This window comes from Parasteatoda tepidariorum, chromosome 7 (genome assembly GCF_043381705.1).
Source record: "Parasteatoda tepidariorum isolate YZ-2023 chromosome 7, CAS_Ptep_4.0, whole genome shotgun sequence".
NCBI lineage: Eukaryota > Metazoa > Arthropoda > Arachnida > Araneae > Theridiidae > Parasteatoda > Parasteatoda tepidariorum.
This window is the reverse complement of record NC_092210.1, coordinates 46,805,548-46,877,636: the sequence shown is the minus strand read 5'-3', so window position 1 is coordinate 46,877,636 and position 72,089 is coordinate 46,805,548. Positions and strand designations below refer to the sequence as shown.

Below are 72,089 nucleotides of genomic sequence, written 5' to 3'. Positions count from 1 at the left end.
CCATCGCCAACCTCCGCCGGCCAGCCCGACAATGGTCGATTCTATTTCTAGTCCAGGAGACACAGTCAGTCATAATGTGCCTCGTGACCCAGTAACGGGACTTCGTTACCATCTAAAGAACGTCTCTCTCAAAAAATCTGGTACAGACTATACCCTCCTGGTTTATCAGCGACCAGAAAGGAAGATGCATCGCATACCTATGATTTATCCAGTTACCGGGTTTTAGTGTTGTCCTTACTGCGAGCGCACACATGAAAACCTCGATGAGGTTAAAAATATGTAAATAATAATATATTCTTCAGTTATGTTTATTTTTATTATTATTTATGTAATTTTAATTATTTTTTGTAATCATTTTATCTTTCTATTTTTATATCATTATTTAATGTTTTATTTTATGTTTATTATATGGTAATGTTATTTGTGTTATTATATTTAATAAACGAAGCTGTTTGATCTGCAATCCACGTTTTAAATATATGTTTTCATTATCTCAAATAACAAAACTCCCCAGCTTTTTCAAGGCTTGCACCAAATTAACTCCCAACCTAGACCTTTATAACTTCTCTCTCTTCAGAATTATATTGCTTGCAAAGAATGCATTCTTTAATTTCCAGTCCCGAGGTGGACTGATCGTTAAGACACGGTTCCCAGCAGATTACCGAAGTCAAGCATCACTGGCTGCGGTCAGTGTGCGGGTGGGTGAGCACTTGGATTAGTCTGCGTAGGGACCGAGGGTGCGCGGTATTGGTCTTCGTTAAACTGTTCAACCGTAAAGTGCTCGACTTCGCGTGCAGGTCGTCAATGATGCTTCCCAGACCGTCGCCAATAGCCCATTGTGCAGGTCCAGTGCGATGTAAATGAACTACAACAACAACAACAACAACCGCTACCTTGGACATAAGCGAACTATAAGCTGCAAATTGCAAAAGGCTCCAAAACTGATCGTCGATAATCATCATCATCATCACCAAAAAATCTGGTACAGGCTATACCCTTCTGGTCTATCAGCGACCAAAAAGGAAGATGCTTCGTAAATCTATGATTTATCTACTTCAGTGTTGTGCTTACTGCGAGTGCACACATGAAAACCTCGATGAGGTTAAAATATGTTAATAATCATCTATTCATCTGTTATATTTATTTTTATTCATTTAAATTTAGTAATTTTAATTAATTTTTGTAATAATTTTATCTTTCAATTTTTATATCATTATTTTATGTTTTATTTTATATTTATTATATGGTAATGTTATTTGTGTTATTATATTTAATAAACGAAGCTGTTTGATCTGCAACCCACGTTTTAAATACATGTTTTCATTTTCTCAAATAACAAAACTCCTTCACGGTGCTTCACCAGCTTTTTCCAAGCTTGCACCAAATTAACTCCCAACCTAGACCTTTATAACTTTTCGCTCTTCAACATTGCTTGCAAAGGATACATTCTTTAATTTCCAGTCCCGCAGTGGACTGATCGTTAAGACACGGTTCCCACCAGATCGCCGAAGTCAAGCATCACTGGCTGCGGTCAGTATGCGGGTGAGTGACAACTTGGATCAGTCAGCGTAGGGACCGAGGGTGTGGAGTATTGGTCCGCGTTAAACTGTTCTACCGTAAAGTGCTCGACTTCGCGTGCAGGTAGTCGGGCTACCGAAGCGGGGGTGCCATCCCCTCTGCAGAGGATCAAAATTGTGATGGCATGTCTTCGGATCATCCTCAGGCATGTTTCACAGACCGTCGCCAATAGCCCATTGTGCAGCTCTATAATATCCCTTCTATTATGAGTGCCGTCAATTCAGGTTGGTTGGTAGAGTCTTAGACTATTGACTCGAAGTTTGATTCCCCATGAAAAAGACTAGGTGTCTGATCGAATTGTACCTACTCCAATTGTGTCTTAGTAGTCCAAAATTCACTATAATGTTATATAATCAGTGGTTTCGGGGCTGGAAAAAACCACGTGCGGTTGGGGAGCGTGATGCGGAGAATAAAAACCTACTACCACCATCTTCCCTCCGATCTAGATTGTGGCAATGAAGTGCGCGAATGCGTCAATAATGTCTCCAGATCATTATAAAGGATGAATCCCAGACTGTCACCAAAAGCCAAATAGTTTAATTCTTGTGTGACGCTAACCGAATGTTGTTGTTGTTAATTTACGTCGCACTAGAACTGCACAATGGGCCATTGGCGACGGTCTGGGAAACATCCCGGAGGATGATCCGAAGACATGCCATCACAATTTTGATCCTCTGCGGAGGGGATGGCATCCCGCTTCGGTAGCCGAACAACCTGCACGCGAAGTCGAACACTTTACGGTAGCTCAGTTTAACGAGGTTCAATACCACACACCCTCGGTCCCTACGCAGACTGATCCAAGTGGTCACCCACCCGCACACTGACCGTAGCCAGTGATGCTTGACTTCGGTGATCTGCTCGGAACCGTGTCTTAACGATCAGTCCACTGCGGGACGCTAACCTAATGGGAGTTTCCTCTGTCCTATTACTTCTTTTATGCAATCCAATGGATATTTACATAAAATAGTTTCAGTTAATGAAGGTTATTATTTCCAGTTATACATATAACTTCGCAAAAGAGACATCTCTCTTCGAACCTCTCAAATTTCCCGATAACCTAAGGTATGTTAAACTGCTAATAAAACAAACCATTCGAAATCAACGAGCAGCTTTTTATAAGAAGCGAGCACTTAGTGCTTTTTGGGAGAACCTCTTAACATCATGTAACATCATGTATCTAACTTTAGTGCGTAGACTATGAAGGTTGTGAATTATCAAAGAAGCTTACGCTTCAATTTCTCTATTTATCATGCTGTTGTGGCTTCTAATGCTACCTGCCAATACCAACAAGCATGCTTTCAAGCTTGCCAATGCCAGCAAGCAGGTTTAAGGCAGATGGTTCGTATCTTGTTTTTCAGCGGTGCCAGCTATGGCCAAGAATATGTCTTCAGCCACAGACGTCGCAGCCCATTTTAAAGGGAAGACCAATTTGTGCATCCATTCATTCACAGATAGTAATTTTGACCTAAACCAGAGAATCTCTAATTCACTACCCCCAGAGGTATGATTTGTTATGGGAACATGGCGGACTTATTGAATCGACAGATTTCACGTGCACCGGTCACCTCTTACTACACGAGGTGTCTTCAGCTGGTGGGGATCGAACTCACGACCTCTAGAACATGGGCCCAATGCCCTACCAACCAGGCTATCCCGGCCTTGCTATGTATCAAAAAAATACAATTTTAATCTTACCATTTCATGCCTTCCGGTTGGACAGGAAAATCATAAGATTGTATTTTTAATATTCACCGAAGATCTAGATATCTTTGGTTGTTATCAGCAAAAAATTTAAAAAAGTTATAACGGTATTTACCTGTAAGCTATCTACTAATCCTTATTTAATGATATTTTCTAGTTATGCATGTCATCCTTCTTTAATACTATTCTCTGTTACTATTACGTTTCTTTTCTTTTTTACATTTCACTATTTAAATATTCATTAGTATCAAACTAAAAATGTATGCTTTAATAGTTGAACTTATTTTCACTATTTCTCATGTATCTGTAAGATTTGTAATTGATTTAGACTGACTTTGACGTAGATAACAAGCTACAAGTCATAATAAAAAGACCATTTACTATATTTCTTTCAATCTAAGTAGTTAAACTCGAATATAAATTACTGATCGACGATGAAAGAGTTAGATAACGCAAGAAACTAACCTAAGACGTTTCTTGTATTATCATATCATTAAACCTTTTGCGATTTCATAAGACAAACTTTAATCCTTGACCTTTACAAGGCCCTTTTTTTTTCCTTTAAAAAGAAATAAATTAACTTTTTTTTGTCTCTGTAAATTAAAATGAAAATTGTAAATATTTCATAAAATAGACTGTGTTGCCCAATTATAAACCAAGGGACATTTTGGGTTATTTCTCATTATTCGCCACTGTTTTCTACATTGTGTTATATGATGTTTCATTGTTCTAAAACTTATAAATCGTAGAAAGCTGAAATAACAATGGTGTGTAGAAAAATATACATTATTACACGCAGGCCGTTGTTCAGCCCACAGAAATGAATCTGCAGAGTTGAAATTAGACGTGTAGAAAGGGTCATTTTTAATGGCCACTTTCAGCTATTTTTTTTCGAAAGTTCTTGAATTTTAGGAGCTTTTTTTACGAATATTATTTATTTATTTGCTTTAGATATTGTCTCTGTTTATTCATCGATGAGGAAAAGTCTATTTACCCCTTTCGAGATCTTAATTTTATTAGGTCTTTGATTTTATATATATATATATATATATATAGTNATATATATATATTTTTTAATGGCGAGCACTTGGGATGCATTATCCCATTGGCCAGGAGCGCCGAAACTGCTACTCTCTTCTCGTTACCCAGTGGACACCCGTGGCGAGGCCACGGCTGTGGGGCAGCGTCGCCCACGTCACACAATCACAAAACCGTTTATAGGGCGGGTAACATTCACACAAAGGATAAAGGACATAGAACGCAGAGAGAAAGAAACACCCATGCCCCGAGCGGGATTCAAACCCGCAACCATCGGCTCCGCAGTCAGGCACGCTAACCACTCGGCCACCTAGTTTGCTTGATTTTACATTAAAACCATGAAAAAAAGGAGGGAAATTAGATGTTACCAGATATGTTTCTTAACATTTAAATTGCAATTTCTACAAATTAAATTCAAGAGTGATAAAAATCACCTTTAATTTTAACTGTCATAACAATGCGTAGCCTCGTTAACGAGTGAAATTATTTCTCATTTATTTCTTTTTATTGTGTCACATACTCGGAATTCCTATGCTTTTTAATTGTTTCTCAAATCCAGGTTATCATTCGTTTCGCTACAATTAACATATTAAACAAATTTTCTTACACTATATTAATGATATATTTTACTATATTATTTATGATAACTATATATTTGTAATAATTATATATTTCCTTAACCAAATGTTATTTGTGTTTGTAGAAATTGCGGACTTTTAAGAAGAAAAAAAAAGAAGATGTATGAGAAGCAATCAATGGTACTAATGTGCGATACAAGCATGGGACAAATCCTCGCACTGTACTAAAAAGCTATATCCTAAAAACTTTATTATTGATTTTTCATGAATTTTCTAGTTTAGATCTAAATTCTGTCTGATTTTCACTTTTATGTATATATCTATATATATAATAACAGGGCTACATTCCTGATATCATGGGTTGATTTTAGCTCAAATAAGCCAGTCGTGAACCAAAATACTTCTTCTATAGCTTTATTTAAAGGTAGGCTGTCGGTGGTAACAGTTAGCACCCATTCTCCACACTGGAGCGGGGTGGACAGCACTCTCGGACAATTGCGGAAGAGTTTATCAGGATTACATCATGTTGAAGCGACACTCAAAAACGATTGTTCCTGCATTATATACTAACAGAAAATGAGGTAAAAAGGCTCAAGTCGTGCATACCTTGTAACTCTACGCATCATCGATAATCATTTAATGCTTCCTAATATGGAAGTGAAAGAGGGAAAGATTCTAAAAATAACTCCTCCTTTGAAATATAAATCTAATTATAATTCATTGGTATGTTTTCAGCCTTGAAGTCCCAAAATAGAATATTTCCACGCCTATGCTTTACCAAAGACATTTTATGAAAACGAAAGAGTTTTAATGCTTTTATTAATACAAAAGTATTTTTATAATTAATTTTAGAGTTCATTTTTATACTTGTTATAATCTATGATTAATGTAATCTTAGATCAATGTGATTTTTTTTCTTTTTTTTTCTTGTTAAAGTGAACTTTGCTAAAATGAAAATACTTTGTTAACTCTAAAAATGAGTAAGAGCTTAAACCCCATTGCCAGGATTACCGGAGAACTTCGTTGTTTTCTTTCTCGTATATTTCGATTGAAATAGTATAGCTTGTCTACGGTAAGAACTCCATCCGCCACAAAGTCTGAGACCGTCTGCTGCTATGTTAACAAGAATAGCGCGTTTCAGGGAGGGTATCTTCTCTTCACTCTGACACAATAGGCCAGAAAAAGAGATTACCTTTCTCCAGCCGACCAGAGCCAAAACTTGTCCTTAACAGTGACCCCACACCCCTATTTTAAATAGTTATATCCCGCTACCATAGTCAACACCACGGGTCCAGACGAATGGCTGGGGGAGTTCTTACTTTAGACAAACTATAGGTAAGTATTTTCCGCGAAAGTTATAATGTCAATACTTTTTTGAATACCTTTGTCATCTTAGTTGGGTTCAAAATTACAAGTATACGGAGGTGAACATTATTGACTTGAATTCTTAAATTAAAAATATGTATTTGCGATGAAAACTACTTATAGGAATATTATAAATATTTATAAGGAATATTATAAATATTTATAGGAATATTATAAATATTTATAGGAATGTTACAAATATTTATAGGAACGTTATAAATATTTGTAGGGATATAATAAATATTTATAGGAATATTATAACTATTTATATTACAAATAATTACTTCAGTCACAACTGACAATTTAATTCGAATGAACTTCATCTATATTTGCAAATAAAGAAGTATTACTTTTCCAAAATTTCAATGAGTTCTTCAATAATAAGTTTTTTCCCTAATTGTCAAACTTGTATAACCAGGCAATTTACACTTAAGAGTGAGTTTAACAAATCTCAATCTATTCTTATCTTATACATTCAGATTCTTCTATTTAATACATTACTTCTCATTAAGAGATTTTTGTTTAAATTTTTATCCTTATAATCTGCTGAAAACCTTGAAATTTCTAGAAGCGACGCGCTATTTCTGCGTAATTAATATAAAAAGAATAATTCGGTGGGTAAATGATCGGATGATGATATTCCAATTTCTGATATTTTTTGTTTATACTTTTTTTAAGTGGGTGGGGAGGGAAATTATGTTCGCGAGCGTGTTGGTTAAAAAAAAGTTTTTCGACTACACAATTCAATCAACACTCTAATTCTTTAATATCAATGAGAAGTGAGGATACAATTTTGCTTAAATACTTAGTCACGTGTTTTTAGGTGTGACTTTCTACGTAAGAAAGTCAAAATCGAAGCAAAAATCTTTCTGGAACTGTCTCTCATTTGTCAGAATAAAACATTTACTGCGTTTTAGATTTAAAAACGAACAAACACATTTTTAAAAATAAAATCAAAATGTATGATTTAAAAAAATGCGTGTGTTTTCTGAAACTGTCTCTCATTTGTTAGAATAAAGCATTTATTCATTTCAGCCAACAACATGTTTTAAAAATAGGTGAATAAATTTAAGGCATAAAAAAAAGTGTGAGTTTGCTGAAACTGTCTCTCATCTATTGGAATAAAATATTTATTATTAATATTTATTATTAATATACATTAAAACTTTAGCATCCAAATAGAGTCTCGGTGCTGCCATATAGTGTGGAGAAACTAGACGTCCAAATTAACATGACCAACGGTATCTCACCCATTGTGGTGGTCCTGAAAGAGTGGATACCACCTCTGGAGAACGCACTAGGTCTGCTCATCTGCAAGACCGTGCAGCTCATTGGAAATAAAAATAAAAAAACATTAAAACAGTTGGATAACTTACTTATATGCATATCAAGCATCAATACACCATCATCATTACTATCATCATATTTGGCTAGACACTCAAAGACAAATGTTTTGCATAAACAGTGAATATTTATTCCATATAACATTAGTTTCAGTTAAATTCAAAATTAACTGTAGTTTTTAACATTGCTGGTTTATGAAAAAAATTTTTTTAAATGTGGAATCATCATCTATTTTAAATATATGAGCCACGTAATTTATCCAGTTTATTTTTTACGTACTTTACAATGTCTGGGTTTCCATACATCTTATATTGCTCTAAGTTATATCTTCTTCTTTAAGCACTGATTTCTGTCCCACCAGGAATAACTAGCAAAACTCTTGTCTCGATAATAGTTATTTTATTTTCTCCAGCTTTGACCAGGTTCCAGGAGTTTGAGTCATAGGTAAATATTAATTTAATAACTGTTTTAGCATAAATTTTGCATTTCTTATTAGGAGTAAAAATTTAAAAAATGGTTTTAGTTCATAAAAAGCTCTATTTCCATGCATTAAGTGACCCTGAATCTCCTTGATTATGCTATTGTGAGCAGTCACTATAGAACTAAGATAAGTGAAACTGTGAACAGTCTGAAATTTGTGAGAACCAATTTCCAAATTTGACTCATGGGAGATGTCATTACTTAGTACTGCCATAGATTTGAATAATAAATAATATCATTAAAATAATATTATTAAAACAATATTATTAAAAAAGCATATTGTTTTATGCCTATTTATTTAAGCATGCATGTGATCTATGTCCATTTTTCTAAATAATCATTTTAAATTGTTTCCGTTTTCTTAAATACGCACTTTGAGCTATATCAATAATCTTAAACGCACGTTTTGAGCTTCGTCCAAAAAAAATAAAAAACTCACCCTTGATATTCTAGAAGTTTATATATTTATTTATATCCGAAAAAAAAAAGATAGCGAATACCATGAAATATAAAATGGTCCGCTTTTTTCCGCTTTTTAACTTTAAACCTGTGTTGTGATATTTATAATAAAAAAAAATTCATGATCGAACTCAACTTTCTCAAAAGAAAATCTGGCGTCACTTAAAAAGTAATCAAAATTTAGCCGGTCTGTCTAGTTTACATCGCTATTTCACGACAACTTTTCAGTTATAACCGCCTGGATATCATTCAATTCCAGGGATTCAGGAAGAATTTTTCAAGGCTTGTTTATGAAACGGCAATAAACATAGGCACAGCGAGAAAGAAACTTTTGAAGGAGCACGCGGTTTTTTCATTATTAATACATAAATATCTATCTAATCTCTCTGTATATATATATATATATACTGCCGCAAAAGAGAGTGCTAAGGTTGTTCAAGGNTATATATATATATATATATATATATATATATATATATATATATATATATATATATATATATATATATATATATATATATATATATATATATATATATATATATATATATATATATATATATATATATATATATATATATATATATATATATATATATATATATATATATATATATATATATATATATATATATATATATATATATATATATATATATATATATATATATATATATATATATATATATATATATATATATATATATATATATATATATATATATATATTAAAATAACCACTCATTTTAATAACTTATTGCAAAATGATTAGATTGATGTACTGTACTTCAAAATACCACCTTAAATAACTTTTGTTTAATGATCAGATCGTCACTTCCTAGAACCCAGTCTTAAAAGTTCCAGGAGGTGATCTCAAAAATGCTAAATAATCAGTGTAGGCGATATTTTAAGTTACGAAATAAGACCCAAAACGTACTTTCTTAGGACAAGCATACCTTTTTTTTAACAATAAATTAGGAATTCTGACCCCCAAAATACAGAACAAAGCTGTATAATTTGGTCAGAAGAGAGATCCAAAGTTTGGACCCCTTAATCTTTATTTTACTTTCTGCGTATTTCGTTTATCTCGAAAATTTTTAAACGAATTGAACAATTTTTGCTAACTGCCATAAAATTTATTTATCCAAAGATCCAAACAATAAGTTTTAGTAAATATTTACTACTTTTTACATTTTATTTAGTATTAATCGAAAAAAAATTGTATTGAAGGGTATAAAATGTTTACATAATTTTCAAGAATATAATTTCACATGTCAAAATAAATATCTTTTTTGAAATCGGTCAAATAGTTCCTGAGAAAACAATCGTTTAAAAAGCCTTATTTTAAAAATCAATTTCCCAAGAACTATTTGACCTATATCGTTCAAACTTTGTGTTTTTCCTTATAAAATTACTTACTTTGAAATGGTGTGGAAAATTGTATACTTCGCATACAGAAATTTCTTTCTGACTGTTACTAAATAAAGCAATAGAAAATAATAGATATTTACTGAATCTTACTTTTTGTATGGAATTATCTTTGGATAAACGAATTTTTTAACTGTGTGCAAAATTTTTTCAATTTGCTTTAGGAGTTCTTGAGAAATATGCAAAAAATAAAATTAACATTAAAGTGTCCACAATTTTAACCTCTGTTCTGATCAAACTATTGAAGCAATATTTACCAGATTCCCTTTATATCTTAGAGGCCCGAAATTTGAATCCGTCTAAAAAAAATTCGGAGAAAGTGTATTTTTGTGTCTGATTGCATAACTCAAAGTATCGTCTGCACTAATTAATTAGCATATTTGTAGTCACCCCTCAAGCAATTAAAATTGAATCCTAGGGTAGTCCTTTATTAATATTCATTTATTTGCTTGTTAGTTTCCTGTTTTCTTCATATTGTTTTATTTAATTTATTTATTTATCTAATTTTTACATCTAAATCAAAATATAATTTCAATTTAAATGTTAAAATTAAAATCTAAATCTAATCTTAATTAATAAATTTAGTCTAATCTAAATTAAAATCTAATTTTAACGTAGACTTTTATTATATAAAAACTAATTGTTTTTATTTACTTTTGCAACAAAGATCTGAGAACTGAAATTTCAAACGAATAAGCATATTAAAAGAAAACAATACCTCTCACCTGCAGCTATGAATCAAGCCTCGACCACATAGTAAATGGAAATACAGAGATGTAAGCGAACGCAAAGAGCTCGTCGCTCTCTACAAATCTACAAACAATAGCTCTGAATGACGTAGGGAATAATACTGACTTCTAACAACTTACTAACTGCTTACTTACAACTTACTTACTGAAAGTTCATTAATTTTGTCTAATATTGTTGATAAATTCAGACTTTCTGATGTAGTCGCTTCTGGATTTCTATTGGCAGAAAATTCGCCAACGTACTGGTATAGCTCGTTCACCAGGAGTTGGCACTTGGCTCCGCCTTCATCACGTGGTATGCGACGATACTATTTCGCTATTTTTGGGAGAAGGTTGTGAGCAAACTTGAACAATGTTGCTATTTGGCGATCGTTTGGCAAAAATATTTATTTCGCAAACTTTATGTGCATTTTTTTAACAATAAATATTTCATAAATTTGATTATATTTTGCACCATTTCTTATGATATTTCTTTCTTTTGAGTGAATAGTTTGTCCTTTATGAGCCATTTCGCTGGGAGAACAACAGTTTTTAAATTTAAACTATATTTAATTAGCTAGTGTAACAAAAGGTATAATAGCAGATGATAAAGCAAAGTAATGACTGAAAAATAATTCACTTTTTGTGTTTGGCGCAAATTAAGGGTTGTCTCAATTTCAACAACAGAGATGTTTCTCTTCTAACTCCCGCGCTGAAATGAACTCTGCGTCCCAGGAGGTGGAGCCAAGTCTCAACTTCTGGTGAACGAACTATGCCAGCCGCAAGTTTCTAAAATTTTATCGCCCATTTCAGACAGTTTATCAAGAGCTTCAGTGCTGACGGCTAAAATGGCTTGAACTTGCTGCGGCAATTGTTGTAACCAAAGTGGTTTTAAGACATTGTCATTTACTTTACCCATCGCCAAATTCCGCATTTCGCGTAGCAATTGACTAGGGCGCTTATCTCCAAGGTCTAGTTCGAAGAAGAGTTTTTTTAGTTGAAAACTTTCGGAATCACTCAAACGAGCAATAAATGCTTCCTTTAATGCGGTATATTGATTTTCTTCGGGAGGTGACAAAACATTCAAATATACATCGTGCGCATCAGTGAAATTATCAAATAAAACAAAATAAAGTTCTGAAATTCTTAGTAATAAATAAAGTGAAACTTAGTACAAATTTCAATTTATTTTTTAAACTTTATCCACGAGAAAGAAAAAGTAAGTAACTTACATGCAAATATTTGAATGTTATAAATATTAGCTGTACCTATATTTTTCTTCTTAGAAAAGACTACATTTTTTTGCATTCCGAACTTAACTTCATAAAGACACTTAACGAATATTGTATTGATAATCTCTTTAAAACCAGTATTTTTGGGCATTTATTTAGAATAGTCCACTTATTTGTTACCTGCGTTGAATGATATTGATCAATTATAGAAATTTAATCAATGTTTTGATTTAAACTTCGTCTCACCATTTTTAATATACAGAGAATTGCTGATACTGGGGCTGTAAAAATATCATCAAAGTATAATTGACGCCGGTGATGCTTAACTCAGCTAATCGACGCATTCACGATCAAAATTAAGAGGTCAAAATCAAAATTAATTTCTAAAGTCAAAATTAATTACAAGACGAACAAAACTTTTGCCACATAAAATAACCATTAGACCTGTTTTAACTTATAAATTTGAAACAGGGTCTTTAACTAAATCACAGTAGGCAAACCTGCTTGTAGATTTTGAGAGAAAGGCCTTCAGAAAATTTTTCGGAGCTATAAACGTGAATGGCTTATGGAGATGGCATAATTTTGAACTATATCGGCTATTCAAGGAAGCTGATATTAACAAATACATTGAAATAAGTTGCTAAAAGCTTGCGGGTCATATCTTTCGAATGTACCCCTGTTCCTTGACATTTAAGAACTTTACTAGAGTTAACTAGAGTTAGAGGTAGGCTTGACTGTGGGAAAGAGGATTTCAAAATCCTAACGATTACTAACTGTAGAAAAATTGCAAAGACAGGAGAAGAATGGAGGAAGGTTCTAAGGAAGACTCTGGCCCACAAAAGGCTGCCAATAGAAGAGGAAGAAGATGGTTTAACTAATTGGGATAATAGGTACCTCATTTAAGATAGGTATTGTGGTGATAGTTTTTCTACAACCCGCCGAAATGGAATTGCACCGAAATGTTTATAAATCAAAGAATTCATGGAATATAGATGTACCATATTTTCAGAAAAAGTTCCACCACTGGTAGAAAGCTAGAATAAAAGTGCTTTAGTTTGTTAATGAGCAAGTAGAGTGAGCTCAGATTGCAAAGTGATCCGATGGAAGTTGAGAAAGTAATTCTGGGGGTTGGCGAGTGCAATGCGCAAGGGATAAAGACCCCTAATAGTATGTAAAAGACTATATGTGCATTTTCACAATATCGATGGAAAAAAATTTCTCATATTAGTAACAAAAAACTGAAACATATTTAAAATAAATTGTACAGAAATGAAAGGTCAAAAAGCGAATAGTTAATTTAAATGGAGTTTTTATATATATATATATATATATACTTACTTCTAATAATTTGAACATTAAAGACAAGGTTGGTTTGCTATGAGGTAGCAAATGATTATTCGTAGGGAGAAAGTGAATTATTTCTGAAATTGTCTCACAAAGTTGTTGAAAAAAATAATACAATTCAGTGGAAATNTATTTTAATTAAAAATCTTAATTTACGCAGATTACATAAAGAAGTTATAACTATATTTTAATTTCAATGATGCTTAATAATAAACTCAGGAGAAAGATGTGTTTTATCTACAGGTATAAAAAAGAAATGTGTTAATAACTCTTAATATATACTACATTTATTTTTAACTTCTTTAAACTATGCTTTTATTTTCATTATCATATTTACTTCTTTAGTTTTTATTTATTCGAAGATTTCAGTCAAAATAAAAGACTTAAAACTGTTGTCTCCAAACACCAAATTAATAATTGTGTATGTGAGGAAAAGGTTCCAAATGTAATTTCCAAGCAGTATTGAAGTATATACAAATCAAATAGTGATAATGATATAATAAAAATGAATTATTTATAATCAATGATTTCACAGAATGTATATGTTGTTTAATCTTAGAAATTAATTCTAAAAAGATACAAAGCAAAATGCAACGCGAGACAAAAATCCAGAAGTATCCAATAAACGAGCTCGAATTGGAAGCAATCCGAAAGGAGCTGTGGAAACAGTTCCAGAGGTTGGTAACTGGAGCGAGCAAACTATCCCTTATTGTTCTTAGTTCATGTCAATATAGAATGTTTGAATCCTTTAGCTTTTCGGGAAAACAGAAACTCATTAGAAATGAAAAATAAACATCAAACGCTATTTTTTTCACTGTCAGTCTAAATTATTTTCAAACAAAAGCACCATTGATACTTGGTAAAGTAAAATGTGCACTTTGTTTTAAATCTGACATTAATCAAATTTATGTACTGATTTGATTAATCAGACCAATGATCCTCATTTGCGGTTTGCACCGGATAATTTTTTTCTTCCTATTTGTATATTTTAGATGTGGTTAAAGGGCAATAACTTAACTTATCTAACTTGTACTACACATTTGAGCTATCATAATCCATCAAAAAACTAATTCCGACTCAATCGAAAAATGATATCACCAGAAGTCTTTATCGTGTATGTTGTTTATTTTAATACAACAACGTTGAGTGAATGGATGGTTACAAATTAGTGTGAATCTTACACTTTATTTAATCCGAGTTCAACAATTTTTTAAAAATCCGAATTGGAATTTTCAAAAAATCAGTTTCCACCCCTCTCTTTACATGATTTTGTAACACAATTTTAAAACGGAATACGCAATTTTAAAATGGAACATTTTACAAACTTTTAATCTAGTGATCGGATTTTCCCCTTTTAAAATTCTAGTTTTACCACTAGCTAACACTACTGAATATAGATTTGTGACTGTGTAAATAGAAATATTTAACTTACTCGATTTTTCTTTAAAAAATTATGATTCAAAAATGTATTTATTCCTCTTTGCTTTTAAAATTCAATGAAAATAACTCAAGTTATAGAGCTCATATATAACTAAGATGATTTTGTTTCTAAACTTCATTAAAATTTGAATTTCCAATAAAAAAAATATGAAGTATTTTATTAAAAAAATAGTATCCAATAGAAAAATAGAATCCTAAACCGTCCGACCGAAAGTGATGCAATTTGGGAACAGATAGTTCAGACACGAGTAAGGTTACAGTCGACATTGGAACATTCTACGACAAAACGTTCGAGCGGGATGAGAGAAAAATGAAATGGAACTTTCTGATTGTTTAAGCCTTAACCATTGTTTTAAATTTATTTATGGACTATTCAATTTTCAAATATTTTACAGATATCATCAGTGATATTTGCTTGCTTAAAGCTCTATTTGATCAAAAGAAGTTTATTACACGTACTTTCATATTTAATTATTATTTTTTATTCTCTATGTCAGACGAATTCAATTCGCTAAAGCAACGACATATAAGGGGCGTTGTTTTTTGCGACAAATTCACGTACGTAGTAGTATTAGCTTTTACGTAGTACTTAGTAATGAAAAGCAAACAAAAGAAACAGTCCTGCAAAAGCAAAACTCAATTCCTACCTTTCAGAAAAGAAATTTTCTAAATTAAAAAAAAAAAAAAACGATGAGCTATCGGAGCAGCTACAGCCATCCACTACCCCAGAAAACATAGACTTTTTTAAAACAAATACTGGTGGTTGAAACGAACCGGGGGGCAAAAGATTACGTATATAAACTCATGTTTGTGAAAATTGCAACACCATGAAGGACTTACGCGAGTGATCTGAAATTTTCAGGAAATGCAAAGTAGAGCATGATATGCAAATAATTAGAATTTCAGACCCGTAGCGCATGCGTATGCTGAGCAGCGCCCTCTGAACGGTGGATGGATCCGAATAAATAGACGGCTGTAGCCAAGCGAGTATGGTTATCGGTGGTTATCTGCTAGTGGTAAACGTTAGCTTAGTCATTACTTATGCCTATTCGACGAAAGAGAGCAAGATTTCAACAACTTACGGAGTTTAAGCGGGAGAGAATCATCGGCCTTTGTGAAGCTGGATTATCTTATCGTGCAGTAGCCGCTTGTGTGCAGCATAACAGCAGCACAGTGATGCGTGTTTGAAAGCAGTGGATGGACGAGTGTCGGACAACTCGGAAATTCAGGAGTGGACCCCGAAATGTCGCGTCAGCTCGCGATGATAGACACCTGTTCGGCGTTGCGCTAACGGACCGTACGGCTCCTTCTAGACAACTGGCAGCACGGTGGTCAATAGCTACAGGTCATTGTGTGCTTTATCAATTCGTAGGCGTCTGCTGCAGCGTGGACTGCGCGCAAGGACTTCTTTATACAGGATCCCCCTCACGCTGAACCTTTGCCGCCTGCGGCTGCAATGGGCCAACCAGTATAGGGACTCGCGTGCTGATTGGCAGCGTGTCGTGTTTTCTGACGAATCTCGCTTTAATTTGTGGTACCATGATGGCCGCATTCGTGTCAGACGCTATGTCGGTGAACACCATCTTCCGGAGTGCGTTATCGAACGCCACAGTGGACGAACACTCGAAGTTATGGTCAGGGGTGCTATAGCATATCATGGAAGATTTCAATTGTTACGAATTGTGGGTAATCTGAACAGCAACCGGTACATCAGTGAAGTTCTACATCCCCAAGTTGTTCCCTTCCTTCAAGCCTTGCCAGGTGCTGTATTTCAACAGGACAATGCCCGCCCTCATATTGCTAGGACTGTTCAATCCTTCCTTGCATCGCGACAGGTACATCTTCTTCCTTGTATTCCCCGGATTTGTCGCCGATTGAACATGTGTGGGATTTCGTTGGTCGGCTTCTCGCTCGTAATCTTCGCCCTGTTGCTTCTACAGACGAACTTTGGGTACGCATACAAGTAGTATGGAATTCTCTTCCTCAGACACACATTCAAAGTTTGCTTGACTCCATGCCACGCCGTGTGGCAGCACTTATTGCGGAGCGTGGTGGCTACACGAAATACTGATTTCGATCTCTTGTTATTGTTTGCTTGCTTTAAAAGTTTAATCATTTATTTGTACCACTACCACTCAACTGTGTATTAAATTTCATTTAATTATGACGATTCCTTCATGGTGTTGAATTTTCACAAACAGGAGTTTATAGATACGTTTTAGGACACTATCTAAAAGACTTGAGGGGATGACCACAAATCTTCTAATTAATTAGTGTAGACGATAATTTAAGTTACGAAATCAGACACAAAAACGTAATTTCTCGTAATAAACTTTTTTTCGATGTATTTGGATTCCTTATCCTCAAACTATGGGAGCAGTCATAATCTGGAAAATGTATTCCTAATAATTTGGTCAGAAGGACTGTTCAAAATTTGGATCCCTTAATGTGAATCTTACTTTTTGCGTATTTCACCATATCTGAAGAATTTTTTAAGCGTAATGAAATGTTTTTGCACTCAATTATAAAATTAATGTATTAAAAGATAATCACACGCAAAAAATGATTTTTATTTATTTATTATTTTTTATAATTTTATTTAATTTTCCTCGAAAAAATTAAAGTTTTGAATTGTAAGATACTCTAATGATTTTAACTATTTAAACATAATGTATTGAACAATTTTTTAACAATTTTTTTTTAAAACTTTTCAGCTATACTTAAGCAAATGCGCACGATTCTTTTTGAATTTTTTTTTATACATATAAAACTTTAAGGAAATCTAATTAGCTGATTTATAAATTTTTTTAGACATCTAACTACTTAGCTAATAAGAAAATCGCCCCAACAAATGTTAGATTTTTTAATCGAATTCTTTTTTTAAAGCGTGTTTTTGTAATGTGTTTTGTTGTAAATCAGCATTTACATTTTTTTAAAGAAAAGTATGACTTCTTTCTTAGTTAATAATATGAACATAAAAAGAATGATTTATATTTTGAGATAAATCAGTAAAAATGGCTTATATGATGATTTTTATGAATTGACTATTTGATTTAATGAATAAAAACATAAACTCACAAAACATTTCAATTGAAATGTTTTGTACTTTACGGTAGAACAGTCAATACCGTACACCCTCGGTCCCTACGCAGACTAATACAAGTGGTCACCCACCCGCACACTGACAGCAGCCAGTGATGCTTGACTTCGGTGATCTGCTGGGAATCGTGCCTTAACAATCCGTTCACTGCGGGACTTCCACGACATCTAATGGATCATGTGGACGAATTTTGGACGTCTGCAGGATGAATTGTGCTGTATAGGTACTATGATTATCGCCTTCACCTAATCTTTTCCTCGAGATACCAAGATATAATTGTCTGTCGTGTCAGGACCTGATCATCCAAGCTTAAGCAGAGACCCTCGCCAAGCTGTTTAGGTTTGGTCTGTCACAAACCAACAAACGAAGATCTAGGGAATTCGAAACTATCAACCATATTCTACTCCAATGTCCGACTGGTATCGGTCCTCATTAAATTGTTCTGCCGTAAAGTCCTTGACTTCGCGCAGGTCATCGGGTTGTCAAAGCTTTCTGTTTTGCAGAGGATCAAAATTGCGATGGTATGTCTTCGGATCCTCCTCTTTCGGATCATCATTCCAGAAAGTCGTGATAGCGTAAAGAGTAGCTCTAGTGTCGTTAATAAAGTACCCAGTACCTATGTTCGATATTTGATTCTTCCACAGTTAATTTTCGAAAGCATCTCGGCCAAGTGGCTTTGTCTTTCTCATAACTTATGAACACAACCGACACTAAAAAAATCGACGCATTCTTTTTTAATTCTGTTCATTGAAGCTTTCAATTCCACATAGTTTCCTAGGTAGGTAGAGTTCCATAACCATAGGTTCCATAGGTAGAGAGTTCTCTTCTACGCCATCTGTAGCCCATTTCGATCAACAATCCTTTTCCCACTAAAACGATAACGCGTCTTCAATTTCATCTCTTTTCTGCCATGAAAGCTACAAGCACATTTATACTACTACTACTTTTGTATTTGTTTATCTTTTCGTTCTTTAAAAATTGCGCCGAATTTGTAATACTTTTACTGGTAACCAGGGACTACAATAAGAAATATCCCCCTTTATATCTATTCTGGTTGCATATTTCATTAATGAGAATATTTTGCTTTGAGGAATGTTCTAAATAATAAAATCGTTTATTATTTAGAAGACTTTGTAAGTTATTTGTTTGAATTTTGATTGTGCATTTCCCCCCCTTTATCAACCTCTGCTAGTTGTATTTGTGCATTTTTTATTATTTGCTATATTGTTTTTGAGGCCATTCATTTATTTCGATTGATTTAAATTTCCTATTAAATTACTATTATATTTCAGTATTTAGTTTATTAGCAACATGATTTACAGTTTTGCTTATAAATAGGTCATAAGTAGATAAAAATTTAAAAAAGTTATCTTAATTCTTTAGTAGTAGCGAACTTTTTTCGTGGCAAAGTCAATAATATATCCAATGAAATGTAAGGAGATATTTCCACATCAGTATGTGGGGATTCAATTATTGACTGTGTCAACCTTCATCTATCAAAAGGTTCCTCAAGATAGAATTAAGTTAACATGTCTTATATACTAGTGATTTGGTATTTAATATTTATAGTGGTAGTTATGCCACATTACTCCCCTTCCAGAATTTTATCTGGGATATCAATGAATGATTACCACTAGTTGATTCATGCTGTTAATAAATTTTTATATCATTTTCGCTCATTATATGCTGTCTTCATTTTTCTTATAGCATTTTTTGCTCATTATTTTTTCTTATTTTTGTTCATAGCAATTCGCTAATTTTTTCCCGCTTCAGTTTTGTTTATTGACCAGGCAGTGTTTTTATTACAGAAAAAAAAAATGAGAGTATTTCTCACCCTTTCTCAAAAACAGGGTGAGATCTCAAAAAGTTAAGTGAGATTTCTAAAAATTAAAGAAACACCAATAGACTTGGAAAAAAAAATTTATTTAATTATAATAAATTTTTAACATCTTTATTAATTTTTGAAGCATTGAATATTTTTGCTGCATCATCGTACAGAAAACGATCTATATCTACTTTTCATCAGCTTTTCTCATTAGGTTGCTCAAATGTTTATCAGTCATTTGTATACAATATTTTGTCTTAATTCGGTTTTGATTCAGGGCTCTGTCCAGGCCGAATTTACTACCGTTTAGCGGTACCTTCACAAATTAACGGTAGTTTCACAAATTCAACTTTAGGAAAAACGGTATTTTCACAAAATACTTTCTCTTAAAATTTTATTTTTGTCTCCCTTAAGAAAGGATAAATCTATATTTTTACCATGTTTTAGTGTTGACTTTTTAATATAATTTTTAATTTTTCACAAATTATGTCAAAATTTTCACAAAATAGGTACTTTTAAGAAAAACCTAGACAGACCCCTGTGATTGCTAAATGACCTTGCAACAGATGCTGAACAATTCAAAATCGCTTAGTAAATTTGTAGCATTGAAAAAAATTTTAACGTCTTATGTGAAGAAATCTTACCTTCCGTGAACACGTGGTTGCAGAAAAATGTGGTCTGAAAGGTGTTCCGTCATTCGGGGGGGGGGGCATTGTGTTCGCACCGGTTCTGAACAGGGTTGGGTTTTTGACGTCGAAAAGTGGTTTTTGACATGACAAGAGTATAATACTGGTTTAAACCGTCAAAAACCCGTCAAAAATGTCAAAAACTAAAGTTTGCCAAAAAAATATATAAACTTCAAAACTACCAACAGTTGCCATGCATTATATTGAAATTTAATTATACTATAGGTAATCAGCAGGTTTTAAAATATTTTTTAATTAAAATTAAGGTAAAATAACAGATTTAAAATCTCAGAAATTTATATTCAAATGCATGTGCAGAAAAATTTTGCACAAAAATTTTTTAAATATTTATATTTTAAAAAAAAAAATTTTTTTTTTGATACTTAAGAAAATTAAAAGTTTATTACTATGCATTTTTGACATATAAGGAACATATAACTAATATTTATAAGGAACTTACAAGTTATGTTGTATAAATACAAACTTGATATAAGATACAAGTGTATAAAAAATTTTTTTTAATGTTATACCGAATATCTTTATTATCCAGTATGTTAATTTGAATTTAAAAGTAGTTATATTTGTGAATAATGATAAATATAATTCATATTGTTTATTATATTTATTTATAATTATTACACTTATCATTTTAAAACAATTTTTATCTCTTAATTTTTTTTTCTCCACTTGTATTAAGAATACAAATAATGCATATCTTGAAAGCAAGAAGTAATTATTCAACAGCTGAATATTTAGATATTCAACAAAACTATATAGTATTCAGCAAAATGAAATTCACAAGTATTTGGATAAACTAAATTTTCAGCATAGTAAATGAATAGGCTGAATATACTGTAAATCGACACTAACTACTCTGTGTATTTAACAGAAAGCACTTAAATTTGTATTGTCTTATGTTAAAAAGATTATTAAGAAGATTTAAAAGAATATTAAAAAGATTTTTCTTTAAAAGATGTCTAATGTACAAAACTGCTAATGTTTATCTTTAAAAATGTCTAATTTTTAGTATAATCTATACTATACACTAAATTTGGTTATAAATAAATTTCTTAATAATATCACTGCAGATTTTCAATAACACATGAAAATGAATACATAATATTACAAAAGATGTGAGCTTTCAAAAGTACAAGATTTTGGTTACTATTCAAAATATAAGTGTTTCTTCAAAATTTTAAATTTATTTTTTCTAGAACATATTTAGAAACACTATCCTTTATAAAAAATATATATTTTCATTTTGATAATTAAATTTCACATATGAATATAGGTTTTTGACATTTTCGACATTTTTGACAGTGAGGTTTTTGACGTAACGGTTTAAACCATGGTTTAAACTGTCACATGTCAAAAACCTGCCAACCCTGGTTCTGAACAATACTGGTAAATAGGGAATCTAGATAACAGGGATCCATGTTGAAAATAATGAAAGATCAAGGAAGAAAAGTGAAACGAATTTTATTCAAAATGGCAAAAGACGAATTTTTTTACAAAATTCGCTCATTTTGAAATTGATTAATAGAATGTGCTATCTTCTCGCTTTAATAATTTTTTAATGCGAGAAAAGAAAAAAATGAGCGAGATTCTCGCGCTGTAGTGAAAACACTACCAGGAGACTTTTTATTTACTTCACCAGATTTATTTATTTATTTTTTTTTTTTTTTGAGCATATATATATTAAGCAAATCAACTGTTTTAATGTGAACCAGTCATCATCTCACCATTAAAGGAATTAATTAATGACTATGTCAACCATCTTCTATCAAGAGGTACCTCAAGATAGAATCAAGTTAACATGTCTTATATACTAGTGATTTGGTATTTAATATTTATAGTGGTAGTTATGCCACAAGTACATATTTATCGGGTTATTTGTGACTATCCATTATCTAAAACTAGCGCTTGCCTTAAGATTATTTTAATTATATCTTACTAATCACTAAAAGTAAAGACAATGGTATGTACACTGTAAATTATTTTGTAATTACGTTACTATGGTATATTTCTTGAGATCCCCACCATATCAAAACGTGCTTCAAAATAATCACCAATAGCTGGTGACTTCCAGGCTATGGCCTGTGAGAAACATTACAGAAGAGGTCCAGCTTAAAGAGTAGAACTTGTTGCTACCCCCATACAAACTTCTACATATATTTTATCAATTTTTGCAAATTTAAAATCCTTCTGTCTTCTAGACAATTGTAGTTGATACAATAAGTGCTGACATGGAGATGTCCCTTTCTTATTATTGTGATGCATTTAATGAAGTAAGAAGTAGAAATGTAAATTTAATATTATAAAAAAAGCTATAAAGACCAGGCTTTTTGATTTTTCAGACTGTGAAAACAGTACTAGCCATTCTTTATGTTTGCTGTTCATGCCTGAACTTTTACTTATTGTTTTATGGTTTTCCTATATATTTTCATAATGTAATTATTCATAATGCTTGCTAAGTAATGCTTAGTTTGGACTGACTGATTATTTCTCTAATATTTTCCTTTCCAGATGCTAATTTGGAACTCTATAACAAATCTTATCTTTCCCAGCATCAAGGAATCATGTTTACTACAAAATTTAGTCACTAGTTTTCTGTCCAGTAACTAAAAGGTATCATTAGTTTGTACATATTTTGATTGATTCAGGGTTCACCAAGCGGGCCCACTTTAAAAAACCCACCCTGGTTTTATTGGGTGGGCCCACCTTGAAAAAACCCACTTGGTGGTTTTTTTTCACAAATTGTTTTTTTTAAAAATTTGATTGAAAAAGACGTATATCTTAATACTATCAGTGGACACATCTCGAAGTTAACAAATATTTTAGAAATGTGCATTAAGCACATGAATGGGCAAATGAAAAAAAACTGCTTGATGCCCTAATGACCAAATGATACTAGGTGGAGTTTATATTGTGACCGGGTAAAAACTTTTGCCAATAATTACCATTAATATTAAGAGATTGCTCTTGAACATCAAAATGAATCTAATAATATGTCAAAAATATTAAATAATGTTGGGCTTTTCCAATAAACTATCAATTGGAAGAAACAAATATCAATTGTTTCTGAAGCTTCAAAAAAAGCTTCATTCAGAAAACATTTAAATTTCAGAAGCTGTTGAAATATGAATTAACTTACTATCATGTGATGAATTAGATTGATTCATTTTCATGTATATGTATATAATCGTCACTCAATCTAACCTCCGGACAGAATATACACAGGTAACCTCTCGGGAGCGACCACTCTCCATTCTGCAATAAAATGGTCTAAATAAAAGGGTGCACTTGCACCCCCCTGACTTTTTTTTTTAGAAAACAATTAAAGAGATACAGAAAAACAGTTTTGTTATAAAATTTTTTTTATTAAAAATATTTTTATTCAAAAACAAATAATTAAGTAATTATTGATACATAACAATTAAAAAATTGTTTAATCAAACAAGAATTGTAATCGTTTTATTTGCTGTCCAAATCTGTTAATAACTTTTTCAATGAATTCTGAGTCATCTTTGATTCTTTTCTTATGTACACTGAGCATGCTCAAACTTGGCTGATATCTAAGCTATATTTTTAAATTTCATTTAATGAAATATAAATAATTTCTATTAGTTATTTAGTTTAACAAAGGTGTATAACACAAACTGACTTCTCACAACTGTAAAACTTCATCAACACAATTAATACCAATGTTAAGCTTGCACAGACACTTTAGTATACGAAACTACTGTTTGTAGTTATTTGGGTTTCAAAGTCAGTAGCTATGCCAGCGCCATCAATACTGTTTCTTGTGGCAAAATTTGCAAGTGCAACAAATTCGTACTTTTTTTTAAATATCTTGTTAACAATGAAGAAATGTATATTGAAAAAAATTAACAAATGAAAGTATATGTAATAACAAAACAAAATGTAATAACGGAATATTTAAAAAAAAATTTTTTTTTTGGGGGGGGGGAGGTAGTTTGTTAGAGGGTTGCACCCCCTTTCATATTCTGCCAGCGCCCTTGAACCCAACTGACGTGTAAAAAAATTAGCCAATTATTATTAAGCTATTTTAAGTAAATAAACAAGTACGTTTTTGTTTTAGTTTGCATTGAATTTTGTACTATAAAAATTAGTTAGCTTTAAAAGAGAAGACAAGGTTTGTCTGTTTGAGTTGCTTGATTGTTCTAAAATAATGTTTTTTTCTAATTTAACTTTCAAATCTAAAATTAAATCGTTGATAGTATCATCTTTCGTGCACTCTGACTGAAATGTGAGGTTATATCGTCAAAAAGAGGAGCTCTCTAAATAAGAATCTCACACAAATATTTTGAATACATTTTAATCTACTTATTTGTTATGTTAAATTTTTTGTTTCGAAATTCGTGTTTCCTTATTTGGCCTTTTCCTCATTTGATGCATATGTTTGCCTGGCCGCTGAGAGAGGTTTTAATAGTCTCTTCTAAAGGTTTTCTTCAACGTGAAATCTGTGGGGGAAATTCCATTCAGAAAAAATTAAATTAAATAATTTTTGTATTAATCAATGATATATATATCCATGTTATCACAAACCTTTTGCTATCTATCCTGGAAAATGCGAAATTTATAAAAATCAGTTGTATTTTTGAGCAAAATATCAGGAACGGATATTTCGGAAATGTTATAGAAATCAGAATGTATGGAAATTTGACAGTTTATTGTCACGCCAATATTATGGGTGATTGAAGCAATCTTACCTGTATTCATTAATTTTTCCATGGTACTTCAAGACCACTCTATTTAAAACAATCCCCGAAAACTAATTATGAATAGAGGCGGAAAAAAAAGCCAGAAAATTTACTTTCAGCTGAGTGGAATAAATATACTCATACTTATAATAAATATATAGCCGTGAATTCACATAATTAAGTAAGAAACTTTTGAATAAGTCACCGTATACATCTGAAAAAGACAGTGTATTTACATTTGAACAATTATGAATTTTTTTTTTTAATATTTCGTTCATGCTTTGTATTTTGGCATGTTAAAATTTGTAGAAAAACAAAATGTTATATCTTATTATTCAACTTTTTTTTAATCATTAGTAAATAAAATAATTTCAAAATATCAAAGAGTAAATTTTATAATTGTATGTAAACAATACTTTTTTTTTTCATTTAAGAACATCCTGACATAAATGATAAGTAGATAAAATAATGACGCACACCTAGCATATCTGAAAACTACTGAAAATTTACTTCAAAATCTGTATCTTCAATTTGACTGTAAGAAGGTAATTAATCTAACAATTATGACCATGAGTAAAAAAATGACTTTATAGCTGGAATGATTTCTTACCTCAGAACTTCAACAGAAAAATCTAGGCAAATAATTGTTAGAGATTTGAAATTTTCTGCTTCTCTTATGAGATCTAGTGGCATGCTGTAAGATTCCTACCCGTGAAGGGAATATTTTCTTCCATTTAAAGCCTTTTTACCTTTAACAATTCATCAATTTAAATTTAAAATAACACTCATGTGAGTTTCCATCTCTTTTTTTAAATTCTCATTCTCCTGAGGGGAGTTTTCCCCTTGATCCCCTTCCAAATAATTATAGCTTTTTCAGGGTGAGTAGCGTTTTTAAAAAGTGCTTAAAGGTGTTTATTTTCGATTTTCATTTTTTAAAAGCCCTTAAAGGTGCTTTTTTACATGGGTGTTTTTAAAAATTGCTTAATTTTCTTTTTTCCGAAATTTGATATTTTTCTTTACCATGTTGATTTTCGCCACAAATTATGCAAAAAGACATAGTCCTATTCAACGTTTTCACAATTTATTTAACCGAAATCTATTTCGGCGTGCCGTCGGTCTGTAGTGTATGAGAACACCATTCGTTTTACATGTTTGATGAAATACTTGCTGGTCCGCACTTACGTATACTGAGCTGGATTCAGTGGTAAGGATTTTTGTCTCTCATGTGCAACTCTGCTGTATTTTGCAAGAGATTCTCAATTTCAGATTTCATTTTCCGCCCTCTGTAATACAATCGAAAAATCTCTAAATTTTGTTCATTATGGGGACCAACTAGACATTGTAAATTTTTTTTCTCTATTAGCGATAGAAAATTTCATTTCTCTTGTTAGTTTCATCATTAGTGACTCGACATCGTCTCTGGCAAGCAAATAAAACCATCAAATATCAAAAACTTGCCAACCCTGTCTAATTATGATATTTTTTCAAAGTGCTTAAAAATATTTTTTGAGTGCTTAAAAGGTGCTTATTTTTTGTTGAAAAATTTGGCTACACTCTCTGTTTTTTAGAACCATGATTTTCAGTTTTTTTTAAATTTTATTTTATTTTAATTTTATGCCAATAAAGTTAGGAATGTAAGTTTTTCCCCCCATAATTTAACATTTCTACTGAGGAACAAAAAATTTTCTAAGTGACCCCACCCTTAAGTTAGTGAGTAACAGTTTTAAATTTTTATGAGATTTTTTTTTAAATATTTTGAACAATCAAGCTTTTGAATAATATCCTTAATTTTCCATTGCAAATGCTATTCACCCAAAACAAAAATAATAATCTAAGAAAGTATAAAAATTGGGGATAAAAAAAATGAGTTTAATTAAGCATTACATTTACACTTTTCTAATAATATCTTATATATTCTTGATAGGTCAAAACAAATATCAACATGATGCAGTCTGTGTTAACTATCTAGAACATTCCATGTCAAATCATTGCACACTTAAAAGCAACAAAATGAGAAACACACCTGTAATCTTTCTAGGATACTTTTATATTTCTTGTTTAGAAAATCAATGAGCCATACAACTGTCATCTTCAAAAGCAATTATCTTTTCTACTCTAATATTCATTGTATTGCACAAATTTCAAGGTCATTAACAGCCTTTGACAAAATCAATTCACAGATCTATGGTTACAGATTCAACTTTTATTATATAGTCCTAAACTTTGAGGCCAGTGACTGAGTAATTGAATATAGAAATGGTTATTGAAAAGCTGAAAATTGTTTTTAAAAAAAATGTGATTTAGACACAATATAAATGAATGAAGTTCACCTTTCATCAAGTTGAGCTTTATTTTTTATATTGAGTTTAAAGTGGATGAAGGAGCAAACAGGCCAAAACATACTCGATGCTATCTACCAGGCAAGTGAAGTATGTTTTCAATGTAATTTTTAATGCTGAATCCAAGGAAATCCGCCCCCAAGTCGATGCATCTAATAGTTAGGAAATTATTTAATTTTTATTTAGAAATAGAGCAAATTGTGACTCGTACATATTATGTGTCTGGCATTGCTCTTCGGGCAAGTGAAGTATTGATTTCAATGTATTTTTGAAGTAATCAATAGCAGCAATTCAGATCACTAACTGTTTAAAAGTTATAAAACATTTGTGTATAAAAAATTCTGTTCTATAATTTTTTGCATTCATTTTTTGACTGTTAGAGAACTAAATTTTTCCTATGGATAAATTGAGATCAATACCTCATTTGCCTAGTTAGTTCTGAGTTAGAATTTTATCTGTTTCTATATAAACTTAAGTAACTTTTTAATTATTAGATGCATCGATTTGTGTGTGAATTCATTGGATTCAACTTAAAAAACAGGGTTGCCACTCCACAGGGAGAACAGGAAAAACCTGGAAAATACAGGCAATTTAAAAATCACCTAAAACAACAGGGAAAATGCAGGTATTTTTTATTTTTGTCTTTTAAAAAATGGTGACCACTCAAAGCGTAATCTATGGGATATTTAACCATGATATTTCAGCTATACTAAACTATTTCATTTACTATAACATTATGTTCAGCTGTTTATCCAGAAATTAAAACTAATAAATATAGTTAACCCAACATATCTCACACAAGAGCACAGTAATTGTTGTTTCCTCTAATATATTGTGTATAGTATGTACAGGGGAAACACGGGGGATTTTTTTTACAGATTTGAATGGCAACCCTGAAAAATTACATTTCATTTGGGACATTATATAACTTGCATAGATAGTTAGAAGGATGTTTTACTCATCCTCCACGATAAATTCTAGATCGAGAATAAAGCTCACCTTGTGGAGGGTGTTAACTTCAGATACTTATTTTGTCTAAATCACATTTTTAAAAACAACTTACAGCTATATTCATAACTATTTCTGTATTCAATTATGCAGGTACAGGCTTAGGGCAATAAAGTTGAATAAGTGATCATAGATCTGGGAATTTTGTTTCTGCTATATGGGCGATTCTTTGGAAACATGACAATTCATAAAAAAAATTTCTTCAAATTTATAGTCTTCAATAGTCTTTTTTTTGTATATTTATTTAGTAACATTTATTAATATCTTACAGACAGCAGTGTAGTTTATTGACATTTGCTGAAGGAAAAAAAAAAAAAGAAAAACAGTCATTTTAAGCTATTAGTAAGTAACTCAACTTAAGAAACTCAAAAAGACGAAGTTGAAAAGTTAATTTTAATTTTTTATGTAAATAAATTCCAAAAATAATTATCGTGAACAATTTGAACATATTGTTTCTTCTCGGCTTCTTGTTATTTTTTTTTCTTCCTCAATTTATTTTTCCTTGATTGTTTTTAGACCCCATGTTTTAAAATAACCTAGTAAAATTAATTTTATAATTTAAATCGGAATTTTTTAAAATTATATTATTTAAATTTAAAATACAGTTGAACCTGTTTATCTCGAATCTCACCAGAAAGGCGAAAAATACGAGATAAAGAGGTTTCGAGTTATACAGGTACTATAAAAAAATTAAATTTAATTAAGAAATTCTATTAAAAGTGCTTTGTTTTTAATAGAAATATGAATATGACATATGATATGAAGAGAATATGACAGAATTAAATTGTGCACTGATGTTCTTAGCTTATCCTATAAATTTTAACTGTGTTTTGAAGAAAAAAAAACAACCTAAAGCCTTTGCGTTGGATGAACCATGAATTGTTTAAATTAATTCTTTTATCCACTTTAGAAAGAATCAAAAATGTTTTTTTTGTTGATATGTACAGAATAAAATTATGTATAATAATCAATAACTAAGCAAATAAATAACTTTGATTACATACAAGCATATTACAATCTTACATAAACTGGGTATTAGGTTATTATTTGCATTCCCTCTTTACATTATACTGTTAAAAAGAAATTTCTGGTAACTGGCATTCATAAGTCAGGAAAATGACACTTTGCCATTTTACAGCATTCAACTTTACTTTTATTAATCATTTCGGCCTATGACGTTTACTTTCCCCAGGGAACAGGATTTCTTGAAATAACTCCAGTAAATCTATGTAGTTAATGCTATTAATGATTTCAAGAAGACAGGAAAATGACAACATAAAAACCTACTCACCTTGTAAAAGTTTTTGAAATAGATTTTAAATCGGAAAATTTGTTCTGTATTCCGAAAATAAAACATGTTCTGATGGGATGGTATTCTTATCAATCTCTTAACCCGAGATACTGATTACAGGCTCTATCTATTTTGGTAATAAAGTATTTAAAAAAAAGTGGCCAGAAAAATGGCTGGTTTTCATGTGACAAACAAATTATTGACCGAAAAAATTATTTTCAACGAAGTTTTTGGAAATAATACCCTCTGCATATATTCTAGAAATGCTTACAACAGTTGAGATAAAAATAATTAGATATTGAAAAATTTATGGGAAGTTTTGAAGCTTGTTATCAAAAATATTGATTGTGACATACCAGGAAAATGACATTTTGAAATTCAATTAATTTTTTAAATATACAAAACAGTCAATGGAAATTTCAAAGTCATTTTAAATTGCTAACAGCAATGCTATTTATGATTTTTTTTAAAAAAAAAAAAGTTCTTTTATTTGTATAGTAGTATTAGATTTTGGAGCAAAAGACTGCCGTATTTCGTGAGAAACACCCATACATACTTAAGGCTTCTTTTTCAGCAAATTTCATAATTGTCTAGATTTGGTAAAGGCATTTAAAGCAAAGGACTTGAAAGCAAAATTTCATTTTCTTGCTGCTTTAAGGTCAGCTTTATGGTCTTGTGCCAAATGTACACCATACCTATGTTGATTTTTTATTTTTACGCATTACTCATTAGTATGTGTTCACAGAAATGTATGCCTTTGTGGTTCATTATTAGCATAAGAAGAATTTGAGGTTCAAAATCTGAAAAAAGTCTTATTTTTATGCTATTTAAATTACCTTTGATCTTTGTAAATCCACTGTGAGTATTTGTCTTATTAGTTAGTGAAGTAGTAGAACGCAACGTAATAGTCAGTGCTGCTTTTCATAAAAAGTATTGCTGCTGAAAATTTTGGAGGATCTTCACTTCGACCCCCAAAGCTAGAATAAAATTTTTGAATCAGAAATAATGTCTAGAAAGAAATGTCTAAAGAATAAAATTTGTTATATGGAAATAAAGAAACTTAGTTTTGCATAAAGTACATACACTGGAAATTTGAACAAAATCAAATGTCTGATCCTGTCTGACTCTTTAAAAGAAAACTGGATATTTCTACTGATTTTGTATTTATAATATTTCACTTTTTTTCTTCTTTCACAGGAATCTGAGATTTAAGATGAGAAACCTTTCTTATGATTCTAGCAAATCATCAACTTATGCCTGCAAATCATGTAGCTGGTAGCTAAAACATGTACTCATAGTTCTTCATTCATCATTTGTTTCTACTCTATTTCATCATGAATGAAATAAAACAATTAGAAAGAGAAAAAAATAAAGCTGTCGCACAGGGGAAATGGAAAGAGGCTGGCGAGTATAGCAACTGCATTGGCGCTACTCTTTTTGATGAGGGTAGTTTTGAAGAAGCTCTTAGAAGCCACCAGGAAGAACTTGAATTTAACAAAATGATTCAAGATGCTTTGGGCATGGCAGTTGCCCACAGAAAAATAGGCGAGTGTTACGCTGCACTCAGCAATTTTAAAAAAGCTTTACATCACGTGAATTTTTTTCTGAATCTGAGTAAATCTATCAAATCAGTTGTAGAAGAACAGCGAGCGTGGGCTACATTAGGAAGAACATATTATATGAAGTATAAAAATGAAACTGATCCAGAAATTGTTAAAAAGACACGTGATCTTTCAGAAAAAGCATATATGTGTGCTCTACGATTGTTGGAAAAAACTAGATCTGAACTTACTGCCCAAGAGTTTGCACAAGCAAAGTCACGTATTCTATTGAATGTTGGTCTTTTATTTGAAGAGCATAATTTGACTAAATGTGCTGAGCATATTCGTCTTGCCATTTATTTGGCTTCTAAATATGATTTATATGAAGACCTCAACAGATGCCAGTATACTCTTGGTGATGTTTATCGTAAACATGAGCAATATAGTCAGTCATTGAAGCTTCTTGATGGAGCAATTGAAACAGCAGAAAGACTTCATAACAAAACTCTATTATGCGATGCTCTCGTTTTAAAAGCTAACGTATTGTTATCTTTGCATGATTTTGAGGGTGCAAAACAGTGTTATAAAAAAGCTTATAAAATATGTTATCCTAACAAGGATGAACATGAAAAAGTAGAGAGATGGTTAAAAACTTGTACAGGTTTATGTATCACCTTAAAAGAACTTGAAGATTCTGATGAGTGCCGTGAAAGAAAACAGTTATTCGAAAAGATAGCTGATGGCTTATCTAGTTTGGAGTGTCACAAGCAAGCTCTACATTATTATCAAAAAACCCTAAAATGTCTGGAAGAGTTGAACTGTGCTGAAATTGAAAAAGCTCCTATATATTTTTCAATCGCTGAAACATATTATGATTTAGAGGAAAATGACAAGGCTATTGAATATTTTAATATGGACCTTCAGTGTAATGAAAATAAGCCTCAGGAGCAAGTTAAAACATTATGGAAAATGGCTGAATTATATGAAGAGAAACAAGAAATATCTAATTGTGAAAAATTATTAGTCAAGGCAGCATCTTTAGTTGAAGCTGCTGGTATCGATAGACTTTTTCTCAAAGCATTAGAAAGATTAGCATATTTTTATGAAAAAAATTCAATGTTGGAGAAATTAGAAGACATAAAAGTTAAATTGCAGAACCCAAAATATGATGATCTCTCAAGTGACGAAGAATGTGAAGCAGAGGCTTCTGAAAATCCATTTGACAATGTGATTATTAGTGAATCTGAAAAAGAGGAGGAGGAAACAAACAGTAAACTCTATCCACGACGTCAAAGACAACGTAAAAAACTGACAAACAAAACAAATGAGAAGGGAGAGACTCCTTTACATAAAGCATGCATTGAGGGAGACCTAACATATGCTAAAATGCTTCTTGAAAGTGGAGTAAATGTGAATGCAACAGATAATGGTGGCTGGACTCCTTTACATGAAGCTTGTAATTATGGCCACTATGCGGTTGTTGAATATCTCTTGGAAAAAAGAGCCAGTATTAATCCTAGAAGTGGAACGGAATGTGGTGGCATAACACCATTACATGATGCCTGTCGTAATGGTCACCTAAATGTAGTACAGTTGCTGTTGTCTAGGGGTGCATGCCCAACGATTTTAAGTGATGATGGCAGGTCAGCCTTAGATCTCCTTTTAGAGTGGAAGCGTAATGATGCACATTTGGATAAAGTTTCTTTGAAACAGTGTGATAGTATTGAGGAACAACTGAAAAGTAAAATGAAACAAGCTGGGCAAGATGTAAAAATCAAAGATGCATATTCTTGTGAAAAAACTGATGTAATTCCAGATTTTTATGGTTTACCAGTCAGTCAACATTCTAGGTTGTCAGATAAGCAATCTCAGTCTCCTAGTACAAGTTCTGAAGATGATTTATCTGATGAGGATGAGAAAATTTGTGACCCACCATCTCCTAGAAAAAGTAAAACCTTAAAAAGAGCCTATGAATCAAGTGACCCCCAAGAGGGAGCTTCTGAATATAAAAGTGTGATTTCTAGTTTACGTAGAAGTGCAGTAACTATTTCCAAAAAAATTCTGTCCGAAGCGAAAACTATAGTTCATCCTGCTCTAGTAAATGAAGAGGATATTGTAGACGAGTGGTTAATTGACGACACTAGTAATCAGCCAAAGGCTAAAAAGAGAAAAACGTTTAGTTTAAATGTTTCAAAAAGTAAATCTGTCACTCAATATTCAAAAACTAAGGATAATCTATCAAATGATTTAATTTCTGATTTTGGAGATTTTCCAATGGAAGATTTCTCTAGTAATCAACAATCTGAACATAGAGAGCAAAAAGTTGTCCAACATGAGACTTTACATAACAATTCAGATAGAAATTTAAATGGGAATTCTAATCTTCCATTTAATTTGAGAGTTAAAATATGTGATAAACTAATATTTGTACCCATTTTAGAGGAAAATACATGTGTTCGAGATTTAGCTGAGCAGGCAGCACAACGATATCGTGATATATTTGCAAATGAACCTGTTTTGAGATTAACAAAGTTAGGAGCATTGCTTGGTGATTCAGACATAGTAAAAAATCTCTTTGTTAATAATGAAGAAGTAACAGCCTTTGTAGAGTCTTGGGTTGAGCAGTCTATGGAAGAGAGTTATGTACAGGTGTGCAAAAAACACAAATCAGTTCCGCTGAATGATATCACAAAAGAGCTTTCCAAATGTGATAAAGAAATCAAACTTCCCAATTGTTTGATACCTCCTTTGCATATTAATTTGTTATTTTCTGCTATATCCCACTGTTCTAAATTACAATGTTTAAATGTAAGTAGAGTTATGCTAACAGATTCGGGCTTTGATCATCTAATCTCTTGTTTTCCATCATTTGTAAATCTTATAATATTGAAGATCAACTGCTGTTGCTTAACCTTCGAATCTGTGAAAAAAATGTCTAATTATCTTACTCAAGAAAAAGAATATTCTAAGAAACTTCCTAAATTGGAAATTTTGGATTTAGGAAATAATTTGCTTTCTTCAAAGTGTAGTGATTATTTAGTTTCTATATTACGATTGCCATCTTTAACAACAATTTGTCTGAATTCCTGCAATCTGGATTCCCACTTATTTGAAAATTCAAAAGTGTGTGCATCATTAAAAACTTGTGAAAAACTAGAAGAGCTGAATATTTCTGGCAACAATTTAGGCTATGAGGGAGTGGCTAAAATTTTCTCTTGCTTACCTATGAAGAATTTGAAAAAGCTTAATCTTTCTCATACGTCCAGTGAACCTGTAAAAATGGGATTGCAGATAAGTAAATTTCTGTGTTGTGAATTTTGTTCTTTGAAAGAACTCATTTTAGAAGGATGCCATTTAAGAGATACTGATTTAAGCATGCTTTCAAAATATTTACATTGTCCTGACTTACAGCTTTTAAATATTTCCCTAAATCCAAGTTTATCAGCAAAAGCCATTTGTATTTTTCTAAAAAGTGGTTTTTTCAAAAATAATCAGTTAGTTGATGTAATAATAACTGGTACCTGCCGATGGGATATTAAAAATGTTGCAATACTTTCTGATGTTCTGAAATTGAAAACTTTAAAACACATATCCCTCGATTCTATTCCAGAATCTTCACAACAAGATTTGTTTAAAGTATGGGGAGAAATTCACTTTGATGAAGCTGTGTGTCTTAGTTTACCTTCCTTGTTCTGTGAGTTAAAATTAAAGTAATTTAATACTATTGTAATCTGTAAATAGTCTTTGCTCATTTAAACTTGCAGTTGTGTTTCATATGCAAAACAGTAAAGAAAAAGCTACTATATTTTGCTACTAACATTTTTTTTGATAAGTATTCTTAAATCTATTTCAGGATTAGCAAACTTTTGATAATTAGAAAAACTATAAAAAACCTCAAATATTTTTCTCTTATGTAAAAGTGTAAACATTATTTTTGATATTTTAAATAGCACACTATTTAAGGTTAACTTGTAACTAAAACAGTTACATTGTTGCATGCTCTACTCAAATTTGCCCCTTAGCTTACCCACATAATTCTTTAAATAATAATAATCAAAATCTGTCAGTAGTTTACTTCCTAGAAACTTGTTATAAACATTTTTTTTTTTTGATAAGTATTCTATTTCAGGATTAGCAAACTTTTGATAATTAGAAAAACCTCAAATATTTTTCGCTTATGTAAAAGTGTAAACATTATTTTTGATATTTTAAATAGCACACTGTTTAAGGTTAACAATTAAATGCTAATTTTCTTATATTTAAATAAATGAGATAAAAGTTATTACAAAAATATTTCAAATTCTTTAATATTTGTTGATATAGCATTGTAATTATTAAATTACTCATTTACATTAACAGGTAAGCTGCAGATAAAGTAAAAATCCAATATTTTTTCCTAAAACTTCGTTCTTGAAATAATTTTGTTTAAAAGAAGGTAACTTTTCATTTGAACGAATAAAAAAATAAATAAAATAGCTCAATTAATTTGAAAGTGCAGCAATTTTATTTTAGCACATTTATACTAATTTGATATTTTTTAATAAAGCTGGTACATTTTACTGCTTGGACAAAAATTTTTTTCTTTATTGCAATTTATTTATTTATATTTATGAGAAATTGTGTTATGTTGAATGTACATAGTCTATGCACTTTATTTAATACAGATTGTGCAAACAACTAAAATATTAACTTATTATAGAAATATATTTTTTTGTGTGGATATATCTTGTGTAAATGTTAGCTTTATCATTTTATTGCATTTATTATTTTATTTGTATTTTTAGAAAAACAAAACTAACAGCTATTATAAGCAAATATCTTTTATTTTTTTAAATATTTCCTTCATTCAGCCCCAATTGTTTTCTTTTTGTCTGCCCTTTCTTACCTATTTTGATCCTGACTTTTCACTATAGGGTATGAAGTAATTATGAAGCTTTCTATTTATTATTTCTGAAGATATATGGAATCTAATTTAAATAGTTTATATTATCTAACTATTAAACAAAAAGGTTTCTAAAATCTAAAAATTGAATCTTTCCATGCGAGCATTAAATATGTAAATTTTGCAATGTTTAAAGTTTTTTAATTCATAAATGATATGGAAATTAAATATAGTCACTTGTTCACTTACTCTCTTCATCCAAAGGAAATTATTCCTTTAGCAGATACTAAGAATTTTTGAAACAGTTTTAATAGTATGTGTATATCTGTTTTTAAAACATTAACCAAAAGAGTTAATAGCAGATCAAAGATGTGCTATAAACCAGTGTTCAAATTGTAACCATAAATGTGAAGATCATTTTGCATAGTTGAGAAATTTGAATGTACCAGTTCAAAAGTTGGTAATGCAACATACATTTTTTACTGAGATGTGGACAAAATATGTGCAGTTGTGTGTATAACTCATTATGTATTTGTCTTCATACTTATAAATCTTTAACACAAGTAGTTTCCTATACTGCCGTGCAATTGAAAAATCAATTGCACGAAAAATTCAAAATTGAGATTTGTCAAAATTGTATGGCAAGCTACTTATTGCAAAAAAAAAAAAAGTTTCGAAAATAAATTTTATTAGTTTTTTGAAATTCTATTTTAACGTTCAAAGTGTAAGCAATAGAACGAATATAGTTGCCCAAAGCGCTTAAGATTTTTTTTGAATTGCATGGCAGTATATATACAAGTATATATGTATGCCAATAGTTGTAAAATAAATGAATTGTTGAGCACAATGTGAAACTTTTGAATGTTTAGTTCAAATCAATGTTACATTTATTTTATTTTACTGTTCAATAAATAAGAAAGGATATTTCACTATAATTATTTATTTGTATCTAATATTATATTTCTGAATGTTTAAAATCTGCCCTGAAACAGAATTCTATGTGTTTTTAAAAGTCCTACAGCTGCTGTTTTAATCTATTACACATTGGTATAATTTTTCTTTTGAAACTATTTTTTCTAATCTTATATAATAAATAAAGCTTGTTGATGATGTGAGAAAACACAGAGCCAATTCTTGACAATGAAGTTGCATGGAAACAGCTTTCTATGATGTTAATTTTAATTAGGTTACAGGTGGTAAACTTGTAATCCTCCTTCCTTTAATTTGTTTGATTTGATCTGATGTTTCGATTATCCCGAGTGACTCTAGTGCAAATTTTTTGGACGATGTCTAACTGTAATTTTAAACTTCAAAATTCGGAACAACTACAATAATGACATTTATGTAAAGCCAGATATTCTTAACTTGCACAATTAAAATGATTACATTGGGATTAACAAAATCGACTAGTTGTATCGCAAAATTTTGTACTCAGAAAATTAAACTAGCAAGTTGGTCAAAAGTATTAAACTTGAATAATACTAATCTTTGTTTAATAACATATTTTAGACAGTTAATTTAAAACACAATTTGATTAATAAACTAAGATAATAGAAAAGGTAATTACCAGTAAGAGACAGAATTAATAAATTTTTAACTTTAATTTCAAAATAAAAAAAAGATACATTTTTCTATATGGAATCAACATTTTGTTTTACATGCTCTTTTTAACAACAGCAAGGCTTCAAATTGTTGCATAGTTAGTTTATAAATTATTAGCTACTTTAGCTGTTTAAGTCAAATAATGAAATGAATTCCTCATTTTGCTGACTTCACATAGATTCACACAAATATAGGCCTAGTAGTTGTCCAAAAAGAAAACCAGAAAATCATTTTACATTTTTTAGTACACGAGCCAAACTACTTGTTAAAAAAGAAATCAACTATAAAAATATATTTATAGTCTTCCTTTTAGACACATTTAATTGATACTATAAACTGATTAAATTTTATTGATAAACTAAAACTTAATACCAAAAATTAATAAACTTATTTTCTGAGTGATATAATTTTCAGAGTAGAGAACCCTTTATCCGAAAACCAGATTACAGGAACTATTTTTGGAATGGGTAAAAATTTAATTATAAGTTTTTAAGAATCGAAAAATATTTGCAACCCAAAAAATATTTCGATTGCGATATTTTTTAGCTAGATTTCACAATAAAAATTAGTTATTTCTTTTTTTAACAAAATGGCTCTTAAATTGATTTATTTTTGATATAACAACTATAATTTGATAGTTTATTAAATTTTACTTTTAATACACTTACTATTTTTTGCTATACTTAGCGTTACAAAAATCATGAAAAGATAAAATTGTACTCTACAGTAACTTATATATCTACAAAAATGAAGGACTAAAATAATTCTTGAGCAGGCACGGTACATTGGTGGATAGTTAAGATTACAAGATATTTTTACTAATATGAGATTTAATGTATATTTAGCTTCTCTGTTTCCGATAAATAAGTACTAATTTTAAAATTAAATTCTATTCTGCATAAATGATAAATATTGTACCGCATAGCAAAATTGAAAACACTTCAACAGATACCACACTTGATGCTCTTAGAATGCATGGCTGATAAAAGAAGAATATTCATTTTCTTTATTTAACTATTATATGCCAAACTCATGTGATATTTAGTTTCACAATGATTGAATCTTACTCCAGAAAAATGTTTAGCAGCTGAAATAATTAGCAAAGGTCTAGAGATTGCATCAGTAAAATCATCATCAGATTGGCTTGCATCACATTAGCTTAAGTAAAATCTTAATTAGTAAATTAAAAAAGCATAAAAAGCATCTGATATAATTTAATTAATAAAATAAAAACTAATTAATGCAAATAAAAAGTAATAAATATTCTTAAGAATAAACTATACAAGTAAAATATAATAATCTATTCTCTAATAGTATTTTCTGTATCATAAATTATTAGAGTAAACACAATATAATCAATCAATATTTTTAGAGGTGAAATAAAAATGGCAAGAAACAGAAAAAAAACCCTTAACAATAATAGCTATTTTAAAAAATAAACAAACAAAATTATTAAAAACTTGTATCTAGTCTAAGATAGACAATATTTAATCAACAAATATTTTACAGACAGGAGTAAACAAAAAGGAATAAAAACAAAAAGGCTGAAAATACCTGTCAAAGTATATGACAATACCTGTGAAAGTATTCTGCACAAAAAGAAAAATTAAAAAAAAAAAAACTAAAGTGCACATTGACAGTTCAACAAGTTAAGCTTTATATATAAATGAGAATTAAATAATAAGTCAGAAATTCTTCCAAAAATTAGAAGAGTTTCACGCCTAATTTTTTAGAAACAATAAATACAATCTTTAACGTAATTTCATTTAATAAGGAATTATTATATAAGGCCACACATTAAGGCTACATATTAAATAATGTTAGAAGATTAAAAATAATCCATCAGAAATACTAAGCATAATTGAAGAATGTATAAAACACATTGATATTGATGAAACAATAAAATATAAATATCTCATTTGCATTAATAAATGAACACAAGAAACACATGAATATCACTGGTTGATGCTCTTTTTCTGAAAATTTGGGAGATGAATTAACACACCTACCCAAGAAATTTTTTTTAAAGTTTGATAACAAGGGTCAACCTACTTTACCATAGTACTTAACAATTTTTTTTAAACAGTTTTTCACTATTATCAGAAAACTTTTGATTTAATGATATATAGGAAAGAGTTTAAACATTGATTGATCTGGCTTATATAAACATCTTTTGTGCTAATAATTTTTTTGCTCAGAAGAATTTTGCTTGAACATAAAAATAACCAATCAATGCAGTCATTCAAAATAGAAACAATCTTTTCTATGATTCTATTTTAGTTGAAAATGGTATATTTAAAAACCATATATTTTTTTTTTTATCAGGACAACTACTACCCTAACAGTTATCAAAGACTTAATAAAATTTATCTCAAATAAAACAAACACAAGTTAAAAAAATTGCTAGCATCAATAAGACCTATTCTCCTCGTTTTAACCTTTTCCTAGGCTTATCCGTTTGATTTGTTACAACCCTAGCCTGCCTTTTCTTCCTCAGGTGAGGGCGTAGATTGTCCTTAATGAGCGTAGATTTCATTCCAGTTAAATTGTTTTTAACCTTGCTTTGATTGCTAGGGTTTGAAGGTGACATGGAACCACCATCAATTAACCGGCTCAAAAAATCCAACCTCAAATCTTGTTCTTTTGCTTTTTCTACTTGGGCAGCTACTAAAGCTTGCAACTCATTTACTTTCTTCTCAAGTTCACTGTTAGTTTTATTAACTTCAGTAACCTATAAATGGAAACAGCTCTGATTAACAAATAATAAAGTGAAGAGAAAATGTAATTATAACAGGCATACGTAAAAAAAAAGTTCTTAGGAGGAATGAATTTTATAACAATTTTTAAAAATAATTCAAATTCTCTCTACTTTCAGGAATTAAATTTTTTTTTTTATTATTTTTTTTCCAAATTTTTTAAGGGGTTTAAAAAATTCCCCCAACTAGACATGCTGGTATTATGAAAATTCATCATATATAAATGCCTATGTTCACCAAAAGGCACCAACATAAGATATAAATTACATATAGAAGCAGGCTGGTATATATATAAAATCTTTGAGTGTGAAGTATTTCCTAATTTAAAAAAGCAAATATTCAGAAATTTCACATAGAGGCAAGAAATATTAATTAACTATACTCACTTGCAAAACACATTGCAGAAATGACTTGTTAAATTATGCACAGAAAATTAACTGTATGATATAGAATTTATAATAAAAGCATCTATTTTATTAAAATGTAAAAAATTTCTTAAAATAAGAAGGAAAAAAAATGCTATGAAACCTACTCAAAGAATTAGTGAATGAAATTTTCAAATTAAATTATTTAATTTGATCTTACATGTTGAATTAAAAGCTTTTTCTTTTCTTTTCGAGTGCCAAAAAATCAGTTTTTTCCTTGTTATTACACAGCAAACGATATATTGAGAACAGCAAGAAGAGAGTTTACAAAATTTGGTATTTATTCTTTAGCTGCGTACCAGGCAAAGCTCTACTATTTTTGTAAAGCTTCATCATCAATGCATAAACCACTTATATATTTGACTCTGGTGACTTACTTTTCTTGTATGTAATTCACACAAATAAAATTATACATAAAAAATATAACAACTTACGCACTAACAATACATGGCTATTTTATGGAGCACATTTTAAAATTTTCTTTAATATACATACGGAGAGTAGAGTAAAACGGGTACCACTATTTTGCCAAAATTAACCCTTTGACTGCTCCATTTTTGGACCGAAGCCGCTTTAAAAATTTGCTTTACACAAGGCGCTTCCGCTCTTACGAAATCGTTTTACACTACGCGCTTTCAAATACGGCAATTTAGTGGACAACTAACGACATCTGTTGGTCAAAACGTAAATTAAACTTCTAATACCACTGAAACTGGAAGCGCTCATCAATAAAGGAAGAAAAACACAAGCCCGCGGAATTGGGAGATGAGCAGATATTGCTACAATTGAGTTGCCTGTGGAAATCGCGGGACGAGCAGTCGGAGGGTTAATCTTATTTTCTAGCAGACAAACTTAGAATTACATTTTACTTTTCAAGAAAAAGAACCACATTGGTAGGTATGTTATTAATTCACTGCGCTTGCAAAAAAATTTTTGTTTTACAATGTCAATTCTTTAATGTTCTTGTTTTTAAGCTATTCTTATTTATTGGTCATTAAAGTTACAAAAATTATTTTTAGTCTAGCTTATACTCAAAAAAAATGCATTTAGTAATGATTCATACCTAAAAAACAATTTAGTCTCATATGTAGCACTGCTCTGTTTCATTTCAATAATCTTTGCTTGTGGGGTAAAACCGGGTACTACCTTAATGTGTGTTTATGCAAGACCCACAAAAGCTGTAGTGCAGTGGAGGAAGAAGAAAACTACATATAATAAGGCTAAACAAAGGTTTTATGGACCTAGGGCAAAATTTATAATGGGCCCTATCTTCAAAGCATAAAAAATGCTTATTTTCTATTGTAGAATTACCCCTTTGTACAAAATTGTAGTTTTTATAGATAAAGAAATTCTGGGTCTATCTTATAATCTTTTGAAAACATTAGTTTCTTTTTTAAAGATTTTTGGTTGGGCCCTTATCCCCCAACTTTGAGTATAGACTTGACTACATAACAGGAAAATTACATGCATAATTTTCTTGAATTGTCATATAAAATAGAAATGATCTGCTATTTTTCTTACTGCTTTTCTTTTCTTTTTTATAAAAAAAGATTATAAATTTCTTGCTTTTCTTAGTTTCTTATTTTAGCTACAAAGAAATTTTTTTGAAATGTGAATAATTATGAAGTTGTTTTTTATGTTAATAACAAATTGAGATATATTAATATATAAATGAAAAGTAAATGAGTTATTCAATTATTAAAAAGCAATGATAAAATATAATTAAATTGCAATAGTTTGAATGACATTCAATTATTTTATGAACATTTAGGTAATTTTGTAATGCAACTAAAAAAGTAATGCTCTCTTGCAACAGACAGTTAGCCAGCTATTTGTTTTTATACTCAGAGATAAGCAAGTCTCAGGAATTTATGTTATAAAAAATAAATAAATGTTAATAGATATTATTTCATGAGAAGAATTGGCAAACTTTTAAAATGGCATGAAAGTGTGTCACTAATATATTACGCCTCAGATTAAAATATTTTATTGCACATCCAATAACTTTACACAGAATTAAAATTTTATGTACTTAAATAATAAAAAAAATTTCTTTACAAAAAAAAAATTACGCAACTTCAAAGCAAAATAGCATTTTAAAAAACATATTGGAAATTAACTATTTTAAACATAGGTAAAATAATTTTTAAAAAAATCACACATTATAGCATTAAATATTTTATTTAGCTTTTAAATGTTGATTATTTTGAATATAAAAACTATAGGTGCCATCTTTCTAAAGTAGCTATCAGTAATTATAACATAGAAATGTTTACAGTTAGTGTTCACAAAATTCAAGTTAGTGTATATAAGTGGGTGTTAAGGGGTATATTCTACTTAATTCTATTTGGTATATAATATTATTAAAATTATATATGAATTTACAGTTAAAAAAGAAAAGAAAAATTACCACTTAATGTAAATCAAAAATTATAAAAGACAGAAATTTTACACTTCATTATAAAATAATAAAATTAAATTGATTACTTGGAATCAATGTCTTAGTTTTTGGCAAAATTTACAAAATTTCAAATTTGAATTTGCTATTCTATAAAGAGAAATTAAGTTTCAAATTAGCTTGTTTCAATTTTTTTTATTTAATATTTCTTAATTTTGTGAAATTGTTTATGGATAAGAAAAAAAATTGTCATATATTGGTTGAAATCAATTAAATTTGCCACTTGGTAGTTAAGGGAAGAAAAACTTATTTTAAACAGATTATGGCAATTCTCATAGACCGTAATATTTATTATTAAACTGCAAGAGCGTAATCTTTATAAAATCATAACAATAAAAAATATGAGTTCGGCACCTCTGTGGTACATGAAATAGAGATTGTTATAGTTTTATTTTTATACCTTTTGCTTCAGAAATTGAACCTCTTTGTTTGTAGCATTTTGTTTCTGTACTAAACTTTTGGCTTCTTCTCTCCATTTATGAACTTTATGCTCTCCAGCACAATGACGGCCTGAACTTTTAGAATGATGCGACACAGATGCTAAATTGGGAGCAAATGAACAGACTGGGATGTTATTTAAAGTAGAGACTAAATAAGGTAAACAATTTTGAAAAGATGTTACAGTTGCAAATATCAAGTTTTCAATGAGAAGTTAACCATTCTAGAATAAACACAACAGCAATGAAAAGTTTGGCAGCTAAGAAAGTTTGAAAATTCTAATTTCAAGCAGAATTTAAATTTGTTCAATTATAATATTAAAAGAAAGCTAAGAATATTAGGTCAACTCTACAATGATAAGAAATATTTTGATGTAATTAAACTAATTTGGATAGCTGTAATATATAAAAGAGCTGCAACATAAAAGTATGTATTTAAACAATTATTTAAACACCTATAATTTAATCCTATGTAGATATACACAAATAAACAAACATTGGAACAATTGGTTAATTCTAATGCAGGATTGAAAATAGAATACGGGGTAAAAAATAATTACTTACCACGAGTATAAATTTTTTTATTTATAAAAATACCTTACCAGTTAATTATAGTTTCACCAAACTATAGATATTTGGGTAATTCCATGTCGGTTCATTCAGCCATGACACTCAAAATTTTGAAGAAAATGTGTACACTTATAAAATTTTTTATACTGATTTTAAAAATTTTAATAACAATGAAATTGGTAAAAAGGTTTAAAAGCTATAAGCATGTTAAAATGCCTCATTCGCCACTATTTTGATTCATACATCAAAGACTATTAATGATTAAAGGCTGTAACTCTTATTTATAAAGATCAGACAGTTTTTACAAACTATTGAATGTGTATATTTTCAATTTTTGATTTATTATTTCTTATTGATTTATCATTTTCTTATTTTGATCCAATGTGTATTTCTCGAGATAATTCACTGTTTACAAACTTTTTTTTAAGACATGAATAACATTTTAACATGGTTAAAAACATGAAAATGCCGATGCAATTCAATAGTTTTAAACTTTGCAAAAAGTAATTAAACTTCCATTATACATAACTCTTTGGTTGAAAAATTGTTATGCATTATTGAATTAAATATTAGAATGACGAATTATTTAAATCTTTTTCTCACTACCAACATATTTTTGAAATTTAGTAACCACAGTATTTAAATAAATAAAAAAAAAAAGAAAAATCTTTTGCTAACAAAAGTTTCAATATGCAGACTTGCTGAAGGAACAACTTAAAAATTAAGGAAAAAATATAACTAATGCATGTTCTTTACTAGATAGGAGCCTGTTATTTTCCGCACGTAAGTTTTTCATGAAATACTAGCATCATGTAAAATATACAGCCCAGAGTTGGATTTTGCCAACAAAAATCCCTTTTTACTAGTGACAAAAAGAAGAAAAACCGAGCATAAAGTGGTAAAAATAGGAAAAAATTTAAAGAATTAAGCTAAATAACATGACTTTATACTTTTTATAACTATAAAATTAATTATGTTAAAACCTTCGAGAAATTTTAAATCAAAGACTTGTAATGCGCAATAAATAATTTAATTACTAAATAAAACACTTAAATGTACAGTTTTGCTTTTCTTGACAGTTTGCAAATTTAAAATTCTACTTCATTCATTCAGATATTTAAATGCTTGAGACATTCAAACATAGCTGGGGAAAATAATAGCTTAGAAGTTTAAAGAGAAGGTTTGATTCTTACATCAAAATGAATCAAAGAATAATTTGAAAAAGTCTTTTCATACAGGAGGACTAGCACAGCAAAGTTGTAAGTGTTAATGAAGTTGCAGAAGTTTTCAAAATTTTACTCAGAAATTATAGTTCCCCACCATTTGGAAACTGTAAGTGATTCAATTAAATATGTCTGAAAAAAAGGGCAATTTTTCAAATCAAATTTAATAACAAAATTAAAGTAATGGGATCAATATTCCTTTTGAAACTGACAAGTATTCTTTCCTTTTTTCCATAAGTACTTATGGTGTAATAAGTAAGACACAAAATAATATTGTATAATTGCTTGATTGAAATTTTTTTTAAAAATTTTAATAGAATGACTCTGGAACTCTGGGTTTTACATCAAAGTACACAACAAAAGTACAAAGCAAAAATCTGCTAACATTGAACTATTGCTCTGTATAATATTTAACACATCTGCTACTGGTTTTAATTATAAAAACTGCAAAATAATAAAAAAGTGAGTACATAAGAGATCCTAATGTAAATAATAAATTAATAATAATTAAAAATCCTTTGACTTAAGTTTTTTTTAAAAAATTTTTCGGCAAATTAATAAAGACCAAAATGTCTTAAAATTTTCAGGCATCCTATTTCTGATTGTATGATATGAGGATGTACAATAACATAATATATATATATATATATAATTATTAACAACATATTGTTTCTGTTTGCATTCAAACGTTTTTTTTAATCTGCTTATTGAGCCCTTATAATATATGTGTAAATATGGCCATTAGATCCGTTTTAAGTATTTTATTTGTATGTATTTTAAAAAAGCAATATGCCCTTCATAAATTTTTATCAGGCTAGTTTTCTTTTTTTAAAAAAATATTGGCAAAATAAATGTCAGTCAGTACAGAAGTATAAATAAATATAGATGAGAATAAAATATTTTTGATTATTATGTATATATATATATAAAAAAAAAATAACTTCCTGTTGTAAAAAGGTCAACTATAACAAAGAAAAGAAATGTTTTAAACAGAATTAGATCACCAGGACGAAGATTGATAAAGGAAAGAGTGCAAAAGTTAGTAATCATAAACAGATAATCGAACAAAGTGCATTACATATGATAAATTTAAACTAGCACTATACAACAGGTTATAAATAGTCACATAAGTTGAGAAAACATAAGATAATAATGGTTAAAAATAATGCAAATCAAGAAACAATTTTATATCATTAATTATGCAAATTGTAATAAAAAAAAGATTTAATAAATGCTTACGCACTAGTAGTTAAAGAAATTAAGGGTGTGTGAGACAGGTTCATGAGACATGTTCTAAAATAGGGGTACACAACCTTTTTCAGAAGAAGACAGTTATAACTAATTTTTGACAAAAAAAGCAGTGGGGCACAGAGGTTGCCCACACCTACTCTTGAGATATAGTATAAGAGAAAAATTTTCCCAATTTAGATGAAGGAATCAGGAAAATAAAAAACATTTTTTTCTGGAATTCATGGTAAAATTTGAATTCACAAAAGGTGTTAAATTAAACAATTACCTTATTTCCCAATGAAATACTTCAAGCATAAATAGAGATTATTTCATTTTATAAAATTCAGTTTCCTTTTAGTATCAATAATTTAAAAAATCTGAACTAAGGACAATTAAAAAAAAAAGACCTACCTTTATAAAAATTAAAAAAGTAAAGTATCAATTTTATTACATATACATATTTTAATTTAACACAGAAAAGGAAATATTTTCAACATCCAGGATCTTTCTAGAAAAATGTATGCTTTAAAATTTTATTGAAAACATGCTTACAAAAAGGATTCTTTGTTCTACCTTCGCTTCGTAACCCTAATAATACAGGGCATTTAATTCTTGCAAGAAGCCTAAAACCTACATGATATATTTCTTGTCAATCACTAATAAAAACAATCTATTTAATAAAAAAGATTTCAGAAATATTTGGAAATAGACACAAGTACCAGATCAAGACTAAACTAAAACTGACATTAACAGACAAATAAAACTACAATTGTTGTGGAAATTTAATATTTCATGGATTGAGTGTAATATCATGTAAGAAAGATGATATTCAAAAAGTACATGATACTTTTTACTAGATACATATAGTCAAACAGCTTATAATAGAAAGCCTTAAAAAAGTATTTTTATACCCAATACTGCATGGGACTCCAAATTCGGCATCCCAAAATTCGGCACAAAAGAAAAGATCAGATTAGATCCTTTTTTTTTTTTTTTTTTTAAAAAATTTTTATTAATAAGAGAAAAAAAATCACCTACATTCTCTTTTTATTTGGAATTTTATTCTGTTGAAGTAAGTAACTTTATTTTATTTTTTAAAAATAAAATAAAAATCTGTGTCAAAGGAAACATTTGTTTCTAAAGCAGTTTAAAATAAAGTGAAAGGGAAAAGTAAAAACACCTGCATTTCCAATGAACAAAGTAAAGAAATGCAAGTTGGAAGAAACTGATCAACCAATCTTGACAGCTGTGCAAGTGCTCTACTGATTTGTCCCCACTTTTCCCTCTCTAGTTTGACCATAAATTAGCCGCAACATTTTAACCCTGAAACTACCACATGGGGTATAAAATGAATTATATCCCTTTTGCAGCTTTTTTTTTGGATGTAAATTATACTTTTGTTTTTTTATTAGTTATAAACTGTTAATTTGTTGGTTTCTCTTTTGTTAATTGATAGCTTGTTTTTTTAATCATATTTAGTTGTTAGCTTTTTTTTAATTGTTATTAGTTGTTAGCTTATAAAAAAAAATTCGTTAGCTTATAAAAAATCCATATAGTGTTATTTCTATGATATATATTATAATTTTAATTATATTTTTAAAAATGGGACAGTTTTTAATTCACCCCACCATAATCTATGATCAAAACTAGATTTCTAAACTAGAAATCTAAATTTATTGGAATTAATTCATTTTCTGAAATTAACAGTATAATTGAATTATCGTAATACATGGGCGCCATATTGGAATTTCTAAAAGAGGTCCGAAATTCAGCAAATTCCGAAATACGGAATTTCGTCGGTCCCGCGAGTGCCGGATTTGGGGTCCTATACTGTATATTCTTCTAATTATTTTAATCTGTCTTGAGAAACTTACAGTTACACTGGAATCTCAAGTGATTTTCTTTTCCAAAATCAAACTGATTTTCATAAGCAAATAGTTTGAGTTCCCTACATTTGACACTATAACATAATAACCTGTGTTCTCCAAATGAAAATGGACGTGAAATCACAACATCATACTTGTACAAAAGTTACAAATATTAGATCATATCTGGAAAACTCGAGACATTTTCATTTAATTATGTGATTAAAAATAATTAAATTGACAGAGTGATACAAAAATAAGTTCACTGTTCCATTTAATTTGAATACATAACTGTTGTCATTCCCTGGGAAGGATAGCTACGAAGTCTTTTTCTTTTTATACCGCCAGATGGCGTTCTTTTTAAATTTGTATGTGTTTGTTTGCTTTTTGTTAATAAACTTTTACTTTCTGTCTGAATCTCGATCCACGGACTACAATAACTATTTACAAAAATGTTTCATTAATTTCTCCAGAGAACTGACATATTTAAACCAAAATTGAATTACTAACAATAAGGCTATAAAAAAGAAAATGAATAATTTTAAAGAAAAAAAAGACAGACTCATAGGATAATAATATAAGTATAGCGTAATAAGGAAAAGTTTGTAAGTATTTTTAAATGGACAGCAGATGAGAAGAACTAAATAAAAAAAGACATGGATTTTGAGTTTTGACTTGAAAGGAATCACAAAAGTGGGAAGGAGGCTCGACAAAGAGAATATACGAGAGAAATCTTCAAGTAAAGAAGATATGATTAATGACACATTGTTCTTCTTAAAGAAAAATTTACAAAAAAAAGTTGTAGTAAACCAAAATACATTAATCCTGACTTTATGTGCAAACATTTATTAGGTAACAAAAATTACAAAGAGTAAGCCTATAGAAATTCAAAAATTAAATGAGATTAGTGCATTCAATGAAAGAAAGGTAAGAAATAGCAAACCTTTGGCACACAGGCAACTATTAACAAAAATAAACTTTTTTCTGTCATTACATAAATTCACTTAAATTAAGCTAAGTGGAATAAATCAAAAACAAATTTTATTATTTGTCAAATATAATTTTGTAATATATTCTGCCATTTGATATCAAAAATTTGATTTCTACAGAAAGTGAATTTCAAAACAGATTAGTACAACAACAAAACCTCAATTACTTACTATAATCTTTTTAAACATAAAATAAAAACTTCACCCAAATCACGAAAGCATTAAAACACCTGTCTCAGAATTGCAAAAGTACATTCTTTTTTTAATTGTTGCCCTCTCTTTCTCAATGATTTAGATCAAGGATCTCCTAACTACAGCATGTGGGCCAAGTCTCACTTCCAGCACTAATCTAGTTGACGATTAAGAGTTGGACATGATTGATAACTGGCACACCACGGTTTATTATAATTGCATTTAAAAATACACAATGTGCACCAAAAAATAAATAAATACCTGAAAAAATACAATAACTAATATAAATAATGAAATCAAATGTTTTAATAGTAACTAATGATATGAAAATTATTCTAAGAACATACAATAAGTGAAGCACACTTGAATGAGAAGTCTCACTAAGTGGAAGTTTCAAAAATAAAATGTGCAAGTAATTAAAATTATAGTATTCGGTATTTTATAATTGATTACTCGCAATCACAAAAACATATTGATGGAACAACAGCATGACCATTCTTGAGCAGAAAAAGATACTTTTGAACAAGTATTATATGATAAAAACAATACTTATGTAATAGCAATTGTAAAATACACTTGCAATTACAGCGCCGATTATCCGAACGTCCAATTATCCGAACTATGTCCGAATTCGCTTTTTTTCTTCTCTTTTTTAAGTTTAGAATTTTTTTTTAACTTATCGACAATTTTTCTAAATTTAGAGGAATAGATAATATCCACTACATCTGAAGACCATATTTAATTTACAACTTTTTTCAGCAGTTTTCTTCTAGTAGCCATACATACATGTATTGTTATACAGTTAAACCTGCATACCCCTTTAGCCCTCTTCAACTGAAAATTATCATCAAAGAATGCGAGCTTCATTTTGACAATCTACAATTGTTGGAAAGCGGAATGTGTTTATGAATAGATAAGTGCCGAAATTCCACAATTGGGGGATGGGTAGTTGTCACTCATGGTTAATGATTAGTGATTACAGTGCTTGAAATCTTAAATCTTGGAATAAAATTCTTATCAGAAAAACAAACAAAACTGCAGTTTGTGAATCGGTAGATCTTTCGGGTGAAATATGCCATGTTATACAGCAGAAGAAATAGAAGACTGGTGTCCAGACACTGAAAACGACTCAGGATTTCAAATTTTAAATGATCATGAAATTGTTTCTGAAATTTTGAATGAAAATCGGAACTCCTAAGATTAAGAGGAAGAAGTACGTGATCAAGTTCAAGATCGTGGACCTTCTCATAAGAAGCATGAAATTAATTAGATATTGAAATGAATTGCCTAGAATGTCACAATGATGTTGATCCAATTCAGTTGATTTATTTAAAAAGGCTGCACAAAAAAGAGCATGTTCTTTGAAACAAAAGTCTTTGCTGGATATCTTTTGCAATGGAAAATAAAGAAAAATTTTGTAAAATCAGTAATTGACAAAAAAAATTATAAAAAAGCCGAAATATGATAAAAAATTATTCAAATTTAAAAGAAAAGTTTAAAAAAATATATTTAAAAATTGAAAAAATAAAAGTCTTAAACTCGCCAGAGCTATTTTAGATAGTACTGCCAGTACTAAGCCTAGAAAAAGTGTGAAGGGAAGTTGGTGCATAAATAATAATCATTTAAACTAGGTTTTAAACAACTTTCCAATTATCCGAACATTTCATTATCCGAACCACGTTCGGTCCCGAGCAGTTCGGATAATCGGCGCTCTACTGTACTTTCTTTAGGACATACGTTTTTGTACTTTTTAATGGTTTTAAATTTTTTTTTTTAAATTATTGACAAATACATCAACATAACTGGCAGCATCTCTAGTTTCTATTTATGACTTTGGCAAACAATATTGAATGAAGTAAAATAAACTTTTCTAGTTCACTCAGATAATTAAAGCATTTGTTATGTAACAGCATGCAGTATTAACCTATATAGATTGCAAAAAAGTACTAAAAAAATTTTTGAAATTATTTTTACACTTCAAAACTTGTATTATTTAACTAGCTTCTTTATTTACTACATAGAAAAATGTAAATATCAAAAAATATATCACATAATTTTAAAGAGCAGATCAATGAAAAGTAAGGAAATAAAACCTATAAGTAAGTATTTAAATTATTTGACAATGTCACTAACTGAAATAAGTAAATCGACAATGATAAAGGAAGAGGAAGAAAAGAAAAACTCACGAGAGAAAATGTTGAGTCCTGTAATAATTTTTGGACCAGTTTCTTTACGTTTTCTAAAAGCAGGTGAAATTTTTTCATCAAAATGTTCCATCGCCATAGATGATAAATCACGCAATTCTTGTAAAACCTCGTGAGCCCTAACTGGAGTTTGCTCAGATGTTACAGACCTCAGAACTATATAGATCTCATCCAAAACCTTAAAAATGATACAAAAATAAATTAATTTAGTAACCTTAATACAATGGTTTTACAAACCTTGTTGGAGTGTTATGCATAGCATTACTTTAAATTGTTTTCTTGTTTTTATTTTTTTCTAAGTAAAGAAAATTAAAATCTAAATATTCATTAATGTGAAAGTTTCACATACCAAGAAAATAAAATTAATTAATTTCTACTTCTGAGCTATCTTTCACAAATTACATTTTCACGAAACTCAATTAACGGGGTAACAATTGAATGTTTTGAGATATAATTGTGCAAAGAAAAAACTTTTTGGACTATAATTTTTTACATAATTTTTTATTTTTTGAGAATTAGCCAAGATTTGAAACACATTGTTCAAAACTATAAAAAAGATTTAACATTATAATATCAAAAATTAAAGATTACGTTGCAGCAATTGAGTAACATATTTGTTACACTATTGCTTGCTTCATCTCAAAAGTGTGTTATTAGCCAAAAGTGAGCCATTAAAGGTTTTAATTTTGGGAACTTGTACCAGTTCATAACGCTGAATCAGTTGGGATATCAATAATTGGGGAATAAAAATTCTGCTTCAAAAAATTAAACTAACAATAATCCTTTAAAGAGATTTCCTTTAGTGACCACACATACAATATAAATAGGTAATGTAAAAAATAAAGATACTTTATGTTCACACCTTTCCAGGTATAAAGCAACAAAGATTCATTTCCATATATTTCAAAAAGGTCATTCCCAACAGAGACAAGCGTGTTTCTACAGCTGTTAATATATCACAATGTCGAGCCAGTGGATGCTTTCTCCGTTCAGATTCCCGCCTTGGTAATTGCGATTTAACATGGCGCAAACACTGGGCATGGTACTTTTCAACTTTATGAAATCCTCTATTCAGAACTCTTTTACAGACATAGTTAATTCTACGACAAACCTATAAAAATATAATCAAATAATATCATTCACTGAATAAATAATATATGTTTCACAGTGAACAATGCTTAAAACTACAAATTTAAATGCAAAAAATTATTTAGTTTATTCACAATTAAAGTTTTATTATTTAGTTTATTCACAATTAAAGTTTTATGTAGAGTGCATTATAGAATAAATGCAAGCAAAATAGTGAAGTTGAATATTTGAGTTTAAAAAACACATCATTAAAGCATTCTACTAGAAGGGCAATTTTTTTTTTAGCTGAAATTTGCAACTAAGATTATATATAGTGTAATGGTATAAAATATTCTGTGTCACACCAAATTTTAGAGATTTAGCCAGCAGAGCTTCTCAACAAAGTGCAGAAATTAATCTACTAATAGCTACATGAAAACTCAAACAGTAGAGCTTACCGAGAAAGCATTCACAATAGAAACTGGATGGTGTGCTGAAAATTGTTTTAATATTTTCCCACACGCAGTTTTTTTTTGTTGCAGTTCATTTAAATTGCACTAAAGCGACACAATGGGCTATTGGCGACGGTCTGGGAAACATCCCTGAGGATGATCCGAAGACATGTCATCACAATTTTGATCCTCTGCAGAGGGGATGGCACCCCAGCTTCGGTAGCCCAACAGCCTGCACGCGAAGTCCAGCACTTTACGGTAGAACAGTTTAACGAGGACCAGTAGCGCACACCCCCGGTCCCTACGCAGATTAATCCAAATGGTCATGCAATTTGACTGAAGCCAGTGATGCTTGATTTCGGTGATCGACTGGGAACCGAAAATGCAAATAAAACCACACAATTTAAATTCCCTTGATCCTTTTCACTCACAAACGAGTTCCCTTTGACTTCACACAAAAAAGGTGGGTGGTATTAGCTATACTCATCTCACCCTATCCACACAAGTGTCTAGCACCAATCACAGGTAACCAATCAGATCAGCAAGTTTTTCCTTCAATCACTGAGGAGCACAAGTTAGTTCTAGGAAATCTGTTACACAACTTCCTTTTTTTCTATCATTTTTTTGCAAATAGCCTTTAATCTTGGCTACAGCAAGGGAATTCTCAGATAGTTGTATGAAATAATGGACAAAGGAGGAAGGAGACAAGATTCAGTTTGGGAATACTTCCATAGATTAAGTGTTGATGGAAAAATAGTTGCAAAAGGCAAAAATTGTGAAAGAATTCAAAGTAATAAAACTGAGAAAATGAAGAAGCATGTTCCAATTTGTATGAAAAAAGTTACAAATGAGTCTTCAGAAATTAATTCTCCATCTCTAATACCAACAGAGATAAATTCAAATCAGAACAAGAGATGCATTCATTTAGAAATCTAAGATGTTGAGCCTTCACCCCTTTTAAAAAAACAGACTGTTAGAAGGTTGTAGAATGACTGTTAGAAGGAAAAACAGTAGTTAGGGTTGCTTCAAAAACTTCAGAAAAGGAGAAAAAGAAAATTGATCTAACTGTGGCAAAATTCTTTTATGCATGTGGAATACCATTTAATGTTGTTGAAAGTTGTGCTTTTCATGATTTAATTCGTATCTTAAACCAAGTTATAAATTGCCTTCACGTAAATATTTATCAGGTGCCCTTCTAGATTCAGTTTACTGTGAACTAGAAAATTTAATAGATGAAAGCTTCAAAGGTAAAGAAGATACCCTTGATGTTGATGGGTGGAGTAACATACACAACGAACCTATAACTGCATCATGTGCTCAAGTTGATGGAAAAGCATACATTGTTGATGTAGAAAATGCAGGAGCCCACAAAAAGACAGCAGAATACATATTACACCCAAAATATAAAGGGTAGCCTCTCAGCAATGTACAGAAAGAGAAGGACAGAGAATTTCTTGCAGGAAAAATCCCTCATTAGTTTGATATGTCTTGAATTTTGAATTACAAGAAAAACCATTCCCTAAAACATTATTCTCAGAGCAGGTCATAGCCACAATTGATGCTAGTAAATGGTGGTGGAGTGTGCAAAATTCTTGTGAAATCTCCAGAGAATTTTGTGAATTAATGTCTCATTTACACTCATGTCCTTCCAGTATTGCTGCCATTGAAAGATTGTTTTCGAATTTTTCATTTGTACATTCTAAAATTCGGAATAGGTTGACTGTAAATAATGTTTCAAAACTAGTGTTCTGTTATGCTATGTTGAGACAGCACAAATTGTATTGTGATGATGAATAAGTATTGAATTCGCGCTAAGTTAAAAAATTGCATTGAAACTTGCATATTTTAATTAACTACACATGTTGATAGACATTTTATGCTTTAAATTACAGTTATATTATTTAAAATAAGTTCATTTCACTGGAAAAAAGAGAATCACTAATTTTCCGATCAATAATGTTTTAATCTACTAAAATGATATATTAATACATTATGATTTAATTATGGAACAATAATTTTGTTAATCTTTGTCAATTATATATATTTATACTATATATTTCAATTTTAGGAATAATTTTTTAACAAAAACATGTTTTTGTCCTCTCATCTTGGAAAATATAGGTTTTTGCTACTTTGCTTGGCAAAAACCTGTTTTTGCAGGACGGTTTTTATCCTGGTTTTTTCCACCTGCGGCAAAATCCTGCCAACCCTTTGCATATTAACCTTTATAATTTTTTTAAACGTTTATAGAAAAATGTATAAAATTAATATAAAATAATTTGAATATGTAATGCTCCACAATTTTAGTGAAAGAATTTTTCGTATTAAATAAGGGATATCTTCATATCTGAACTGCCTATGACAACAACAATTGCCATGGCACTAGGGAATTTAAACTTGAAATTTAAAATGCAAAACATATAGACTTTTTCCTGGGGTGGCTACAAGTTGTACTCTTTGAGTTGTCCTCATCTATAATGTTTCTTCCCTCGCAGTCTAATGCCTCGAAGTTACTAAAACTTGGTGATTATTATGGCGTAAAGAGGACATTTCCATATTGTGATCTATGGTCGAGTGATAGCAAAACTTGGCAACTTCCAGTTAGCAACCTGTGAGAAACTAAATTTAAAAAAAAAAAAAAAATCACAGAAAAAGACGAACTTGAAATTACGATTAGAACTTGTAGCCACCCTTGGGCAAACATCTACACGTCTTTTTTTAAATATAATTAAGTTTAAAATCTATTTGGCACATTGGCGGTTGTAGTTCACGCGACAGACCATGATACAGAAATATCCCGGTGTAAATACTGAAACAGAAATCTTCCTTTTAAAGCATATTATTATGACAGAAATCAGGTAATATTAAGTCTTCAGTAGAAATAAGTACTAAAATAAAAAAATATTTAAAATAGATTGTGATTATGAAATAGATATTTCAAGTATGAAAGACAAATTACCATTTTCAAAAGAATGCTCTAAAAAGTTTACAACATAAGAAAATTACACTTTTTACTGTTCAAAAAAGGAGCCCGCAACGAATTTCGTTCTAAAATTAGCACTACTTGTTAGCTTTGATTGTTGATGTCGTAAAAACATAGTGACCACGCGTCCCGCTTTTTGGTGGACTGTCCCGCGTCCCGCCGATTTTTAAAAATGTCCCGCTTTTTAGAAAATATCTGCATTTCTTATTTTAAATGTACTGTAAAAATATATTCCTATTATTTATTAAGTATTGTGGTGAATATAAAGAAATAAAAAATACATAAAAAACACATAAAATGCGTGCAGAGTAAACTAAATTAGGCAATGTACCAAGTTAGATTTACTCGGTGGTGTGCTATCATTGTCTTTACGTCTCGGCTTAATTCAGATAAGTGCGGACTGCCGTTAGACAGTGCGGTTTGTTGTTCTCAATTTGACGTTCGGTTTGACTCATTATTTGATTGACAAAGGTTGAGCAATAGTCGCCACAAAGTAACGGTCAATAAGGTAAAATTTAATACTCTTTTTTAGCCTTTGTAATAATTTCTTTATTTATTTCTAGTATTTACCCACAAAATAAAAGATGAGTAAAAAAAGAGGATTCAAATTTAATGAAGAGCTAAGCAGAGAATTTCCATTTATTAGTGCCAAAAAATTCCATTTATTAAGTGCCAAAATAGACTATATGGTACTGTCTGATAAACACAATGCTGAACTTTGGGTCTCACATGGTGGAAAAAACGATATTACTAAGCATCTAGCGACAAAGAGGCACAAAAGATTTTTTTAATAATGTCGCTTCCTCATATAAAATGGAACAGTTTTTTCGCAGTGCTAGCTTTAGCAACACGGAAAAACAGCTAGCATTAGCGGAAGGGCTATTTGCATTCCGCACCATAAACCACAATCAAAGTTTCAGATCAATGGATTGTACGTCGCAAGTGATCAAAACATTATACGACAAAAAATATGCATGCGCAAGGACAAAAACCGAAGCAATTATTTGTAATGTTTTTTCACCATATTCGTTTTCACAATTGCAGAAAGAATTAGAAAAATGCGCATTTATATCCATATATTCTGATGCTTCCAACCACAAAGATTTAAAATTATTACCCACAGGTGTTAGATTTTTTGATCCAGAAACAGGAATTAAAATTAGAATATTAGATTTTGTTTCATTGCCTGATGAAACTTCACAAATAATTTTTGATTTATTAAGTACTATTTTAAAAAAGAATAATTTAAACAATAAAATTATTGCCCATTGTGCTGATAACACTAACGTAAAATTTGGTGGAAAAGCTAAAAGAGGCATCAATAACGTTTTTACGAAACTTAACGAACATTTGAAGCAAAAAAATATTGGAGTAGGTTGTGCAACGCACATTCTATACCTATACTATTCAAACAGCATCTGACTTACTTCCAGTTGATGTTTAAAATATTTTTGCAAACATTTATTCGTATTTTTATATATATATTGTGCGTGTTGAAAGTTTGATTAAATTGTAATTCTCATTTTATCCCACTTGTCCCGCTTTGTCTCAATAAAAATGTGGTCACTTTATAAATACAGTATGGGCAATTGGTAACGGTTTAGATAAATAGACAATACAATTCATTAACAGTAGAAAATACTACAAAAGCCGTAAAACTTTGTTTGTAGTGCATATATATCTCAGAAATTTAAAGTGAATGAAATTAATAGCTTTTAGAACAGCATGGGAACTTAACTTATATTGTAATACGAAACAAAAAGAAATTATTTTACTAAACACATAAAAATATTAGATATATTCTTCGTAATTCTGTAAGTTTTAAACTCACCAATCTACAACGACTGACTTCATCATAACTAATATATGATAACACTTTCTCTAACACATCATCAGGTAAGTTCAATAAACTCATTGCGACTATTAGTAAATAAAATGTTAGAACGAAGTTAAATATTTATAAAACTGCATTTCTACGAAAAGAAGTAAATAGACTAAAATTCAGACCATGTCAGAGAATTATATAAAATTAAATTTAGTTTTGATATGCCACTACAATTACAGAAGGTATTTTCAAAATTTAGACCTTGCAGTTTATACTAAAATTTCTCCATTCAATATCGTTCGTAAATAGTTGTATAAACAAGATATGCCAAGAAACTGTTCAAACTCAAAAGTTTAAAACATTTAGAGCAGTAACTAGCACCGTAATGAAACAGCTGCCAGATTAGACCTGAGACTAGTTGTATATGTCTCTTTCACAAAAAAAAAAGAAAAGAAAGGAAGATAGTCTGAGGTTTATTACAGAAAAAGTTACAAGTTCTGAAATTAAATTTAGAAAAAAAAAATACTTACGCATATTTCTATTTACTTTTAAACAATATTTCCCGAACATTTTGAGTAAATGTTTCATTAGTTGCATTCATACTAGCTTGATTGAAGGACTGATTTTCATACATGCGGCAATGCAGTTTTGAGAAGAGAATTCACCTCCGAAGGGTGATTCCTTTTGAATAAAGGGAAAGGATACGCAGATATTTTTTCAGCTCGATAGTTAATTGATAGAGCTTATGTGCAACAGATCAAAATAATGTTTTCTGACTTTTTCTTGTCATTAAGGATATGAATTTTTAAAAAAATATTGATCCTAAAAACATAAACCCAAATTCCACGTGTTTTGTTTAACTGTTTACTGTTTAAACAAAAGATAGAAAAAAAAAAATTCAAATTATTCAAAAGGCAGCAGCTCAATAATTAATAGATTGATTTAAAAATTTTAAATATTCAATCCATGTACTGCGATTTGATAATATTTAGGAAATAAGAAAATAAAGAGGTGAGAAAAATTTGTTCATTTGAAAAAAAAATGCTAATGGGTTACATACTAATGTAAGTATAATATAGTAGTGTCTATTTCAATGAATTGATTTATAGAGAGACGATATTTCTAGTTAAAAATTCGGTTTAAAAAATATTCTAAAAAAATAGTTTTTATTTTTTAAAGGATAATGATTCTTGACCTCAAAAATATGTAGATACTCGAAATCTAGAAAATGTGGATTCACAGGATGACGGTAAAAAGTTTGAGTTCTATATTTTTTAGTTTCATTATTTGCATATTTCACTATATCTGTGACTTTATTTAAGCAAATTATAAAAAAATCATTTAATTTAAAAAGTTGTTTCTCCAAAGATATTTAATATAAAATACAATATTTTATTTTATTATTTATAAAATTAAATAAATGATTATAAACATATTGAATTGAAAAAAATAGACCAATTTTTCATGACATGATAAAGTTTATATCGCTCAGAAACTCTTCCACTTACTACAATCGTCATTACATAATTTAAATTGATGTTAAAATTTCTTTACTTTACAGTTAGAAAAAAACTATTATTATTAAACTAAAAATTAAATAATATGGTATACTTTTTTTAAGGAAATTATGTTCGGATACGCATGTCGTTGACGTATGCCTGTTCAGGCAGCGAGGGGGTACGATTGCTCTTGTTTTCCAGTGGCGCCATCTATGGGCACTATAGCATAATATATAGCATAATATATTGTGAGCAGTAAAATACCGATTTCGTGATTCTATTGGCAACAAACTACACTAAAGCATGTCGTTGACGTATGCCTGTTTAGGCAGCGAGGGGATACGATTGCTCTTGTTTTCCAGTGGCGCCATCTATGGGCACTATAGCATAATATATAGTTATAATTCATTTTGTTAGATTGTCTTAATTTATGTAGTGTTAAAAACTATACATTAAGTATTTATGCGTGTATGTCTAATCAGTTTTCTATCTTATCTCCTAGCATGGAAATAATTTTAATACTTCTGTTACCTACCGTGCTAAAATGTCCCTCGCTAATGCAAACTGTTTGCTTGTGTGATTTAGTGACAGCCGGTCAGATTTTAAGTTATAACTAAAATTCAATACAAAAGAATTTTGACAATATCGCAGACGCCTCTTAAAAATAATTAAAATTGAAATCAAATAACTTCCCCGTGAATATTGTGGGAGTTGTGCTGTGTATTTGGTTTGGTTACCATTAAAGTTTATAGGTTGTGCAAGATAATTTTGAAAGGTGACTGAGTTAAGTTGGCCATCGAGGGCCAAATTTCCGTGCCTTTAGTGGCGGTTCTCTTTTTAAAATTACTCGCATTCACTTACTTTCCAAAAGAAAGTCTGTGTCCTCAACAACGTGAGGGGACACGAATCAGTAGCTATACGTCCTGAAAAATACCGTAATAGCACCCAAAATCAAAGCTAGAATTAGAGTTTATAAATATTATTTTGAATTGCTGTTTTTAGTGAATGCTAGGAACAAAAGTATTTTAATATGTACTTCTCGCATGCCATCGAAGTACCTCTTGTGTTAGTGTTCCACCTAATGGCATGCATGCCATTGGTTTACGTTTTTCGCTTTCAACCATACATTTTTTAATAGCATGGAGAAGGATAAAGTGGTCATTGCCACGGTTGGTCAAAGTCGTCTCACCAAATTTACATAAATCACATATTTTGTTATTACAAAATGCAATGGCATTGATTTCAAATGTAAATTTTACATCTAATCATTTTTTTTAATATGCTGCGTATAAATAAAAATGGAGAAATTCTTTTTTTTTTTTTTTTTTTTTTAANAAAGCTTTTTTGCTTTATCTATCCTAATGTTTGATTTTGCTGAATTTATATATGAGGCTTTCAATTATGAAATGAGTTTTGCTCCTAAAGCTACAAATTTATTTTTAAAATTAAATTTTTGACTTTTTTTTCGAATTGCCAAGTTTAAAAACGATACACAAAACAGGGGACTACGTAAATGTTGCGATAAACTTTTAGGGGAGTTAGGACACACAATCAGGATTAAAAGTGCATAGGAATCAATGCCCGGAGATGTCGAAATAAGCGGCTAAGATCTCTTCTTTATTATGACTTGTTCAGATCGAAGCACACAAATAAACAGTTTACAATAGGGGAAGCACCACTAGCGGCGTATGAGGTCGCTTCCGGGGATGAGTTTCTATGCAATTTTAATTCTGATTCTGTGCCTTAATTCCGCTACAAGTTTGTCGCAGCATTTCTGCTACCCTGTTATATATAATCTTTTCGAACTTCGCACATTTTGACAAAAAATAGACTAAAATATTATTAAGAGAAATTTGTAGCTTTAGAAGCAAAACTAATTTCAACATATTGCATTATAGCTTGGAGAGAGAAACCGCCGATTTCAGATATGAAGTCAGCAACGTGAAAATATCCAAGATACGTTAAAAAATGTGATGCAAAAAAAAAAAAAAAAAAAAAAAAAAAAAAAAAAAAAAAAAAANAAAAAAAAAAAAAAAAAAAAAAAAAATCCGCAGCTTAATTATTATTTATTTTACTGTGCAAACATTAGTAAAAATAATACTAGGTGCTTATTACCTTTGGTTGTGTTGACACTTAGTAAAGGTAGACATTTTTTCTCAGTACTTTAACAACCTTTGATTTACTCAAAATCTCGTATGTGAGGGAGAAATCATGAAATCGCAATTTCGACCACTTTTCTACTAGCTAGTGAGCCCAAATCGATGCGGAAAGTTTTTGCCTGATAAAAATGCATGCTTCATTTATTTCATTTCGCTGCAGACATATTTTATTGTTATATTTTTTGTTATCGGGAATTGAACGTCATTTTATTATTGAGTTTCCCTTAATAAACAAGCAGAAAAAAATTGATTTATTTATTACTTCGTTAAGTTAGCAAAACAATTAATAGTTTCTGAGAGTGTAAATTGGAGCATAATATTTATTTTCACATATTTGAATATTCCATTTTGTTTTAAAAGAAATGCATCATCTAGAAACACGCCTTCTTTCTCATTACGTGAGTTGTAATTTTCGTGGGTATGGTCCCTTTGGGAAATCATATCTTTCGAATACTTTTATGCAAAGCATTATTGCACCAGAAGAAATCTTAGCTTAGTTGGGCGGCGGCTACTTCAGATCCGTTTTGCATTAATAACCAACAAGTAGAACGATAAAATCATGAGAATTCGAACAACAAATAATGCTTTTGAATCAAAGAAGTTTTATAATTCTTGTTAACATGGTGCGAAATAAAATAAATCAGATTATTTTGACAAATAAAGTTATAACATCGGAAAAACGATTTAAACAGGAGTTAAAGAAAATCGGAGCTGTTTTCGTTGATTCTACTAACAGATTCTTTTTATGTTAATAAATTTTGCTGAATTAGCATAGTTATTTCTTTTTATAGGTTTTTCTGAAGGCTTCTCTGAAGGAAATTGAATGTAAATAAACACATATCGTAATAAATAGTAAAAGACTTATTATTACACTTACATTTATTGTGTATTCTAGTTTTCCAACCATTAACTATTTATATATTATTTCATGATTATATGCAATCATTGTTTGTAGAGGGAAAATTATTGCTTTTTTCGATCCGTTAATGAGCATTTAGAACTACAATATAATTATTAGAAATGCATCGAAAAATTAATGCTGGAAGGTCAATGTGAGAAGTCGTAAATAACTCTTGTTAATTTTTTAAGCACAATGCAACGCTTTACGCGAACTTCAATTATTTTTTTACCTTTTGCAAAATTTAGAGTAGTTTCGTAATATATTTAATTTCAAAGCATATGTGAATAAAAGATTTGTATTTTTTTTGACAAATAGTGAAATTGCTTACAAAACGAAAATTATGTAAGAAATTAAAATATTTTCCATATAAATCATAATAATTGTTAATTTTTTTTGCGTAATAGAGTGTTTAGATTGATTACTCTTTAGTAAATTACTCTTTAGTATATTATTTAATGGACTGTAAAAAATTCCAGCAAAAAGTGCCGGCACTCAGGGTTCCGGTATACTTTCGCGCCTTGTAGTTCTGGGTGCCGGTGTTCTCAGTCGTACCGTAAAATCCATTTTTACTGAAACATGATACGGAATAAGAAAAATCTGATATAACGTAATTTTTACATGGTTCAGGGGATAGAGCGCTCGCCTTTCAATGAGGCTAACGGGTTTCAAATCCCAGTAGATACGAATTCCGCATCCGGCTTGCACCGACCACAGTGCTGACACGAAATATCCTCAGTGGTAGACGGATCATGTGTTAGAGTCACCTTGTCATCAGGCTAACCGTGGGAGGTTCTCGTGGTCTTCCTCTCGATGTAACCCAAATGCGGGTTAGCTCCACCAAAAAGTCCTCCACGACGGCAAAATTCTCCCAATATTCGATCCAGGAGTTCACTTGTCTTCTGGATTGGTTTCAAAATTACAAGGCTGCGGAGTTGAACATTAGTAGTCGTAAACCCATAAAATTGGGTCGACTGTTCAACGACGGTTATAATATAAAAAATAAATAAAAAATTGCCGTAAAATAGCTGAATTACTCTAATTAAATAAATATTATAGAAAAAATAATAATTATATAGTTATTTTTATAGCAACAATTGTCGTAAAATCACTGAATTTCTCTAATTAAGTAAATATTACTGTTCTATTTTACAATAAAAATTGATTTTACGTATCATGCAGTTAAAGTTCTGGTGTGTTATACAGTAATTTAATTCGAAATTTCTTATAATGTGTATGAAATTTTCTAGTTTACAATTACCTGCAATGTTTTAAAAGAAGAAGGTAATTGTAAAGCACAATTCTCTATTTTTGTAATGTGTGCCCTGACTCTGAAAGTACAGTGTCTGACTCGAATAAAAGCTTGCCTGACATTGAAAATGATCAAAGAAAGAATAAGAAGAAATGGCAATGTAGTTAATTGAAGTATTTTAATATTACTGGACACTTTTTTAAAGTATAATTGTTAAAGTTTATTTTCACACCGTGTTCATGTAAAATACCCTCTTGGTCGGGCTAACTGAGGAAGGTTTGCGTGGTTTTTATACTTTCCATGTTACGCAACGCGCAAAATTTCCATGTAATGCAAAATTTCCATGTTCCATCACAAAGTTCTTCATAATAACTTTAGTTTGTTCCAATTGTTGATTCAGAAGTTCCTTTGTGTTTCAAGGTTGGATTCAAAATTACGAGGTTACGGAGTTGACCTGAAAATGGTTCGGTTGTTCAACCTGTTTAGAAAATAAAAACAAGATTTTTAGAATGGATTATTTAAATAGTTTTTCCCGACCTTGAAAAGTATCTTGATGAAAAAAAAATGCCATTTCGTTTTTAAAAATTTAATACGATCTTTCTAAAACGATTTATTTTATTTTTGAATAGTTTTTTTTTAAACCAAATTAAAGTTTATTGAAAGTAATGTATCAATGCTCTTTATAAATAATAAAAAAATTTACAACAATTTTCGAAGTTTCAATACGCTGTAAAAATTTCCTGATCAAAGCTTTTAAGTTTTCATTGAAACGTGTAACCAAACAAAAAATCTGATATACCGTAACCTAAACATGTTTAATTATCCGAAAATCATTGAATCACATTAATTAATTAAATATTACAATAAAATTTAAGGTATAATATTTAACTGTAAAAATAGATTTTATGGTAAAATGGATTTTATGGATGATACATCCAAAGTGCCGGTACTTTATACCGTAATTTCATTCTGAATTTTTTACAATGTATAGGAGCATACTTTGTGTCACTAATGAATCTAGTTTAACAACGCGAATAAAATAAAAATGATGCACACACAATGGAAAAGAAACAATGTATTTATAGGTACAAAAGTAAATACTTTTGTGCTATCATTTTGTTTTAATTACTCTGTTAAACTTTTTCATAATAATTTAAAAAATAGTTTTAACTCTCTTCTTTTCATAATAAGAAAATAATAAAGATTAGTTTTACGTTTGCATTATTTCAGCGTAAGGTAATGATAGCTTTCAGTAATATTATTAAATATAATAAAAAAAATTGTTGAATTCTTCTTTATACAATTATTTTAAGACATAATAGACAAATAATGAAAATAAATATGAACTTGCAAAACGATACTACCAATTCATCTTGCATCGTAAACGATATTTCTGGCATAGAGCATGTTGATTTATTCATTTTACGTTTCAGAAAAGATTGTCAAATGTGGAGAATTTCCTAAAACAAAGCATGTGTTCATATTTTGAAAAGAGTATCTTTTGCATAAAATTAATAGGATTTTGGTGTTCGAACTGTGAAATTCGAATTTAGTATAGTTCTTAAACACCTTTTAAATGTCAACGTATAAAGGAAAAGAATAATTAAGATCTTGGATTATGATATGAAAGCTTTTCAGGCAATATTTGCAAGAATTAGAAAGATAAAGTTTTCGAAAAATTTATTTGTTATTTTTAAAATGAATTATTCACATTAAGATGTTTAATTAAAATTAAGTCAGTATGGCTATATTCTAGAAAATTTATTCACTATAGATTTGAAAGAGTATGACCTTTTTAAAACAATTTTACACTTATGATAAGAGAAACGATACACAACGCAGTTAATTAAAACATTAATGAAGATATGACTTTAAATAAGTTGTTGCAGATGTTTATTATATATAACCTCTAATGTAAAAACTAAATTTTATGATTTAACGTTGGCAATTAAGAAGCAAAAGTCGCAAAAATATGTTTTATAAATTCGAATAAGCAAACATAAACATTTAATAAAGTAGATTTCGAAACGTATGATAAAGGGAAAATAAATTTGTTGATAATATGATATGCATTTTTCAAAATAAAACAAATTTATTAATTGATGCTACACTGAGGAAAAAAGTAAGGTCAAAACTACCAGAATATGGTAACATTTACATTTCTGTGGGACCACCAAAAATCTCGGTAATTTGTTTTTTTGGTGAAATAAACAATAAAATATGGTCTTATAATATGCGATAAAATTGATAATTGGGGTAAAGTTTGATATTTGATGCATGAATGCACGATAGTATGCAGGATAACTGAGAGCTGTGGTTCCCAAATGGTGTTCCTCGAAATCCTAGGGTTCCGTGGGATTTAAAGGGACTCCGATAGTTGGGATTTTAATTTAGATACTTTTTTTTTAAACATTTTTGAAATCTGTTATCACATTTCAATCCAATTAATAATCCATTATTTATTTTATATGAGTTTATTTTATGTTATTTATTATACTACATTTGTGTAAAATCCTGCCAACCAGAAAATTTACCTTCAAATTCCGTCAAACTAACACAAAATCGCTCCATTTTAAAACCATATTGAACAGGAATTAAAACAAAAAGTTAATTAAAAAAATATTGAAATTAATGTTTTAGATCATACGATTAAAAAATTGGGTTATAGTTTATTTGTAAAAATAACCAAACATATAAGTATTTTAATTGCTTNACGGACAACAATGGAAAACTCTATATATATACATATATATATATATATATATATATATATATACATTAAAAAGAGAGAGCTATTTCAACGAAAAACCTTAAAAGAATTAACCACATACTGGTCAATAGATTGTTAGCAAAAGAACGTGCTGTTGGGCACCATTCTTTGGCTTTGCTGAAAATGGGCGACGAGATTTTACACAAATACCAAATTTTGAAAATAAAGAATAACAACTTATTTGATACTATACATAATGATATTTTTTGGTTAAATGATTTATGTTCTTGGTATTCAAAGCAAACATAATACACATAAACGGTAAAGCAAAACTAAACTTTTATTTCTTTTCTTATTTGCATTTACAAAAACAAAACAATTCAGATAGAAATTATAAGACCCTGTTATAAATGCACAAAGAGTTCATCATAATTTTTCTTGATTCGTATAAATAAAAGTTTTATAGTTTTCGAAAGCTTTTAGAGGCATAAAAACACAAATGAATCGTTTTCATCATTATCCACAGATAATATCCTTTTCACCAAATGGTTTTCAAATAAATTTGCTTTCAGAAAAAAGGCGAATAAATGTCAGAACATTTTGTCAGTGGAGATTGCTTTTGCTCGCCATGTGGTATTCGCAAAAGACACGAAATGTTCTATCCCTTTCCTAAAAAGAAAAAAGAAATTAGTATTTTCTTCTGAGTGGAACTGACTTCGAAATTGTAGTGGAAGTCCTTTTTTCATTACTAATCTTAGTCTTGCAGGAAGATACAACGAAGTGTCTCTCGGCAATCATGTTGAATTTTTATTCTAAAGATATTTTTCTTCTTTTTGCTGAGGAAATAATATAATAAAATTAGTTTACTTATTTCGAAAAAATTTAAAGTTATAAAATACAAAAAACCATAATTTTTTCTTTGAAAATGCCACCAAGTTCTACTTATTATTATTGAAATGATTGCTTAAAATTATGGCACTTTTTCTAAATTAATCGAAAATTTTAATGATTGTGGCTAATTCTAAAGGCTAATTCTAAAGTACAGTAAAAGTCCGTTACAACGAAAACTCCTAATAGCTAATATTTTAACATTAAATATGCTAAATGCACATAATTAGTGTTAAAATAGCAATTAAAAATCTTAAAATGATTCTGACATATTTTATTCTTTTTCTTCCACTTTGAATAACTATTTGAATTTAAAATACCTATTTAGTGTAAACTACTTTTATCTACAGGTTGTAGATTGAAAAGAATGACAGGCCGAAATGTCAACCACAGTAATATTTGAATGTTAAGTTTCCATATCATGACAAGTTATTGTCAGAAGAAAATGAAGCGCAAAGCATTTTGATGTCACTGATAACAGTGAATGTTGATTTTAATATAAGTTAACAAGTTGTGAAGTAAAAAGGCACTATAAATATGTACTCAACAAAAGGCGCATTATTTTGAAGTGCACAGCAAGATTTCTAAAGTTAAAATTATTCTACATTGATGTCAGAAATAAATTAAAAAAATTTCCATTTGAACTTTTGTCGTGTGATATTGCTCACTGATCCAGCGAAAAAATTTATTTCTTTAAAAGAAAAATTGTCGTAGGCTGGACAACAAAAAGGAAGAAGACTGGAAAGCTGGCCGAGAAAGAAATAAAGATTTCGCAAAAAAAAAGAAAATTCTACATCAATGGACAAATGGATGAACAATGGACAGCAATCAAATAATATTTAAAGCAGAAAAGCCGGAAAAATTTCAAGAAAAATCACTTTAATTTTCAACAATTTTCGAACAAATTTTAATTTCAAAATAAAATTTGCTTTAAGTTCATAAACAAAAATGGCTCTTTCAGCTCCACTCTTCTGATGCAAATTCGAAAATATATGAAAATAAAAGAAAATGATATTGTAACAAACAATTGATAAATAACGATTGATAATAATTAAATTTTTTTTATTAGTTTCCTGCTAAGTCTAAAATTTCTGTAGTTATTTTACGTGTTACTACGTGATTTATTTGGCCTATGAGAATGTATATAACGGTTATTATCAGATTTTTATGTAGGTAAAAATATTTTTTGAAAAAACATACTGTGCACATGCAAAAGTTTGAAGATTGAATTGATTAAGAATCAGGGAAAACAATGATTTCCGTATTTTAGAAAAATAAAGATTTTGCATGGAAGAACCTTAACTATTAAACTTTTAAAAAATTTTTTTCATGGTAACTCCTCTTTTCTTCTGAAGAATACAATAATCCGAAAAAAGGTTTATTAATTTTTTAGTTGAGTTAACTTAATTCTGTTAAAAGCCACTCAATAGTTGTAAATTGTTTCACACCTGATTTTCACTTTCGTTTTTTTTCTTTGCAATTTATTTTAATTACAATTTGTTAACGAGAAAGTTTCAAAAAAATTTTATGAATTTAAAAACAATGAAATATTTGTGTTTTAATTGCAAACTCCATAATCTCCAATTTTGTGATCTGATTTTACGATAAGCAATATGCAGTGCACAAATGTTTTTTTTTGTTGTCTACTTGAAGTTTTTTTTATTGTTTCGTGTTCAGAGTTTGCAATGAGCAACGCAGAGAAAAAGTTTTTAATAGCACCTTAAATAAAGGCTTAAGAAGCTTTCTAAGTCGGCTAAACTTGATGAATTCCAAAAACAATGAAGTATCGAGCTGTAATTGTAAATTCCAAAATCCTCTTGTGTCCAGATTTTACGTGCATCAATATTTAATGGATTAATTATTTCTTATGTCCTTTTGAACTTTTCTTATTTGTGTCATTTTAAAAGAGATAAAGGTTCAGAAGCTTTAGAGTCGACAAAACTTCATTAAGAGCCGTGGTGGCTCAGGGGATGGCTCTCAGCAGTGGCTGGTCGATACGAATTCCGCACCCGGCTCGCACCGACCACAGTTCTGATGTAAAATATCCTCATTGGTAGACAGATCATGGATTAGAGTCCCCTTGCAATCAGGCTAACCGTGGGCGGCCTTCGTGGTTTTCCTCTCCTTATAACGCAAATGCTTGTTTGTTCCATTAGAAAGTCCTCCACGAAGGCAAATTTCTCCCCGTACTTGATCCAGGAGTTCTCTTGTCTTCTGGCAAAACTACAAGGCTACGGATTTGAACATTAGTAGTCGTAAATCATAAATTGGATAGGCTGTTCAACAACGGTTAAAAAAAAAAAAAACTTCATGAAATACGAAGCGATGTAATAGCGTCGTGTTGTTATAATAAATTCTATAATCCCCTTATCTCCAGATTTTACGATCAGCAATATTTAGAGCATAAACTTTTTCTTTAAATTTCTTTTATGTCTTCGATAATTTTTCTCTTTTGTTTTAAAAAAGAAGAAAGGCTAAAGATTCTTTGGAGTCGAGCTAAACTTTATGAAATAAAAAGTAATATAATATTGCTATGTTGAAAATTCCACAATGCCTGAAAATTCCACAATGCCTTGAAAATTCCACAATGTGTTCTAGTTTTAGGATAAGCAATATTTTGTACAGGAGTACTTATGAGCACATATTTCTACAGTACTATATCTATTTTATTTTTAATCAAATATTATTTTTTGTCCAATACCGTATCCAAATTTGATACAATTAAAAGGGATAACGAAGTAAAATAAATATAAAACTCATGTTCTTTATCAAGCAGAAAATGCATTTTCTCAGAACATTTTAAATAAATTTTCCAGTGTATGACAGCTAAAACTATAATTTAAGTTATTGTTTTAGAAGTTGTGATTGATAATAAAGGAACTCATTAAAAATTTGAAGAAAAAAAACTACCTACTAATGAAAAAAAATTTTCTGCTGAAATTTTTTCTAAGAAATTCTTTTAATTTTCTTACAAAAGTAGATGCTGGTTAGAATTAATAATTTCAAGAAAAATTCTTTTTACTTAGACTGTTTCAAAAGCGCACAGTATTTACTTTTTCTTGTAAGAGCGGTACCAAAAGCAAACGCATGAATTTATATGCAAATTAATTTAAATATATTTCGCGGCAAATAGTGCAGAAGCCGGACAAGTTTCACCATTATTAAACATCCCCTGAGTAGATATCGCCTGTGGAATGTATTCAGTTGTTCGAATACTAATCACTTTGCCTCGAATGCAACTAGAATTGGTGAGAACATTGCCCCTGCTGTAGACAGCCGATTGACGTATTATTTGCGGTTGCCAGATATCATAAGGGTAGAATTACTTGGAATAGAGTCATAACGTCACGCAATTGGGTGTTTTGTCTTTGCAATTTAGACATAGTGAGTGAAAACATTTGATGTGAATGTCTACTGTAAAGAAGTTGAGAGACATTTAATATTTTTTTTTTATGTACACTTCTGTTTAACAAAAGTAAAATGCTTAGTGCTTTTTTCCCATTTGTGATAAATTTTGTTTAAAAAGCTTTAAAACTAGAAACAGTAGGCTCTTTTACTAAATACATTTACGAAAGGTAGATGCAAAATACTTTTTGTCTGTTTGTTTATTTTGTTTTAAAAGCTGTAATGCTAGAAACAGTAGACTTTTTTTACTAAATAAGTTTACAAAAGGCAGATGCAAAATACTTTTTGTCTGTTTGTTTATTTTGTTTAAAGAGCTGTAATGCTAGAAACAGTAGGCCTCTTTACTAAGTAAATTTATGAAAGGTAGATGCAAAATACTTTTTGTCTGCTTGTTTATTTTGTTTAAAGAGCTGTAATGCTCTTTAAACGAAAACAGTAGGCTTTTTTACTAAATAAATTTATAAAAGGTAGATAGATGCAAAATACTTTTTGTCTGTTTGTTTATTTTGTTTAAAAAGCTGTGATGCTGGAAACAGTAGGCTTTTTCTTTTTAAATTAAATTTTTGAAAGGTAGATTCAAAATACTTTTTGCCTGTTTGTTTATTTTGTTTAGAAAGCTTTAAAGTTAGAAACAGTAAGCTTTTTTACTAAATAAATTTACAAAAGGTAGATGCAAAATACTTTTTGCTTGTTTGTTTACCTTGAGTCGAATTTTGTTACAAATTTTTTGAGCGAGAAATAATATGTTTTTTCTCTCCATTTTTTGATTAAAGGTAATTTCATGATTTTGAGATGCATTAAATTAATTAACACGTTTGCCAGAGCCGTGGTAGCTCAGGGGTCAGATCGTTCGCCTTTCAATTAGGTGAATGGGTTCGAATCCCAGTG

The 72,089-nt window shown here is 29.9% G+C and overlaps 2 protein-coding genes across 4 annotated transcripts; one reads left to right on the top strand and one right to left on the bottom strand.

Moving 5' to 3' along the window:
* The first annotated feature begins 18,769 nt into the window (after window positions 1-18,769).
* Window positions 18,770-37,040, top strand: LOC107451565 (tonsoku-like protein). 2 transcript variants are annotated; one of them, XM_071183374.1, is made up of 4 exons: window positions 18,793-18,948; window positions 22,853-22,954; window positions 27,884-28,014; window positions 30,886-37,040. In XM_071183374.1, exon 4 carries the CDS (start codon window positions 31,023-31,025, stop codon window positions 34,941-34,943), a length of 3,921 nt encoding a protein of 1,306 aa, XP_071039475.1. In that variant the 5' UTR covers window positions 18,793-18,948; window positions 22,853-22,954; window positions 27,884-28,014; window positions 30,886-31,022; the 3' UTR covers window positions 34,944-37,040. The 2 variants fall into 2 exon arrangements, with proteins under 2 accessions (XP_015923190.1, XP_071039475.1); XM_016067704.3 differs by lacking the exon at window positions 27,884-28,014 and having other exon boundaries at window positions 18,770-18,948.
* Window positions 37,041-37,693: 653 nt separating this feature from the next.
* On the bottom strand, window positions 37,694-58,816 carry LOC107451566 (F-box only protein 28). Of its 2 annotated transcripts, XM_016067705.3 has the most exons (6): window positions 58,397-58,794; window positions 52,925-53,173; window positions 52,045-52,240; window positions 47,365-47,442; window positions 43,753-43,892; window positions 37,694-40,444 (listed from the first exon to the last, which is right to left on the bottom strand). In XM_016067705.3, exons 1-6 carry the CDS (start codon window positions 58,478-58,480, stop codon window positions 40,133-40,135), a joined length of 1,059 nt encoding a protein of 352 aa, XP_015923191.1. In that variant the 5' UTR covers window positions 58,481-58,794; the 3' UTR covers window positions 37,694-40,132. The 2 variants fall into 2 exon arrangements, with proteins under 2 accessions (XP_015923191.1, XP_015923193.1); XM_016067707.3 differs by lacking the exon at window positions 47,365-47,442 and having other exon boundaries at window positions 58,397-58,816.
* Between the last annotated feature and the right edge of the window lie 13,273 nt (window positions 58,817-72,089).

What these genes read in the sequence shown, in the direction of transcription:
- LOC107451565 (XM_016067704.3), top strand. Translation starts at nt 31,023, where the DNA reads ATGAATGAAATAAAACAATTAGAAAGAGAAAAAAATAAAGCTGTCGCA.
- LOC107451566 (XM_016067705.3), bottom strand. Translation starts at nt 58,480, where the DNA reads ATGAGTTTATTGAACTTACCTGATGATGTGTTAGAGAAAGTGTTATCA. An exon ending in GTTGCTTTATACCTGGAAAG is followed by an intron (nt 52,241 to 52,924) that starts GTGTGAACATAA and finishes ATCATTTTTAAG; the next exon opens with GTTTTGGATGAGATCTATAT. An exon ending in AGGACTCAACATTTTCTCTC is followed by an intron (nt 47,443 to 52,044) that starts GTGAGTTTTTCT and finishes TATATCATGTAG; the next exon opens with GTTTTAGGCTTCTTGCAAGA.